This window comes from Myotis yumanensis, unplaced genomic scaffold (genome assembly GCF_028538775.1).
Source record: "Myotis yumanensis isolate MYYU_CA2020_CCGP unplaced genomic scaffold, mMyoYum1.0.hap1 SCAF_4, whole genome shotgun sequence".
Lineage (NCBI taxonomy): Eukaryota > Metazoa > Chordata > Mammalia > Chiroptera > Vespertilionidae > Myotis > Myotis yumanensis.
The window spans coordinates 11415071-11487159 of record NW_027223755.1 but is presented as its reverse complement, the minus strand read 5'-3'; the positions used below and the strand labels follow the sequence as shown (position 1 = coordinate 11487159).

At 39.6% G+C, this 72089-nt stretch overlaps 1 protein-coding gene across 1 annotated transcript; it reads left to right on the top strand.

Annotated features, from left to right (window-relative positions):
• The first annotated feature begins 36933 nt into the window (after window positions 1-36933).
• EMB (embigin) lies at window positions 36934-63428 on the top strand. The gene is made up of 9 exons (XM_070411884.1): window positions 36934-37127; window positions 46644-46733; window positions 51536-51722; window positions 51938-52026; window positions 56087-56214; window positions 58575-58854; window positions 59645-59678; window positions 62650-62704; window positions 63284-63428. The coding sequence occupies exons 1-9, from the start codon at window positions 37019-37021 to the stop codon at window positions 63299-63301; spliced, it is 990 nt and encodes a 329-aa protein (XP_070267985.1). The 5' UTR covers window positions 36934-37018; the 3' UTR covers window positions 63302-63428.
• Window positions 63429-72089: the final 8661 nt, after the last annotated feature.

Genomic DNA, 72089 nt, shown 5'->3' with positions numbered 1-72089 from the left:
TTTAAACTGATATCCTCTAAAAATTCAAAAGCAAAATAATTATCATGAAATAGCATAATTGGGAAATCATACAGAGCAAGAATGGAATAAAATTAGTTAGTATGAATGTTCTAATTTGATGCCTTTTGAATTGTGTTACTTCCATAGGATTCTATATTTTTAAGGTTAAAGTGTTTTGTTCTCTTCTGCTGTGGTGGGTCTGCAGCCACCACTAAATGACTAGGGATGTCCACATGGAATTGTGGACATATGCAAACTCACTAAACACTGAGTTCCATTTTGCAAAGTGTTTAAAGAACAAAATTAAAGAATATTTTTTGTCTACATTGTAAAATATTCTGGGCTACATCACTGATGAAGGGGGATTATATTGAACAGTGTTGTGGGAAGTCAGGTGTCATGTAAATGTAGACCCATGACAGGGACATGCAGTGGTCCCCAGGCCGCTCACACATCAGCCACCATAGGAGCCAGTGGAGATAATAGGTGTAATTTCACTTTTTATATATCTTATAGAATAGCTCCTTACTGATTCCCTGTTAAAATAAAAATTAGGGAGAGTTACATAGCAAACTTTAAAATGGTAGAATGTTTAAAAAGATCTATGTAGTTTCAACTATTACTACTGCCACTGAAGCAGTTGATAACTGGATGAGACAATTTATCAATTATCTGCCATGTGCTTAGTATTATTCTAAATAGTCCAAGGGTAGAAAATTGTAGGCTTAGCCCATTAGCGCAAGGAAGATTCACTGAGTAAAGGGTAAAAAATTGCCTAAAAGCCAGGACAGATTAATTTTGGTTTTCATGCTGGAAGAACATTTTGATAAGTAAAAGTGTAAACTGGTTTTTATATGCTGAGTACAATTTAGATAGATGGAGGAGAAAGTATTTGGAAAGGCAGTGTCTCTGAATAAAGAAATTGAGGTGTAACGACTGCCACCACATCTGATCATAATGTAGAATTTCTAGCAAACTTTCATGCACAGACTGCTTCCTGTGGCATGAACAATGTTAAGTAACGAAAGATTAGGTGAATGTTTCAGATCACACAGCCCAGTAGAAATAGAAACGGAGTGATGCCTTAGGCCTGCCTCCTGCTTAAAAGTCATACTCTTGGGTGGCATGCTTCTCGAGCTTGGAAACTGTTTCAATATTTAAAAATATATATATACATAATTTTTAAACCCCAAGCAAAAAAAATTCCGTATTTGTGTATTTATATTAATTCACGGTACAATATGCTGCAGCAAAGCCATTCACCAACCTGCACACTTGCATATTTTGTCTCAGTATCCACATGGGAGATAGCATTATCCTGTCCTTGCAAGTGTGAGACTGGGTGATCAGTGTGCAGGACTTTACTTCCTTCACCGTGCAGTTGAGTTGGAGAAGAGTCTCTAAAATCACTTTGCTGACTCTTCAAGTCTTTTTATCTCTGCATGTATTCATAAAATAAAAAAGATCAGAAAATCTCTTTTCCAATTTAATGAACCATAGAAAATACTCTCCAAATTCTCTTCAAAAACCATTCCTCCCCCTGCCAACCATCCCACAGGCCAGTCATCAACTCATCATTTCTGATTAGATTCTGGTCAAAAGGCACCCAAAAGTCCCTTCCCTCAAAATAAATAAAAAGAAAAAAATATATATATAAATAGAGAGAGACACACACACACGTATACATGCATATAACATACATACACACACACACACACACACACACATATGATTATCTATATATATAAAAGCCTAAGTGACTGTCCAACCATTCAACCATCTGACCGGTAACTATGATGTGCACTGATCACCAGGGGCAGATGCTCAATGCAAGGGGCTGCCAAGCTGTGGTGCCTTGGCAGCTGCGGTTCTTGGGTGAGGCACCTGGAACCAGAGAGGAGGAAGGCCAATTCCAGAGTGCATCACCTGAGAACCACCTTCTCACAATCCAGGACCCCTTGGGGGATGTTGGAGAGACAGTTTTGGCCCGATCCCCGCGGGCCAGACTGAAGGACCCTACCAGTGCACAAATCGGTGCACTGGGCCTCTAGTTTATAAATGAAAATTGAGTACAACATAGTGATTAGACATTTATATACCTTATTTAGTAATCATCCTGATACTATGTTGTACACCTGAAACTAATATACAATTGTATGTCAACTATAACTCAAAAATAACATTTTAAAAAGCCTCAGAAAAGATTCTTTAAAAATATAAATATCTATGGATCAGAAATGAGTGGGGAATAAACTTGAGCCTATATATAGAATTAGAAGCAGTTACCACACATTTCTACTAGGTGGTTTCTTTTAAGATCCTTTTCATGGATTTCCGTGAGACACAGATTTCTCTCAAATCCATGACTTTATATACCATGTTGATCTGCTGTCCTTGCTTGAGCTATCAAGTATGCATTTTCATAGACAATCACATGAGACACAGCCTCCTTTTGAGTAGACTTCAGTTCGTGGGCTGGTGCTCTAACCACTGGGCCCCAGCCAGGGTCATTCATTTACCTTTAATCTAATTATCAGGGAAGACCTGCTGTATGGTATAGGCATGTTAAATGTGATGGATATCAGAATAAGATAAAATATTTTCTTTCTTAAACAGCAAAGACTAAAAGAGAAAAAAATTGATAGTAAATAGAGAGAAAAAGTAATCTATAGGTTAAAGCTGCCTAGGTCTGTCCTTAAATTTAACTTAATGGACATGACCAATGGAAATGGGATAAAAATTATCCTAGGAGCTTGGGAAAGTTAACTTATGTCTGAAGGTGCAGAGGCCAAAATAAAAGATATTGTTTTAAAAATTCAACTTCAGCCGAAACTGGTTTGGCTCAGTGGATGGAGCGTAGACCTGCGGACTGAAGGGTCCCAGGTTCGATTCCGGTCAAGGGCATGTACCTTGGTTGCAGGCACATCCCCAGTTGGGGATGTGCAGGAGGCAGCTGATCGATGTTTCTCTCTCATCGATGTTTCTAACTCTCTATCTCTCTCCCTTCCTCTCTGTAAAAAATCAATAAAATATATTTAAAAAAAAAATTCAACTTCAACAATATCACTTTTATAAACATTCATACCATATAAAAACTCTTAAATCAATTAAATTATGATGAACTTCCTAGTTTTAAGAATTAATTTTTAAAAACTTCAAAATAGTTTAATGCACAGGCCCACACACAACCTTCCACCTGAGAAGAGTCAACATTTAAGTCAGTGGTTCTCAACCTTCCGAATGCCGCGACCCTTTAATACAGTTCCTCATGTTGTGGTGACCCCCAACCATAAAATTATTTTCGTTGCTACTTCATAACTGTAATTTTGCTACTGTTATGAATCTTAATGTAAATATCTGATATGCAGGATGTATTTTCATTGTTACAAATTGAACCTAATTAAAGCATAGTGATTAATCACAAAAACAATATGTAATTATATATGTGTTTTTTGATGGTCTTAGGTAACCCCTGTGAAAGGGTCATTCGACCCCCAAAGGGGTCGCAACCCACAGGTTGAGAACCACTGATTTAAGGGAAGCGATGACTTTCTAGAACTGTGATGAGCATCCATCCTTGTTTGAAACTGAAATGCACAGGGGAAACTGTCTTCCCTGCTGAGTCACAGGAAAGCACATGGTGTGAAGGCAGCCCCGTCTGATAAGCTCCTCACATCACTTTGCTGAAATCAAAAGACGTGAAGAAATGGTCTTCCTCCTTTCCTTCTACAGGACCCAGAGGGAAGCTGGCTGCCTCCCCCCACACCCCTGAATTAAGCCATCACTTTTTACCACTCTCTTGAAATGGATTGATGTCTCCCTGACGTTCTTACATAAACACTAAATGAATTTTGAGCTTCTGGAGGGCACAGTCTGATCATTTCAGATCCCAAACAGCCCCCACGACAAAGCTCTGCCCGAGGTTGACTCTCCACAGTGGCTTCTGGAATGTGAAAGGATTAGTCCTGGGATCCTCAGTGATGCTTGTAATCCCCATCCCCACCCTCAACAGGGCAGTAACAGCACTGTGAACAGTTCCCCTGTATTTAAGCAATAACGTTTTCCAGAACATGAAAAAAAAAGCTGATATTTTTCCTGTCATGATGCACAATCATGCAGCACAGATCTGCTCTCTGCTTTGTTGATAAAATACACTTGGTGCAGCCTGTCGACTTTTATTGATGACATCTCTTTATTTCAGCACTCCCTGTTCTGACACTGCAAACCCATGTCAAGTGCAGCAGAGCTCCATGAACTTGGGTACAACTCAGGGAGAGATGTATATCCATACATCTCCTTAATCCAACTGCAAGATCAGTCTTGTCCATAGGCAACTAAGGTAAGAACAAGACAGTGCCCAGTACAGGTCATGACAAATGGGTGACTGGCTTCATGCAGCTCAGGGCACTTTATGCCCTTTGCCGGGCTAAACTGGGAGTGTGAGAGTGGGAACCTTATTAGGGAGCTGAGTGACACTGGCAGGAGGGAGACAGCCACATGGGCCCTCACACACAGGCTGCTATAACGTGTGTTAGGACAAATACACACCCAGAAGACCCCTTCCCAGGACACTGGACAGAAGAAGACTGGGGTCCCCACCCTGATTGGTCCAAGAGAGGTCTGTGGCATGAAGTCACTTTGCCACTCCTGCCTCGGTTTCCTCAGAGTGGAATGAGAGGGCTGTACCTAACTTAGCTCCAAAAGCAGTGCAAGCTTTGGTTCTTATTTCAAAACATTAAGGATAAACACAGGTTGTACTGAGAGTCATAGCATTTTAAACCCATCTAAGAGTTTCATAATGCAATAAGAATGGGCCTCTGGTATGGAGTCTTATAAACATGTAATTTCCTATTTCCCCACAGACACAAACCTGTCCCACATTGGTACTAAAGGTATTAGAACCACATTTGACAGATCCACATTTTTAAAAAGTATTTGTCACAGTGAGAGTTCACATACACAGGATGGGGCAAAAGTAGGTTTATAGTTGTGAGTACTCAAAACACAGTTTATTCTTATATTACCATCATTATCATTCATTAATTATTGTATTATTTTCCACATGAACAACTGTAAACCTACTTTTTCCCCACCCTGTATATGAATATGGAAAGGTCTTCAAAATGGTCTACTAAGAATATTTTTGTAATACTGTTAAAATACATTATTTCCCTAAATGCCCTCCTCATCAAATTTTACTGATGTTTACGCAACTTATGATACTAGGAACTGTTCTAGGTCCAGCCTAGGACATACGTGGCGGGCCTGGAGGAAGGAGGAAAGGACAAATCTTCAGTCTGAGCAAATGCCCTGTCAAAGAGCCGAAATGGACAGTGTCGATCCAGCCACACTTCTTCCTACGTGGGCCAATGGATCTGTGTAACCGCCAGCTACATTCCCGCCACCCAACAAACCATGGCAGGACCCCTCCATGTCACTGAGGGGGGCAGGGTTAGGGTGCACCCACTTCCAATCCTGCAGTCACAGTCCTTGTGGAGTACAAGGTGGGCTCTCGGGAGCTTCAGCTCCTTGAAAGCAAAGGAGTCGAGACAAGAGAGGATCCGGTCCCTGGGAATATTGTGGGACAGCAGCTCAATCAGAAAAATATCCAGGTATGCCCTGGCTGGTTTGGCTCAGTGGATAGAGCGTCGGCCTGCGGACACAAGGGTCCCAGGTTCGATTCCAGTCAAGGGCATGTACCTTGGTTGCGGGCACATTCCCAGTGGGGAGTGTGCAGGAGGCAGCTGATCAATGTTTCTCTCTTATCGATGTTTCTAACTTTCTATCCTTCTCCCTTCCTCTCTGTAAAAAATCAATAAAAATATATTTTTTAAAAAAAGAAAAATAACCAGGTGTGTGACCTTAAACAAGGAGCCCAAAGAGGTCTAAGAAACATTTACAAATCGGCTTAGGGAATCTTTTTCACATCTCTCCAAAAAACCATAAGAAATCAATAACTCAATAAATTATAAATATATAGATCCCAAATCATTTCCCTTAGAAATGTTACTTCAACAAAATAGTTCATAATTTTAAACACAAATCAATCATTTTATGTTGACTACTATTTCTGAATATTTAGTAATACATCTGTAGGCATGCTTAATTATTCACATTTATTTTTTGGACTTGACCTATTTCTACTAGTGTTAATCAACCCATTCCTTCATTCACTCTGACATTCTGCATATGCTGCTACATGCATCTTATTCAAATGTTCATTTATGAATAAATGTTGGCAAGCAGATATGTACATAAACATTTAAAAATAATAATCAGACTAAGTTGTTTAAATATAAATTATATGTATGAATTTTTCAATACAGTTCAGTTAAATGCTGTGAGTTTGAAGTCATTTAGACCAAAGAAATAACCAAAATTGTAAAGACATTTAAAGTCTGTTTCTGATATCTCCATAGAGATGTTCTCACATGTTCAAATTATTCAATGACCAATCAGGCTCTGGATTTAAATCCCCTTTCACTTTAGGCACACATGGTTTTATTTTTCTCTTGTGAAATATCAGTTGTGCATTTTATTTTACAATGACTACATTTGTTCAGCATTTGTGTTTTAGCATGTGCACATTGGTGGGAAGTCAGGGACTAGGCATCCCAGGTCAGAGCAGTCTCCCATAGACTTAGATTCTCATGGCACTATCCAAGAGAGATGGTTCCAGAAACATAGTGCTGCCATGAATGCTGGAAGGTCCACTGACCAAGGAATTTGGGTGTATATATGAACCTTCATGTGAGTCTATTGAAAAATAGCTTGGTTTTCTCAGAGTTTCCAAAATAAATGTAATATCTCTTTATAGTAGTAGTTGGTATATGTTGTGTTAGAGAAAGAGAATACATAGGATCCTCAACTTTCATATGCATGAATACTAATCCATAATATGCTGGAGGTCACTCTCCTGAGAATTCCCTTACTCTTCATATTAACTATGTCATTCAATGAAACAGTAATAATTTCAACATGGAAAACAAAATGCTTTCCTTAACATAAGTTCATTAAGCCTGCCTAAATTCTAATTAGCAAAATCTTCTATTTTAAGAAATGATTTAGTTTAAGAGACTTTAGGCATTTTTTTTCCATAGAAATTTTGGATGGTAAAGCATTATGTATCAGAACTTCCCCTGACATATTTTTTTTTCTAAAAGCTCTTCTTGAGTATTAGTAGAATGAGCTGCAGGAAAATACAAGGCTTACTTCTAGGATACACTGTCTCAGTGCTTTGGAGGTGATATAAAAACAGTACAGACCAGCTTCCCCAGATAAAATAGTTCCTCTCTTCAACATCCGTCCTATCACAAAAGAGAAAATCCAATGTAATTTAACAGATACAATGATTTTCTTCCCAAAAGAGACAAAAATCAGCAACTTTTTTCCTGATACATCTGAGAGTTAAACATATTAACTTGATTTTCCACTCCAGTCTGTCAAAATTTGGTAAACATCAATGTTCAATTCTGGTAGGATGAACATAAGATTAAGACATGCCCTAGGTTTTTGCCCTTAATTCCTTCCTCTCCGTTGTTTCCAGACATCTAATCCCTTTTTTATAGTAGTGGAATTAAACTTGGGCCAGGTGAGTAAAATCCTATCTCCACCTGGGTTGGATAATAACTCATTGTTGGTTTCAAATGACTTCCCATTCCCTCATAAAGGATGACTTTCACAAGCTCCAAAAATTCTTACACAGTCCAACAACAGGATTTTCTGTTATCCAAATCCCATTTCACTTTTATTACACCGTTGAAACTTGTTTTCTGAAAAGCTTTCAGAAAATAACCTGACTAAATTGTAAAGTTAACAGTGATGGGTTTTGAGACAAACAAGACTGTTGGCTTTTTCTAAGCACTGAGAGTCATTCCTACACCCTGACCTCCAGGTTTAGCCATCTGGCATTTGCCGAGCGCCAACAACAGAGGAACCATCCTGAACAAAAGCTCCAGCCCTGCCCACGGAGCCTTTCATCCTCTCAACCTACCCACTATTTCTCCTCCTTTTTCTCTTTATAATTACAAATCCTTTTTTTCACCCAGTTGTGTTGTATATATTGCCTTTGAGTCTATGAATGGACTACCATTTCCCAGTGATGTCCCTCGGATGCGGATTCTTCCCAAAGCAGAGGTTGGATCTGGAGGTGTAGAAGGGTACCAGAAGCCCTTCGCCCTTGGGCAATAGCACAGGACAAGCAGGTCCCTCTCCCACTTCCGCCACACCAGCTCCACCCTGAATTATTCTACAAATTGTGTTTCACATATATATTTTTAATTTTAAAATGAAAGGAGTACCACAACTTATAACAAATAGAAATTAAGGCCACTTGTCCATGGGAGTAAGAGTTGTTTTGTTTTTTGACAAAGGAACCCAAGCCCACCAGTGTGGGGCTCCCCCTGATATTTCTACTTTCTCTCCTTCCTTCTCAACTCCCTCCACAGACATGCAAATCAAGGAAAGATGGAAGGAAAATGCTTCACCTTGAAGGTTTTTATGGGGAGTGGTGCCCCTAGAGAACCAGGTCTCCCTTAGTATGTCATGACCTTGGCAGTCAGGAGAGCCTTCCTAAGGACGTGAGAGGCAACCTCACTTTTCATCCCATATGATGGCCATAAGACAGCTCTCACACTGTGACCTACTACACATGCATTTGTTCACTAAAACATGCAATACAAATGACAGGAGGCATGGCAAGGAGAAGAGAGGGAGGAGGGCAAGGACAGGGGCTAGAGTGGGAAGCACTGTGAAGATCTGCAGGGACAGAGTAGCAGATAAACCCTGAAATGGTTTGGGGATCCCTGGGAGCCAATGGACTAGGTGACATCAGGGAGCCTGCGTGTCTGGGAACTCATAGCATCTCTATTTTATCCCCCCCACCCACCACCAATTCCCACTATCGTGAGCTCCTTCCCTACCCAGCTCAGAATTCCTTCCACTCCCTACCAGGATCAACACCATCTTGCCTTATTGCCCTTCCCTCCCATCTGGTCAAAACCTCAGAGGCAGATAACTTAACACCAAGAACTCTTAAATTCTATAAAAGATGAACAGGAGAGAGAGAAAGAGAAGAAAGGAGGAAGGAAGGCTATACACATTTTAGAACTACATTTATATGTAGGAAAAATGCCAACATCTGTTTTGACACATCTCTAGAACTGGCAGACTAATTTGCTAAACAGTTTTCTGCCAGGAGTTGATGATACTTGAAACGTTAGATGAAAACAATGAAGCTGTGTTCCACAGCGCGGCTCAATTGCAAAAGTGGAAAAAGATGAGGTATTACATACTGATGCACGGGCTTTGATTCTGTGACTAGTACTGAGCACACAATATCTTATAATCCCTGAATTGAGATTTTTAAATTATACAAATAGTGAATTTTATAGCACCTCATGATTTAAAACATTTGTGATAAATTCCTAAAATACAACCACTTCATTTAAAAGCAAAAGTAACTAACTACAAACCCTTGGGAATGTCTCATAGGGTCAACCTAGACCTGCATCCTATTTTACCTTGAGTTAAATTTGGAAAAGTTTCCAACTCTGTATATGTTGTGTTGTGCAAAACAGGCTTAAAATCTCTCAACTTATTTTTTTAGCATTTTGGTGAATCGATTTAAGACTTTAAATTCTTTAGAAGAAAAATTATACAGAAAGCCCCAATCTTTCTCTGGGATCACAAATACAAGCTCCAGGGCTCCGCAGCAGCACATTTCCAATGCTGCCTTATTTCTGGGGAAGACTTGGACCATAAATTAGAAAAACAAAATAATGTATTGGGTTCTTGAAAGGGGTGCAGAAGAAGGCACTGCATTTTTTCCCAAAGAAAAACAGAACTGAAAGCCTGCATGCCAAGAATGAGGTAAAAACAACAACATCCTGGTGCGGTTTTTTATTCTGTTTGTTCCCCACCTGCCTCCCTCAGGGCTAGGGACAAAGGAAGCCTGCCTCAGTCAGGACCCTTACATCCACCCTTTCCGATTCTCTCCCCTGTCAGTTCCCTTCTTCTGACATCCTCTGTCTTCTTCAGTCACAACTGTATTTTACAGAAATCTCCTGAAACCCCTCACCCTCCCTGTTCCGCTCACTCAGCTGTTGCCCTTTTACACAACCCCAGGCTTAGCTGGAGGCTGCTTTTTTATGTGCTTTCTATCTGCATCTTGGAGGAATAAAGTTCCTTCCCTCTGCCTGCCAGTGAGCAGTGCCGGTGTTATGCACCATCTTCTCTCTTAGGGACCCCATGCTACCTGGTGAGACCCTCTGTTCTTGAGAATTGCTGACTATCAGCTGTCATTTTCATAAACAGAATCAAATGTGGAGATATACATCACAGTGCAAGAGTGGTTGTCTTTGGGTAGGTAGGATTATGGATATAAATTTGACATTTTTTACCTCTCTACATTTTCTGCATATTCCCTAATGAATATGCAATACATTTGTAATAAAACAAGAAAGAGAATAGAAATCTGTCATTTTTCAAAGATTGTATTTTTCTCTCTATTAAAAAAAATTTACTAGACAGTGTGGCAATCACATTGTAAGGTATATAAATGTCAAATCACTATGCTGTACACCTACAACTAATATAATATTGTATGCCAACTATACTTTAATAAAAAATAAAACCAATTATGATTTCTCAGCCTATATAGCAATATTTTTTTATTTTCTTGAGAAGGGCAAAGAATAAAATACATAGATCATCTTTACTGACTTAAAATTCTTTGACAATCACATCTCCTTCCCAATACTTATTAAAAGATGTTTAGACAGGAATCAGGAGTGTATGTCTTCATTCCAACGAGCAGAAAAGTACTCTGCATCACCTTTTCCTGGTACCTAATTGTGTATAGTTCATGGGACCCCAGCCTCACCAAAGACCCACACCGTCTAAACACAGGTTGTAACATTGAATAGACCATGTGGCTTCACAGTCTATGGGTATCTTGGTTGTAATTAGCATTAGTAGGGGACAAAGCAACCATGGTATCCTCCATTCCACATTTCCCCAATTCTGTGGATTTGTCTTCTTTGGACCATGGAAGCTTTGAACCATTTGGAAGCAAGATGGGGTGAGGGAGGTCCCCAGAATAACCAAGGTTGAAGATTGTTTAACTGATTCAAAGATAATGAGAGTTTGTGGACTCAGTCATGAGAATTGTGGAGTCTTACGGTATTACACCTGTTAGTGTACCTTTTAGTTAATTTCATGAATAAATTAAAGATGCTCAAAAGTTTAAAAAATGATTTTCTGCCGCAATTATAACGCTCAGTACTAGGAAAAATATAAACTGTGACTAGGGGAATTTATTTTTGACCCTGTCATTGCTTTGACTAAAACTTCACCATCAAATAACTTGCTGCTAATCAATATGTTTTTTTAAAAATATATGTAACTACCAGTAAATCATGTTATGTTCCACCTGTTCTTCTTTTCCCAGTGCACCCACTGACCACTTTGCTCCCATCTTTCCCCGTCCTCTTGAGTGTCACCTCCCTACTCACCTCTCCGTTGAATCTTAGCCTACCAATTGTCAGTAACAACCCACCCTCCAGATGTGACAACCGAAAATGTCTCCAGACATCGCAGAATCACCCCTGGTTGAGAACCACAGATAGAGATGAGCCCTTACGGTTTCTGTGTAGTGATTCTGTGATTCTTTCAGTAGTTACAATTTTAAGAGCTGCGAATCCCCCAAATCAGGCTTCTCGTGTCCTGGTTCTCACCAGGGTTAGCAGGGATGAAGTGAGCGCTTTGATGTCTCCACATGGAAATTCATGCAGAACAAATTGAGAGGAAAGCAATTTCAGATTTTATCTCATACCTATTGGGAAAAAAATAATAGTCAAGTATATTCCAGGAAAATACACCTGGTTTACATATTGTTTTAAGGACAATTTCCTTTTGTATTACACATTTACAGGGCTACAGTAGGTACATTGGAACATTTATGCTGTTCTCCAGAAGCTGGGCTCAAGCAGTCACTTTAAATGCAAAATTCTGTTATGTATGTCAAATAGGTCCAGATAGAAATTTTAAATTGTATTTCTAATTTTATTTAGAACAAATGAAGGAGATTCTAAGAAGAGGATTCAGACATAAGAGCATCATGTGATACCATCACATTTTCAGAATATAGATCTCTACAACTGCAAAGATCGTTTCAGGAAAACAAGATCCAAGAAAGCAAATTGTGTCCAGACACACTTCATCTAGCACACCTACTGAACTGAGAAAAATGTACACTATTACTGGAATTCTTCAGAAGTTCAACCTTTCATAATTTGCAGTTTTGGGTGTTTTTTTACATTTATATTAAGATTTCCCAATCAACTAAAAATTTGCACACACACATTTTATTTGCACATATTATAGTTGACCCTTGAACAACACAGGGATTAGGGGCACCATTTTCCAGAGTCAAAAATTTTTTATGAAATTTGATTACCCCAAAATGTAACTACTAATAGCCTACTGCTGACCAAAAAAAACTTGCCAATAACATAAGCAGTGAGTTAACACATATTCTGTATGTTATATGTATTATACACTGTGTTCTTATAATAAACTACAGAAAAGAAAATGCTAAGAAATGATAAGAGCAAGTACATTTACAATGTTTATTTTAAAAATCTGCATATAAGTGAACCCACATCGTCAAACTCATGTTGTTCAAGGGTCAACTATATACACACAATATGTGTAATCAGGTCATGAATCACTTAATCGAAAGGTTTTCTTGGGCCAGGCATCTACTAACTGTGTTCGTGTTAAATGAGTCAGTGGTTCATTTGAGATAAGCTTCAGATATGTTAATTACCTTGATTGTGCTGATAGTTTCACAATGCATGCATATGTCCAAACTCATCAAACTGTTCACATTAAATATGTACAGTTTTTTTGGTATATAAATTATTCCTCAATAAAGCTGTTTTAAAAACAAAAAGAAAAAACCTTTTTATGCAAAGAAGAATGAAATAAGGTGCCCTGGAGAAAGAGTTAGTATAATTTAATAAATCAATCGACAAGACTGGATACCAACTCCTTGTATCTACTTGGCTTTACTTATCACACCTTTTCTTTTGCCTGTGGAGGCATTTGTAGAAGTTGTTTATGACGTCACAGAATCATCATGAACCTGGTTGGTCCTGTGTGGGCCTCTACAATGAGGTTGTAGGATCCGAAGATCACACCAGAGTGTGTTAGGGGTTTACCAGGAGGTCTTCTGCAGTCTTGTTCTGATGAATGTGCTTCTTGAAGGTCAATATGGATCTTCAAGTGGCAACCATGCCCTAGTACACCAGGGACACAGGGGACTTGGAGACAATTCCCCCAAAAAGTGTCATCTACTTATTTCCTAAATGGCAGGATTTACTTGAACTCTCACATACACTTGAATGAGACAAACTACTTACATGAAACATGAGTAAAAAATACCATAATGCAGTTTACAATGCACATAAGTAAGGTTCTCTTCTTTTTGCCCAGAAAAATATTGGCAGATACAGATGGCAGGGGGTTTGCTAAAGGGAGATTGTGGCACTGTTAGCAGTAGTTAGGATCTATTTTTTATGGATTTTGAAAAGATGAGTTGGTTTGGGACATAGAAATTGGCAAGTCACCAAAAGCAGCAAGTGAGCACATATTTACTTCTGTAATAATAGCTCATTTGATCTCATGAACATGTTGTTTTTCTCAGAGTTGAGGCTGGAAACATGGTGTAAGATGGTTTCTGCTGATTGGTTGGGTAGCCCCCATCCACCCTGCCCCTTCTCTGAACTTCCTTAATTGACCCAATGCAACAGGCAATGGGCTCTGTGCCTGGGCTGTGCAACTCGTGCCTTACACTAATTTTTAAAAACATGTATGTGTCACATGTCATTAGACAACCTTCTGGGATATGAACCTGGACAGTCCTCAAGGGAGCATTTAAGACCAGCAAAGTAAATTGTCAATTTTTATTGCTCATGTCTAACAAGAAGATTTCAAATGGCCATAATAATTACAATTATAAGAACTGAGAAACTGAATGGTGTGCCCAATGACCCAGCAATACCCAGCTAAACAGGGAAACCTAAACTTCACTCTCTCGTTCAGATGAAGGGGGAAGACAATGCCATTTCATTCTATAAAAGCTCCATTGTAATTCATATAGGCTGCATTTTTTAAAGGTAATTTTTGAGAAGCATGAGGTCAGTAACTTCCTGCACTTTTACCAAGGTTTGAAGTTGACTTTTGAGAATGTCCAATGACAAAATAAAACAATTCCAAATAGTTTTATTTTGTATCACAAAACAGGCCATAGGATTTGACACCGAATGAGGTATTTAGTGTTCCCTACTGTCTTCAAAAGTGACATCCAATGGTGTACCAGTTATTGTCACACATTTTAGAAGAATCTTCCACTGGACCAAGTTTGTGCATTTTGTCTGCAGATGATGTAGTTTTAGTGGTGAATCTAGCTGTTCAGGAGGACAGTTTAAATGTATTTTCCTGCATAGTGCTGAAGTTCAAGTCTGATGTTGACGTACAGTTACGGTGCAGAGGAGAAGTAATCAACTTTAGCCAAAAAACCCCACCAAAAAACATTAACTTTAGCTAAAGCTAAGAAGGACAACTTTTGAAAATGTGTGAAGCAGTTTGGAATTGATTTCAGAAAAGAAATCACATAATGGTTCTCCTTTGGCCAGTGACTGTGTCTGTGGCAGCTGTCACCCACGTGTGTTTGATTTTCCCACCTCTATGGATTTGCCTAAAGAGGAGCAATAACAAATCTCATTTCTATAGGAATTGCACTGACATTCCTGCTATAGAACAGCACTGCGGGGGTGTGGGGTTTGTTTGTTTCTTTCTTTGTCTGTTTTTTTTTGGAAGATGCAAAAATTCTGAAGGAGCCATCAGACATCTCTGGCATTATGTCTCCAATAGAGCATGATTCTGGGTTATGTCGATCCTTTTTCTATTCCTGAGATCAAAGGGAGTCTTAAGAGCAATTTTCTTTAAAGTATGTCCCATAGAGCCTCTACTTAGAATTGGAACTGATAACATCCCAGTGAAATGACAAATTATCATCTTACACAAAGTATTAGGAAATTTGTATAGAAAATTAAATTACCGATATTTACAGAACAGGAAGGTAGATTTTGCAGATTCTAGCTCTCCCTCCCAGCGTTTGAATCTTTAACATTGAGCCATTTTGGAATATTTTTTGTTTTCGTTTTTGTTTTGTTTTTATGTTATAGAGGATTAAATGGCTAGGTAGATGAAAAAGAAATGAGCACATTTAACTCCTGGCCCCTGATTACTGGTTAAATTAGGAGACATGGAATGCAGCTTCTTGCCTGACCTACACTTTAGTTTAAGAAATGCTGCAGGCTGGTTCCCTGTCACTAGCAATGTAAAATGGATTTTATGCTACTTTTCTGATCTGAAAGTGTTCTTGACTGGCTAGCTTTCTCTTCTCAACACAATAAAATAGGTTTATCTGAATTAGATCTAATATTAACTTTTATCATGGGTAATAAGCTTGATTTTTTTCAATGTCAGAGCTAATATAATCTTTAGAAAAGACTGCATGGGATTATTTTTTTTTCTAGAAACTGTACAATTGGTGTCAGGCTCTGAATTAGGTTTTTATGATGCTCTAAGTCACTTTGCTATGGGAATTATATTTGCAGTAGAGAACAGATCTTTATTCCCGATGCTTCTGATACCGAATTTCTGATGATAACCTATATTAAAATTGAATAAAACCTTGTTCCATCTGTTGAAAGATATGTATAATTCATCTTTAATATAAGTCCATTTTTAAAAGAGTCTGAAATACTGTCATTTTAGAAATCACTGCCAACAGTTCAGCCTCGCAGACAGGCAATCAGACAGGGATAATATCTCATTCATTGTTTCTCAAAATCCAAATCAGAAGAGAAGCAAAACAAAAGCACTATTTTGTCTTCGGTTTTATAGTTTTGAAATAAAAATGGAATATGTTGGTTCAGTACTTACTGAACTACAAAACATCCTTACATTGATTGCAAATCAATAATTATTATTAGAAATCCATAGGGGCGGACAGCAGAAATAAATTCCCATATGATGCCTGGTCTGCAAATATTTTATGCTACCTGCTAACACCCTGTGCAATATTTGGTATTACCTTTTGTCCATTTCTCAGGTCAAGGTGAGTATGTTCTCTCATTTCACAACCACTGATCAGAGACCAAGGGAGTCAGAATGTCACAGATAAATCCACTGGTTGGTAATCAAATGTTGGCTGTGTCACATCAGCAGAAATCACCAGGTACACCAGGAATGAATGGATGCACTGCACGTGACCAATGCAATCGCCTTAAAAAGAATATCCAAGAGTCTGCAGGTGGTGCCACTTGAATACTCTACTTACAGAGGAATTTATTACTGGTGCCTTGAGATTTAAGCATGAGGGGAGAAAGACTGCTCTGAGGCAGGCACAGTTCATTGTTTCTGCTATGTAGCCAGATCCCTCTACTGAGACAGAAATGCTGAATTCGGGTATAAGCAATGGAGATACTTCAAAAATGCATACAAAAGCAAAACAAAACAACAACAACCCCAAGGAGTATAACAGACGCAGAGTTGGTGGCCTTGGGGCAAAAGTGACGAGGAAAACGGTTTGACAGTGTGGGAGAAATGCTGGCGATTAATTCTGAAAGCAAGGAAAATGTCCTAAAGAAGCATCGGGACATTGCAAACTCAAACACTATCAAGGCTGCACCTTCAATGTGCATTAAAGAAGTGTTTACACAAAATGATTAGCAGAGGGCAGAGGACATATGACATATTTTTAAAGTAAAATGTCCTTTGATCATCAATTACCCAAAGTACCTCCCAGAGACAGGGAACTCCCCGGCTGAGACTCAGTCCAGGGCTTTGAAGGGGCCTGACCCACGAACTACCAAGGACTCCCGGGGAAACGCTCACTCACATCAGCGTTGATTCCCAGGACTGACACCATTTTTCAGGTGAACAAGGAAGTCAGGACACCCTCCCTACACTCTGAGCAGTTGATCCTGGCCCAGTCCAAGGTTCTTCCCACACAGATCAGGGGTCCCCACTGGGACTCTCTATAACACTTGGCTTGGGATGCCCGGGTCCCCACCTTTTTAGGTCACCTACTTCTCTGACCATTTTCTACATTTGCCTCCTTTATCTTGGGCATTACTCCTTGAGTCAGTAAGGGCAGACCCCTGGCTGACCCTGGACCATGTGAACTAACCCTTGCTAAGGACAAAGACTCCTCAAAGGCTGGGAAACCCCCATGCCCACTCACTGCTCCTGCCTCTTCAGTTTCTTTAGAATCTCTGCCTGTCCCTCACACACACAAGGAGTCCTCTTTCTTTCCCCAGTATTAATGGCAATTCTAGTCAGAATCTACTTAAGTGGGCTTAGTGAAACATCTCTGAAGGAGAAGGGGAGGACAGGTGCCCCAAGTACATTTCCAGAAGCTGTGGCACAGAAACATGCTAAAGTGAGATGGGCAAATGAGGAAGGAAAGGCCCGAGCCTGGTGACTTCATGTGGCTGAGCCTGAGCCAGCGCCCCCGGCCTCCTCAGATTCACTAGGTCCATCGCATTGGGGGTGACAAAGCCCTCAGTGTCATCAAAGCCACTCACCTGCAGAGCTGTTCTGGGAAGGCCACGTGCTGTGCAGCCTGTGAGAATTGTGCTTTTCTCTTGAACAACACTTGGTGTCACTTCCAAAGAACTTACATGTGAGACCAAAGCCAGTTTCCTAAGGAAAACCGGACAAACTTCAACCATATCCAGAAATAACCCTAGAAATTAAACTGGGAATAATGTCATTTGACATGAGGTTCCTATGGCAGGATTAACTTGCTTGGTGCTGCTTTAAAGTGTTAATTTCTAATTGTGCTTCTTGTACTAAAAGAAAAAAAGAAAAGAAAAAAAAGCCCAGAATTTAAAAATCACACAAAAATGGAAAATGTGACCAGTGTCCCCAGCAGGTTTGAGCAGGAATCCCAGACGCCCCAGCCTGAGGAGGAGCTGCTGGGAGAAGGAGGTCCCACTAGTGGCAGGCGCCCCTGTGAAAGCCCACAGTGAGGGCTCCCGCCAAGAGGAGGGGTGAGGAGGTGCAGCACAGACACATGAGCAAGAGCTCAACAGTGACAGAAAAACAGTTACTCCTCAGCCGGTTAAGTTATTCTAAACCTATCTTCTCGGTTAAACAATCATTTAAAAAGGTAACAGCACTGACATACCCGTTAGAGTAAGTAAACTCTTCAGACAGACAATGCCAATGACTAGCAGGAACATGGAGCTACGGAAACTCTCATTGATGGCTGCGGGAATGACTTCACACAGGCACCGTGGAAGACAAGGGAATGGATTTTTACAAAGCGACACATAGCTTTATCATATTGTATAGCAATCATGCTTATACGTTTTTCTCAGCTGATCTTAAAACTTATCACCCACAAAAACTGGCACACAAATGTTTATAGCAGCTTTTTTTTTCATAATCACTAAAAACTGAAGCAACCAAGATGGCCATCAGCAGGTGAAGGAGTAATCACACTATCAAGCCACACAAAGGTGTAGATGAGTCTTTAGTGCCAATCATATTAGATTTCTGATTACCTCCTTTACCCTGAGAGCGTTGAGGACCAAGCACAGGAGGTATCTGTGACCAGGTGGCCCTCATGCTGGAATCACTTTTAGACGAGCCCCATTTTGATATTCTGGAAATTTATTTGGAATGCTCTCAGGAACGCCACGGTGTATTTTAGGTAGGGGAATGTGGGTGCTCCATATTCCTCCTCCTCACACAGTGGGATCTTGGTTCTCAGGGACCATGAGAGGTGTACTGACTCACAATGATGCTTCACACATGCACACCCCACCCCCACTCTCTATCCGACTCATGAGAGGTGCTGGTGGATTCTGGATCCCGGTATCATCAGGGGACCAGGGGTAAAAGCAACCTGGTTGGAAGGAACTTACATTACAAAGGGAAATGATGTGGGTAGAGGGGGGCGGTCATAAGGAAAGCTCCCTAAGGCATTGTTATCTCCAGTTTACAGATGGGGAAATGGAGGCTCAGAGGGCGTGAGCAACTTTCCCAAGGTGACATAGCTCAATCGGATCCCAAGTTAGTCTCCCAGCCCTTCTTCCAGGGGACTAGGAGAAGACTGGCCATCCAGTCAGTCTGTTTAAAAAACTAGTGGTTTAACTTCCCGCTAGGGAAGAAATACAAATTTCACTACCTCACACCAAAAAATAAATGTGCAAAGAACCTTAACTATAGTTGAAAAAGATCTGCAGGTGTATTTGAAAACAATGCAAATGTTGTCTCGGGGCGCCATCTAGTGGAAAGGTCATGATGGGTTTCCATTTTCCTAAATATATCAGAATCTCTTCAGTGGTTCTCAACCTGTGGGTTGCGACCCCTTTGGGGGTCGAACGACCCTTTCACAGGGGTCGCCTAAGACCATCGGAAAACACATATATAATTACATATTGTTTACAGTAGCAAAATTACAGCTAGGAAGTAGCAACGAAAATAATTGTATGATTGGGGGTCACCACACATGAGGAACTGTATTAAACTGTCGCGGCATTAGGAAGGTTGAGAACCACTGTTAGAGAAAGTGACTCCCTGTTTTGTATAAAATCACATAACCAAAAAAACTTAACCCAATATTGTTAAAATGATTAAGGGTGAGACTTTTATTCTTAACGTCAAATAAACATAGTCAATAAGCTATAGAAACCCTCTTACTGTGTATCATCAATAAGAACAAGGGCATTTGCCTAGAATTTCATAATCTCAAAAACAGTATCATCACCTTTTCTGTCTCTATAGAACATTTCCTGATAGTTCCCCTCCCCCCCTTCTGTCTATAATACCAGATCAAGCTTGCATAATCCACACACGAAGGAGCAGAAACATCATAGTGTGTATCGGAGGAGAGAAATTAAATCTGTAGAAGAGGACCAGGGCCTCAGAGGGATTTAAGGCATTGCCCACATGGTTGCCACAGCCCACTTGGAACCAGCCCTGCTTTTGGGGGGTTTACGTCCTGTGATGTCCCTCCAAATAGAAGCTTAAATGTGCACATTCACAGTCTTTCCACAGTCATGCCACACCAGGGAGCCGAGACACACAACTGCCCCTGTGTCATTTCTGACAATATTTATCCCCATCCATTTCACAATGATACTCAAACCAATTTGTAAGTGATCGCACCGAAAGGCCCCTGCCCCCGATCTGTGTGTCCAGGTTCACTCTGCCCAGTTCAACCCCTTTTGACCATTAAGAAGGCAAAGATACAGGAGAGCGATAACCCGCTGCAATTCCAGCTTATTTTCCTGTTCTTGCCATTAAACAGGGTGCAGATGAGAACACAGCCTGTGTATGTGGCCCTGGTCTTGTGATGGTAGCTGACTTATTTTACTGAGAAACTTCTTTCAAAGAAATTACACAACTGTCTCACTTCCCCTTGAAAATACTGAAGGGGAAAAAATAATCAACCTACAGCTATGTTCTGAAATAAAGGCAGAATTTAGTGGCTCTTGTACACAATGAAGCCGTGCTCTTTTGTCCGAGTCATCCGTCTGGAAAAATAGAAACATGATTTAGGCCTTCTCTGAGCCTCTCCCTCCACCTGTTCACCTCTGGAAAGTGAATTGAAGCTGGGAAAGGTGCTACGTTAACGGAGATTGAATCAAGGGCCCTGGAGACAGATGCGCGTTCTGGAACTGCATAGTGGAAGGGGGACTTGCCAGGGGAACGAGAAACATCGAAATGACCTTGCCACTGTCACAGGCACCTCTGAGAGTCCGACAAGGCCCACACATGCAATGGTGTTTCTGTAGGAACAACTGTGGACGGGATAGTAACAGAAGCGGAAGTAGTATTCGTAATAAATACTAACACATTTAAAAAATATATTTTTATTGGTTTCAGAGAGGAAGGGAGAGGGAGAGAGAGAGAGACATCAATGATGAGAGAGTCATTGATCGGCTGCCTCCTGCACACCCCCTACTGGGGATCGAGCCCACAACCCAGGATGATGCCCTTGACCGGAATTGAACCCGTGACCCTTCAGTCCACAGGCTGATGCTCTATCCACTGAGCCAAGCCAGCTAGGGCAATACTAACACATTTTAGATGCTTATTTTGTATCAGGAATAGATCTAAGCACTTTACATGTGTTAACCCATCTAATGGGCCATCATCAACATTCCTATGTGTTTAGGTGAAAACTCCTACCCGGTTTCTAATATTGATCAAGATGTAATAATTTTCCCCGAAGGTAGATGACGTGATACAGGCTTTCACAGAGTCTGCCTGTCTGAGTTCTTGTCCTGGGAAGGCAAACAGACTGAGAGGCGTGTGTATCCTGAGGCTTCGCCCCTGCTGTTACTTAACTAGACCCTCTAACTCAAAATGCTGTTGGAATGTTTTCAGGGGGGAAAAAGAATTAGAAGTGTCACTCTGTATACATCATTAATTTTGTGATTAATCACTGAAGGAAGGCTGTGCAATAGGCCTCCTCTTGCTCTGTGGGAGTGGAGGAGTGTGTGTGGCCTCTTCAGAAAAGCTAGGCCCAGGGGTGGTGGTGTGAACAGAGTGTGAAGCCATCAAGCCCCAGGAGGTCTCCACGCACTTTAACGCCAGGTTCCTCGCTAGCTGTGTGTGTTTGGTGGGCGGGGCGGCGGGGGAGATAAATGATGAGTATTGCACTTGTCCTTGGCAATATTTCAGCAAAGATCAGTTTTGGTTGTATGTATCTGAACATTGAAATTTAAAAGGGTGAGTGCTCAGAAATTAACATGTAATTCATACACACAGAAGTACCATTAGGCATGTTCTCTGCAATTTAATGTGATTTGAAAGGTACTGGGGAGTCCACTTTGCAACAAACGGAGCGGCGATGACACTGGCTGTATCTTACAGTCCCCGAAACGGGTCCCAGCTCACACTGCCCACGGGAGACTCAGGAAGGCGCACGCGTGCCGTGAGCGATCTCATTCTCCCTCTATTTCTCTGGGGGGCGGACGGCTCCACCAGGGATGCTGGGACCCACGTGGCCAAACTGCAAGTTAAGGGAAACAAAATCTTCGTACCCAACTCCTCTTCCTTAATGTCTGACAGCAGCCTGACGCGATCCCTGCAGCCTCCTCTCCCCCTCGGAGAGGCTGAGGCACTGCACCAAGCTAAACAACGAAGAAAGAGCTTCCCCACCCCCCACCCCTCACCCCCAAATGACAAAAACAGTGAAAATGAAGAAAGGACAGTCATATGCTGGACATTCTGTATTCCAGTTTCTGCATTTTAACATAGGGGAGAAGGTACAATATGTTAAGACAATGGTAAAATCTAAACAAGTTTTTCTTTTCCTTTCATTAAGTAGACATTTTAAGCCTTGAATACAGTTTGAGTGATTATGGGGCTAAGTTAAATTATGTGGAAGAACTAAAAAAAAATGCCAAAAGGAGCAGAAATGAAAAGGTTGGGGGAGGGGGGGCAGAGGGAGGAAAAAGAGACTAGTTTTAATATGATATGTCCTTGCTCACATCTATAAAATGAACGCACATTTCCCTAAATTCTGGAATTGTGATGTTAAAAAGTAACTGTGATAAATAAATCATATGTTGGAGTAGAATTTCAAAATAGATTTTACATTTCTAGAATCACAAAAAAAAAATCCCTTATAAGCATCACCTTAAAATATTTTTTTATCAGAAATACAGTTTTGGTAATTAAAATAAACATTTGATAAAGTAATGGAAACATAATCAGATGCTATACATGTGTAATTTTAATATACATTCCTATGGTACATTTCATATAAGAATGATAAATTATGTTTATATTTTTTTAAAAAATGTCAACATGAGTTCACATTCAAGCTGCCCAAGGAAGTACAAAATATTTGTAGTCGTGCTATTTTTATGATTTTATTAAACTGCAATTTCTCAAAGACTTGAGATTTTATGAGTCCTTCATGGAGATTGTTTTTAAACTTTCTCATTATCTGATTTTTACAATCTCAAAAGCACATATGTTTACGCAGCGACGGTATGCCTACTGCTCAGTGACACAGTGGAATTATGGGATACACACATCATCCATTCCACAATTAGCTTGCTCAGTTTTATTTGTTAGAAAATTGTCCCATTTGTCCATAACTAACTGACACATCAATAAAACATTTTCATCACTTCCCACATATGTACTGAGCACTGAAAATGAAAAGCACATGCAAGCGCATACACACACACACACACACACACACAATCTTCCCTGACTTTACAGAGCTTGCAGTCTACAGGGGCTTTTAAAGACTTTAAGTTGAATATAAAAATCGAACTTCCTGTGGCATTTTAACTGCTTATCCTCTGCAGCAAACCAAACAATGTGTTCCCTTCCACGTGAGAGTTCCTCAAAAACCTCAGGCTCCCCCGCGCCTTCCTGCCAGGATCACGAGTGCATCCTCAGATCACGTTTTATATTCTCCAGGACCCTCTTAAAGTGCAAACCACAGAACTGAATGCAGATATTGTCTACCGGAGACAGTGAAGTGAGGTCTGAGAAAACAGACGGCATGTGATTGTAAAGCAAGGACTCATGTCAACAGTCTGTCCTCATTGTTCAGGCACCGTGTCTGTGCTGAACTGCATTTTCCCTGACAGCCCTTCTTGTCCCTTAGGGGGAGCACTGGGAACATTTGGAGGAGCATCAGCTTTGTCGCTCACTCGCAGACCTTGTTTCTGATCTGCTGACTCACCTCCTGGGGGGAAGGTCTGCCCTGCTCTGGCTTGCCCTGCAGCCAAGTTCAGCTTCTCTCACCCCTGGGTCAGGTGTCTGTGTTAATTCTGTGACAAAGGACCCAGAAACTCTGCAGGGTTTTTTTTTACTGAGAAAGTAAAAACTGACCTGGATTTCGGTCCATTGCCTGGGGTTCTAGCTCCTGCTTATGGGTCCTGACCTTCCCTTGGTCTCCCCACTGTATGTCCATCCTCCCTGCCTCTCTATCTAGTGGACTCCATGCTCCAGCCTCAGAAGCAGAGACAACTGCCTCATGGAGGCTGCTTAACCTGCCGCCACAATCGCCCGATTCCCTGCAACAAATTAGGTATATTTATCCCCTTGTGGTTCTGCTTCTCTAGTCGAATAGCTACAAGGACTATTTTAAACTTTTGTCATTTTTCAAATTTAATTTTGAAGTTATCCACACACACACACACACACACACACACACACGCTCTGCCACTCATGCAGCAGAACATGACTGGTCCATTTGATGCTGAAGCCCTGAGATCCCATTACTCTTATGCATGCCCCACCCCTTAGGCAGCCACTGTTCTGAATTTTATGCTTATCATCCCTTTGCTTTTGAAAAATAATAAATGGGGTTTCAAGAGATGAATTAGGTGGGAAGGGATGTTTTAGGCAGTGGATGCAATAAAGGGTCAGGGCACACTGGGCAAAATTAGTGATAAGCCAGGTTCTGCTAACTTTCCTTGAAGGAATTCACATTCTAGAAACATAGGTAGGCAAATAAACCAACCCTCAGACTGGGCCTTCGGCTGAAGCAGCTCCAGAAGTTTCAACAAAACACCATAGGACAATTACAGTGGGGACCACTGACCCTTGAGAGAAACACTTTTATTTTAAAAGGCATAAAATGGGGGCTGTCTTTACTGGTCTCACATCAGTTTTTGGACAGTTTGGTACAACTTTTACATGAGCTGGATAAACCATCATATTTTTCATTTGAAAAACAAACTCAGAGCTAAGATATTTAAATATCTGCTTTGGTCTCTTAAGCCAGAATTTTTGAGACTGATTTCTTTTTCTTCTTAGTTATTCCTTTGTTTCTCTCTTTCATCTTACACCAATGGTTTTGTCTTTGTAGTATTATAATCACAGAGAGGAAGGAAGGTGAGAATGAGGAAGGGAGATGGAGGCAGGAAGGAAGAGAGAGGGAAAAGGCTTATAGATTTTCTTTCCCAAAATTCTGATTCAGTAGATCTGAATAGGACTGTATTTAAAAACTTCCACAATTGGTGGTGATACACAACTAGATTTGAGAACCACCATCTAAGGAGTATGATAATGAGTTGGTAGACAAATGGACACAGAAACCACAAAACAGTATTTATAACATGAGTCTAATGTAAGCTAGTGATCAACTACAAGAAAATTAGCGACACCTACAGGCAGAATTGCATCAGCAAATGTGTCCTGGTTCCAGTTCACATTTTTCTGCGGTAAATCAACACTAATACATTTTTTAATTTGATCCTGTGCCACAAACTGACCAATTCCTTGAAAAGGTGTTGCTATTTCACTTTCAGTGTTTCTCAATATATAGTTTCATCTGCAATTAGAACAATGTTGAGGCATCACAAGTTTTTTCAATTATACATCTATTGATCTATTTCCCTTCTGTATTAATTTGATTATAGGGTTATAAATTCAATAGTGTACATGGGACAAATATTACAACGGGAGATGCCTGCAAGAAAAAACGAATTGTGGAGACTGGGTGGGGATAGATGGGCGATCTGTCCAAAGGGACTGGAGATGAATCAAAATTAGAAGCCCATCTCCTTCAAGCTCATTTGCACATCGAGAACTACCTGGAATGCTATTCCAAATTATTCCATAACAAAACATCGGAGATAGGAAAAGCCCAAGAAAAACAACTACTACAGAATCTGAAGCCATAAAAAATGTCAGTCAATGGTGTCTTGGATAGAATTTAGGATCATTAAAGGAGAACATTATATATTCAGAATCCTGATTTTTAAACCAAATGAACTACAATTGACTGCAATGTTAAAACTGCACGTGGCTGCAATGGTTATATTTTGAGACACCTTTATCATCAGAGTTTTAACATTACTTTCTAGTAAAATACTTTAAAAATTAACTAGTATTGGTGTTTTGTGTTCAAACTAAAGTGCTTTTTTTTAGTAGTTTGATTTGAGAAAGACAAAGCCTAAAATAAGCTCAGTTTTGATCATAGACTAAGAAAGTTCAAGTTTAGATGAAACAGTCACTTCTATTTTGGCAGGACTGTGTTGCTCTTTTAGTACCACTGATCAGATCACATACAAAAAAGTTCTGACAATTTATCAGTTGTATATATAGATTCATATTATAAAGAGTAATACACATTGAATTTTGCTTTTTCATGAAGAATTTGGACTTTACTAAAATATTTCTGACTTTGGATATATTCCTAGAAGTGGGATCACAGGGTCAAATGGGAGTTCCATTTCCAGTTTTTTGAGGAAACTCCATGCTGTCTTCCATAGTGGCTGCACCAATCTGCATTCCCACCAGCAGTGCACAAGTGTTCCTTTTTCTCCACATCCTCTCCAGCACTTGTCGTTTGTTGATTTGTTGATGATAGCCAGTCTGACAGGTGTGAGATGGTACCTCGTTGTTTTGATTTGCATCTCTCGGATGATTAGTGGCTTTGAGCATGTTTTCATATGTCTCTTGGCTTTCTGAATGTCCTCTTTTGAAAGGTGTCTATTTAGATCCTTTGCCCATTTTTTGATTGGATTGTTTATCTTCTTTTTGTTAAGTTGTATGAGTTCCCTATAAATTTTGGAGATTAGGCCCTTATCAGATATGACGTTGGCAAATATGTTTTCCCACACAGTGGGTTTTCTTGTTGTTTTGTTGATGGTTTCTTTTGCTGTGCAGAAGCTTTTCATTTTGATGTAGACCCATTTGTTCATTTTCTCTTTAGTTTCAACTGCTCTAGGAGCTGTATCAGTGAAGAAATTGCTTTGGCATATGTCTGAGATTTTGTTGCCTTTGGATTCTTCTAGAATTTTTATGGTTTCCTGTCGTACATTTAAGTCCTTCATCCATTTTGAGTTTATTTTTGTGTATGGTGTAAGTTGGTGGTCTAGTTTCATTTTCTTGCATATATCTGTCCAATTTTCCCAACACCATTTATTGAAGAGACTATCTACTAATCACATTTTTGGAGTTATAGATTTATTAAACTGAAAAATTTTGTCACATACATGTAATTGAATATATAACATCTATACAGAGAGATAGATGTATAGGTGTGTGTGTGTGTGTGTGTGTGTGTGTGTGTGTTGAACAGAATCCATACATTTTAAGGTCATTTCATGTACTTCCACTCGGAGGCACTACTGGTTTGTTGTTGGAGAAAGTCTCTAAATATTCTTTTCTGCAGACAAAACAGAAAAGAAGAAAATACTCTAGACAATAAATTGTAGAAGTTTTTTGGTGATAAATCATAATTCAGGTAAATAAAGGGTATTAACTAGATAACTAGAAATAATACTAAAAGCCAACGTCCAATGATGTGGAATTATTATAATATAGCATAATGTTGATGAAATTCCCCATTAGATGGCAGTACAGAGAAAAATACTATTTTATATTTCAAGTCCATTTGTGTACAGAATATAGCAGTATAGCTATCTGGTAAATGAATATATGTAACATTGAAAGTTAAATATCACAATTTTGATAAAATAATTTTGCATTTACTCTCCTTAAAATTGGTAACAGATATATAAGACACAGAGCCTACTTTATGGAGAGTAATCAGTAATTGCATATATTACACATATGTATACACATTTTCAGTAAATATGTATGCATACATTACACACCCACCCACACACATACAACTACACATATTTAGGACCAGACTTTATTTGAAACTTTGGGAGATAAAACCTTTGGAGAAAAAAATGTGTCTATTTTTGTGAAATAAACAGTAACTCCACCTGCTAACCCAGTCCAGTTCTAACTCTAATGGAAACATCTGTAAAGTGAGTGGAACAGCTGAAATTGTGGGAGAAAGCAAATTCAAATGAGGAGCTTCTTCAGAGGGACAGGTCGGCAAGCCTGTCTTCTCTCTGCCTTCCTCGTTCCTGTGTGGAGAAGGTGTACCCATCTCCCCATCTCCAGACTTGAGTGGGCGGAGAAGTGAAACTGGAAGACAAGTGTCTAGAATTTCAGCTCCCGGAGGAGAGATGACACCTGATCTCCAAGGACTCCACCTCTGAGGGCTGTGTTGAACAGCACACGGGTAATGTAAGGCCACCAGTGGGCACATCCGTTATTTGAAAAAAACTCCAGAAATTGCAAAATACTGTCACTTTTAAAATGAGATCAAGGTCATTAAAAAGTAATTTTTGCTCTATATTTTGAAGAGCGATTTTGAATCATATTTTAAAGTAAAAATGCCTACTTAACTTTAAAGCATTTTCTTTATAGTTTCTAAAGTTTGATTATACTATATAGTCTTTACTAAACATAAAAAAATTCTGTAAAGATATGACACTATTTTATAGATAGTCAACAGAAGATAAATTTTAACAAGATAATCAACAGAAGATAAATTTTAGCCCTGCCAATCTATGAGGAATTGAAATTAGTCTTTCACAATGCATTCTGTTGCAGTGTTGGAGAAAGTTGTGTGTGTGTGCACAGTTTCATATGTTCACACATATGTTCAGCATACTTAGCTCTATCCATAAATAACTTATTATGTTTTTCTTTACAACCTTGTGACTCATATTTATTTAGGAAAAGAATTAGATATTGAAACACAATGTTAATTTATTGTAGGTACATTATAATCTTGTAAAGATTAATCTACCGAGTAACCTTCATTAATAAACCCTGGATGAAAAAAAATGCACCCCCTTCAAAATCAATGCAAACTGTGAATGATCATGAGTCACTTACATGGAAAATGACAGAAGGAAAGACAGGCCACTCTCTGTTCCTTCTCCTTTCAGTCCTTCCTCGTCAGCAAGCTGAGGGCAGAGTGCTGGAAGGATGTATGTGTGTCAAGAAGCAAAATATAAACAGCCGAGTTTATACATAGCATATGCATGTATAAGCTATGAAATATAAATGGTGTAGCTTTGGGGGTCATGCATATGAGTTAAATGTTCTCATATTTATTTGCATTTTTCTGGTATTGCACATTATAAAGATGAATGGTAAAATTCTAATTATGAAAATGTTTTCTGTAGTTAGAACAACATTAAATAGCAAATATGTAACTAGTCAAGAGAGGGCCTACAAAGACAAGTCAAACTTCATGGCTCAGTCCTTGCAGTGGAATTTCTTCCTCCTCCTTGAACAAGAGGCCTCATGTTTGAATTCTGCACCAGGTCCTACATGTGTGGGAGCTCTCTCTCTCTCTCTCTCTCTGCCAAGTTTACTGAGGTTCCAGAGAGGACCCTGGCGTAGCAGACAGGCCAGCGACAGTCTTTTCAAGCACTGCATCTGATTCTCTAACTACCCTTCCTGACCCCGCCACGCTGACAACCCTCTCCAGGGTCCCTGTGCCAGCTTGCTGGGGCCAACTCGCTCAGACTCACACCACTGCCCTGGCTGCCCTGTGTACTTGCTTCTCCAACAAAGGGGCCAGCATTTCTAAAGTGTTTTTTCAAAGTGTTGCCAAGAAAATAGAGCTCTTTTTCTTTAGCTGTGGAGCCATGCCAGCCACAAAGATGGGAGAAAGTAATTCATTCCCTCTAAGGTCTGTAAGATTCTGAGATCCTGCAGCGATGCTCCTCCGTGGAACCCACGAGCTGAAAGGACTAGCTGGTTACTTCTCAGGCTGTCTCTGTGCCATCACTTTGCTGATGATTCTATATAAGTCATTTTTATTTCTGGTGCAAGTGGGAGCTTATTATAGAAGCCACAAGCTGAGACCTATGGTGTTTAGAGCTTAGCAAAGAAAACTGAGAAATGACAATAGACTCCATTACCCAGATTTTAAAGACTAAGCCTAATCCATCTATATACTGCCCCAAATGCATTTCATCTCACATTGTTTTCAAGTGGAGTCTTTATCTTTTAGACTGATTTATTGGTGCTCTTTTATTTAAAAAAAAAAAAGTGTTTTTATTGACTTTAGAAAGAGAGGAAGGGAGAGGGGGAGAGAAAAAAACATTGATCAGCTGCCTCCTGCATGCCCCCTACTGGGGATCAAGCCCACAACTTGGGCATGTGTACTGACCAGGAATCGAACTGGTGAAGTCTTGGTGTATAGGATGATGTTCAACCACTGAGCCACACCAGCCAGGGCTATTGGTGCTCTTTTAATATTAAGGTTACTAAACCTTTGTAAATGATACACTGCACATGTTTTATCCCAATCTGTATTGTGTTTTTATTTTGTGGTGTCTTTCATCATGTATAATTTTGTTTTTTAATTTTATGCAGCTTTTGAACAATTTTATAGCTGTATCTTTAGAATGCTAATCAATTTGGAATTTATTGTTTAAGATGACAGGTGAGATGGGGATCTAAATGTATCTATAAAATGGATAAAACATTGGCCTCTAATTTATTGGGTTATCTTTCTCTCCTCCACTATTTTAAATATCATATTTGCTGTAAACCAAATTCTCATGAAGATGTGCATCTTCTTTTGTCTATCTTCTTCACTAGACCACTTCCTTTTCCTGTACTAATATACCACATTGTAACTCTTTGGCCTGCATTTCCTTCCGTTTCAGTTAATGTTTGGATTATCTCATTGTTCATGTCTTCCTTCTGTTACCTGGGTTCTATCTTTCTGTTATTTGGATGTTGGGCCTTCCGGACTAATCACTTAATGTTACCTTCTTTCTCTTCTCACAGCCATCTCTTTGTCCTTCTGCTCTACTTTCTCTGAGACCTTTCTCAGCTTGATTTTCTGAAACTTCTTTCATTTTTTCTATTATGGTTTAACATCTGATCTCCTTTTCTTTCCTAAGTGTTTCTTTTTATAATAGCTTGTCTTTTTTTTTTTTTCATAGATGCAATATCATCTCTTAATCTGAGGATATTTATGACGCATTTCTATTGAAATTTCTTCTCTCTGTAAATGTTTCTTTTACTTATAAATTATATTTCTCTTGTTTTGGTTTCTCTTTCCATATTACATCTTTTCCTTGGGAGTTTGGCCATCTTTACCTGTTTATTCTTGTTTAAAATTGTAGGGATTAAATGTTTATTTTAACACTCTGAGCACATGTATGGAACTTCCTTGACTTTGGGCTTGAGTATTATTTTAAATATGTTTTTAAGGACCGTTGGTCTGGTCATATGCACCTGAAAATGTTTTTTCAATCTCCCATCTGGAGAGTAAAGGTGGGGACCCATTAGTAAAGGTCCTCAGCATTTAGCATTCAGAAAGGGTCTGGCCTTCCTATTTTCAGTAAAGTAGCCATGCTGCCGCTCCACGGGGCAGCACCACCTTGGATAGTCATGCTGAGCCCCGAGGAAGGCCCCACATGTGGTTTAGTTCTCTCCTGCAGTCATCTTGAAATGAGTATTTTTGAACAATAGGTATGCATTTTAATTCTAATTTTGCTCTGGGCCCCACAAATCATGTATCTAGTCCTGGGTGACTACACCCTCATGTCTGCAGATCCAAGGCCAAGCAAACCCCTCAGTTTTGCCCTCTCCTGTTTTCTCTGAGTGGGGGAGGGTCATCTCCATCAACATACAATTCAGGTGGGGAGCTAGGGATCCACCTGTTTCTAAACCAGACTTTGCAAAATTCTCCACACCACCTTTCACTCTCCTTCTCGCTCTCTCCTAAACTAGCTGTGCCTAAATCTATTTTTCCATGAGCACCATGGAAAATCTAACTTCTCATAGCATGCTGCTGGCTGATTTTTCTCTGCCACCCCTGCATGTGGCTGGCCATCCAAACCCAGACTTCCCGTTGATGAGCAATCTTTTACTTCTCAACCAAAGAGGTTGCTCTTTACCAATAGTGTGGTAGGGCCCTTCCCCTGAATGTTAAACTGCACAGTGCATTAGCAACCTTAATGACCTCTCTAAAGACCCATTCAGTGGGGCACCCTGCCCCCCCCTTCCCACCCCTAGAGCATGAGCATACCTCTCTGTGTGGTGTGGGGACGTAATGGGAGACCTGTGTCTTTCTTTCTGGTGATCACACCTTTTACCCGTCTCACCAGTGAAATCTGTCCCTTAACCCAGTGGTCAGCAAACTGCAGCTCGTGAGCCACATGTGGCTCTTTGGCCCCTTGAGTGTGGCTCTTCCTAAGCCTAGGAGTACCCTAATTAATTTAATAGTAATGTACCTACCTATATAGTTTAAGTTTAAAAAATTTGGCTCTCAAAAAAAATTTCAATGGTTGTACTGTTGATATTTGGCTCTGTTGACTAATGAGTTTGCCGACCACTGGCATAGGCCAATTGTGATTTATCTCGGCAGTGGTTCTCAACCTTCTGGCCCTTTAAATACAGTTCCTCATGTTGTGACCCAACCAGAAAATTATTTTCGTTGCTACTTCATAACTGTAATGTTGCTACTGTTATGAATCACAATGTAAATTTCTGATATGCAGGATGGTGTTAGGTGACCCCTGTGAAAGGGTCATTCGACCCCCAAAGGGGTCGAGACCCACAGGTTGAGAACCGCTGTGACCTAGGGTGTGGTAGAGGGCTTCCATCCTTAAGATCAAGGGATCTGCATACGTTGCTGAAATAACTTAATTAAAAATGTCATTGTATATCTTCCAGCGAAGGAGAGCAAATGAGTGTCAGTTGGTCACAGGTCCCAACTGAGAAATACAACAACCTTCCACGTAGCTCTGGAGTTTGTCATCCATTCTTTTTATTATCCAGAGATGACTAAAGTAGTTTATTCTTTTTCCTTCCATGCCCACTCCAGACCTCGTTCAAGTACAGAATTGTTTTCTTACAATGTGATTAGGATCACATCTGATGACCCCCTGTATTAGTTTTCTATTGCTGCACAACAAATCCCCACAAACTTAGCTGTTCAATACAAATTTGTGATCTCACAGATTCCCTGGGTCAGAACTCCTGGGTCTCACTAGGCTGCAATCAAGATGTTGGCTGGGGCTGCATCTGAGGCTGTGGGGCTACTTCCAAGCTCACTGGTTGTTGGCAGAATTCAGTTCCTTGGGGTTACAGGACTGATGTTCTCAGCTCCCAGAAGTTGCTCCTCTCCACAGACAGTTCACAACGTGGCTGTTTGTGTCTTCCAAACAAGCATGAGGGCCTCTTTCTCACCAGGAATGTTTCCCTGCAGGTTGCTAAATGGAGTCTCATCAAATGTAACCTAATGGAGGTAGTGACTATGCCAGCTTATTCACAAGCCTGCCCACATTCACGGAAACCAGGGGGTGTGACCAGAGGGGCGGGAAACTTGGGGTCAGTGCAGAATTTTGCCTACTATATATCCCATAACTTACATTTGTACCTTTGGAGTTTTCTTTGTTTATTTTCTACTAATCATCAGTAGAAAGTTCTCACCTTTATTTTTAGCACTTTATATATTACTGTCTGACATAATGCTTTTCTCCAATAATTTTTAAATGACATATTATTTTCAATAAGAGGTAACCTTCATCTCCACTCTCAATCTCACTTTCACACCTTTCCAGGAACCTGTCACATACTTTTTATTCAATAATAACATGCATCTTAAAAGAAAATAAATTAAAATTCTATGGCATTATTTTATAAACACGAGTTTATTTTTAAAAAATGATTGTCCTTACACTAATTTTCTAATAAGTAAAAACAACCAGAAGGAAAGGAGGGTGGGGGCAAGTAAAAGATCATAAAGGGGGGATAAATGGTGATGGAAGAAGACTTGACTTGGGGTGGTGAACACAATACAACATACAGATGACATATTATAGAATTGTATACTTGAAGCCTATATAATTTTATAACTAATGTAACTCCAATACATTTAATAAAAATATTTTTAAAAACACAGAGCCCACTAAAAGTACTATGTTGAAACACTGCAGGAAATGTAAAGAGTTATAGAATCTTTGCAGGTACTGAAAAGAGTTGTAATGTAGTTCAGAAAGCCAATAGAAACACAGAAGTTGAACACCAATAAAATATTTAAATGGAAATGTAAGTCAAGAATGAAGGCCAAGTTTCAAGCCTAAATTAATTATTAATTGTCAAATTAATCCTAGGGAGTTCAGAGGACGGTGGTTGGGTTATATTTTTAGGGTGACTTAAACTACCCCCAAATTTAGTGACTTAACACAACAGTGGTGCTGTTACCCCTCAAAACTGAGTGGGCCAGGGGTTCAGGAGGGGTTGCAGCCAGGCAATCTCCCACCCTAAGGACCATCACCTGGACCCTGCCAGGTTCCCAGCTGGGCCTGGCCTAGTCTGCAGGCTTCCGGAAGGGCGCCACACGAATCTAGCACCTTGCTGTCCCTCGGTTAGCCTCTTTCCCCGCATCTCATGGTCCTGGCCCTGCATGTGGTTTGGGCTTCTCATGGCAGGGTACTCTCATTTCTTTCCTGACAGCTGCCTGGTAAGAGTGAGGGGAAAGGAAGTGGACACTCTTGTGGTCTGGATCCGGAAACTCACACAGGGTTACCTGGGCAATATCCAATAGGTCACAGAACCCACGCACCTGCAGAGAAGAAACCGGACCCTCCTTCCTCCGCAGTCTGCACGATGAGGAGAGGGTCAAGGCGTCCATGGCTATGTTTAGTTCACCATGGAGGGAAAGGTCAATTTGGACCAGAAACGTCAGAAAAAGCCGCACAGGGAAAGATGGTTTGAAAGGGTATCGAGCGTTTGAAAAAAGAGAGTGAGAAGAAGGTCACACATATCAATCAATATCTAAATTTAAACAGTAACAGGGGGAACAAGACTTTCAACTGCTTAGCAAGACAAGAATTCTATTTCAGCTTGTTTTGCTCTAACAACAAAAGTGACAGTGGGAATTTGCCTCAACTTGGGCAAGTCACTCCTTTCTGTTCATAAACAGGCTAATTCAACTGAAGACATAATTTTCTTTTACATGAAGTCGGCTTATTTGAAGAACGGTGAGTTTGAGCTGACGGCTATTATAGGACTAATTGGGGAAGGTCGGTCGGAGCTCACTGGCTCTCCGAAGGTGATGGGAAGGCTCACAGTGAGTGCTGTGACGGATGCGGGGCAGCGGCACGGGGCCCCGGCTCAGCACCCCATGACCTGGCACTTTGGGTTCAGTAAGTGGACCGAGGTGAGAGGGCCTTCCTGTTAGCCATATACTCCTTCCGGGTCTCTCATAAGGCTTTGTCAGAAAGGCTCAGTCCTTAGAACCATAACTTCTGGCTGAGAAGAGGCTGTCTTAGATTTGTAGATTAAAGGTCAACAGCTGTCTAGATTAATATTCACTGTGTGTGTGTGTGTGTGTGTGTGTGTGAGAGAGAGAGAGAGAGAGAGAAAGAGGGAGAGAGAGAGAGAGAAAGAGAGAGAGAGCGCGAGAGCGAGCGCTCAACTTAGTACACACAGCCTACTTGCCTCCTTTGAACACCACCTGGCATGTGGTAGACATTTAATATTGGTTAATGAACTGTATTACTCATATTCTCTCAACACCAATTTAAACAACGTATATACTTCCTCCCGGGTTTGCCTATATAATATTAAACCAAAAACAGGAGACTCTCTTAGCAACACCTACCAATTAAAAATTAAGCACTCCTGCCTGAAGTGAGCACAGCTCTGGTTTAGCATGGCAAGTTTTAAAATGTATATATAACATTTTCATCTAACCCTCTATTTTTTGGACACAGATATATTTTGAATTTTTAATATGAAACCTGACGTCCAAAAAACAAAGGAGGAGAAAACAAAACACATGAGATATACTAACAACAACAACAACAACAAAACAATAAGACATCTTTTTTTTTTATTGATTTCAGGAGGAAGGGAGAGGGGGAGAGAGATAGAAACTTCAATGATGAGATAAAATCATTGATTGGCTGCCTCCTGCATGCCCCCTATTGGGGATCAAGCCGGCAACGTGGGCATGTGCCCTTGACTGGAATCGAAACGGGGACCCTCTGGAGACAAACACTTTATCCACTGAACCAAACCAGCTAGGGCAAAACCCACATATTTTAATGTTAGAGCAGCCTGGGAAACCATCAGATCTTATTAGTCTTTTATATTATAATGGAGATTCCTCCTCTCTATAAAGCCCTAGGGTTTAGTTGTTTCCTTTCATCTGGTCGAGAGCACTGAAAATTCCAAGCTCCAGCCTTGCTGAGTAAATAGCATCCTAAACGGGTCCGGTCCCAAGCAAGCCCAGGGCTCTGCATGGGTTACAGGAGGGGTTTTCAGAAGTTTTTGTTTCCAGAGCTCTGGGTGGCTCCTCAAATCTGCTAGGCTCGGCAAACAAAAGGAAAAGAAAAACAGACACACGTTAGGGCCTTGGCACGCCCTCTGGAGAGAACCATTGAGCCTCCAGGGACTGGAGGGGAGGCTGTGTGCCACTGGTACTCCGAGCAAAGAAAGAGGAGCCCGGCATGCAGGCAGCTGGGTGCGCCTCTCCCAGTGCAGACCTAAGTCCCCCTAATACCCCAGAGGTGCGGGGAGCAGAACGGTGTTCTCACCCTCTCATCTGTCCCATCGATGTATGTAAATACAGGAACCTACTTCAAAGGAAGTGCAAATAGTCTGCAGACATTATATGGAATATATTACACTATAATATTACATATACTACACATACGTATACAGGCATATATACATGTGTATATGGACATATATCATTTCAACCTCTCCCCCAGGAGATGGCTCGAACATCCCTTGCCCCACATCTTGAGCAAGTTCGCTCCCCCTCCCAGACCTGCCAGATCCCGCCGGGTAGAGGCGGGCAGGGCTGCGCTGGGCAGTGGCCACCGCACATCCGGGTGCGCCTGCTGCAATCGGGCTGCGGGCTGTGAGTCACATCAGGGATGGAGGCCCTGCGCAGTTATGGGTCGGCGGGCGTGGTGAGAGTTCCCCGGGGGAGGGGAGGAGGGCAGGGCACTGGGCAGGGCACCGGGCCGGCCCCTCCCACTCCGCCTTTTCTTGCGCTTCCTGTCCCCCAGACTGGCATTGGGAGCTGGACCACTGGCGAGTGTGCGCAAGTGCTCCGGGCGCCTACAGCAGCCAAGGGAGACCTCGGGGCACCATGTGCGCCCTCCCCGGCCTGCGGGGGCCCAGGGCGCCGCCCCAGCCGCTGCTCCTCCTGTGCCTCCTGGCGGTGGTGCGCCCGAGCTCCGCGGATGACCATCCCCCAGGTGTGAGGGGTGCAGGACCGGGAGGGGCGGAGGCGCAGGAAGCGGGGGAGGTCTGCATGGCCCGTGCGCATAGGGAGCACTGAGTGGGAAGGGGCGCGAGGATGCTGGGGATGCACGTGGACAGTGAGGGCCGCGCCTTCCATTGGACGAGCGGGGTTATCTAAGCTGGATGAGGGGACAGGGGCGGGTAGGGGACCTCCCCTCCAGGGCGTGAATCTGGAACCCACAGCGCCTGGGAGTGGGGGCGGGGGGAGGAGGGCAGTGTCTCCGTTTCGGAGAAGAGGGCGGGTGGGCAGGCACAGGCAGGGACTGGCTTCTGGGAAAGTGCGGTCTGTATTCTGAAAGCAACATTCACCCAGGCCACCTCCCTGCTTTTGAATGCATAGTAAGGCAGAGATAGCACCTACTCTCTTCTGGCAGGCGGGTTGGCTTTGAGGGTTCGAAACAGCAATGCAGCAACAACCAAACAATCAAACAAAGCCGCACAACTGAGAGGGAGAAAGGGAGGGAAGGAGGGGGAGAGGGAAAGAGGGGGGGGGGGGCGGGGGGGAGGGAGAGAGAGAGAGAGAGAGAGAGAGACTGTCTTTCACACTATGGTCTTTGAAAGTGAAGTTTTATGTGTGGTTATTTTGTTAAAGACAAATTGAAAGAAGTATTTGTGGGCAAAATGTTATCAAAACCAACGTCAAATTTGCCATCTTTAGCTTCACCTGTTTAGAATTACTTTTTAGTTGAAAAGCATTCCACCTAACCTGTTTTCTAATGCCTGCTCACTCCTGTGTTATAAGTGTCAGTGTTAGCAGCCACTTAGGATAACAGACCACCTCTCTAGCTGGCAAATACTGCCCATCAGTTAACTGAAATCGGAGTATTATGCTACACAGGGTTTTCAGTTTTCCGTAGGAATTCATTTTTATGGGCTTATAGCAGATTTTTCATCAGATACTAGGAAGATGGAAAGGTAATCAAAGGACATGATTATTCTTTTTTTTTTTTTATGAATGTCCTTTCAAAGGCCCAGTTGTTCACAACTTGGACACAACACTTTGGGCTGCTTCAGTTTCTAAATGTCCTTGCCCCACATCTCTTTTCCATTCACACCGAGCTTAAAGACCATTCCATCCCTGCCTCTCTGCTCACCCTCCCCTCCCCAAGCTTTCCTTGGTTCTCCATGCCTGCATCACCCTTCATTCACCCCAGAACACTGGGTTACTCCTGGAACTTTGCTGCGGGATTTGGCTGTTTGTTGAAATTTCCAGGGAACTTATTGGTAAAAGTGCTCCCTGGATCCTGCCCTCAAAAATTCGGATTCAGCCCTAGCCAGTTTGCCTCAGTGGTGGAGTGTCAGCCTACAGACTGAAGGGTCCCGGGTTCGATTCTGGTCAGGGGCACATACCTCGATCCTGTGGCAACCAATAGCTGTCTGTCTCTCTCACATCAATGCTTCTCTCTTTGTCTCCCCCCCACCTCCTTTCCTGTCACTAAAAATCAATGGAAAAATATCCTCATGTGAGGATTAACCAATAAATAAATAAATAAATATTCTGATTCAGTTGGCCTGGGACTCAGCCTGGACATCTGGAGTTTTTAAATTCCTCCATGTATTTAATCTTGTGATCCCGAGCAGGTGGAAAACCTAGGCTTTAAAGGGATATGTCATCTTCAAGAGTGCACTTCTGGGCAGTTAGTTATTCTGTTGGCACCAAGGAGCCCAGGTTTAACCTGACATGCAGAGGAGACCTCTAAAGAGAAACAAGCAGGCAAAAAACAACCGTGGAATACATTAGCAAATAAAGTGTTCGCATGTATGGCAAACATCTGTATATGTACAGTGTCAATGTTGTCCTTTCAATTTCTCTTACGGCAAAATTATGCCACAGAAAAGTCATGCAGTTAGCATCTAATTTTAAGGAAAAAATAAAAGTTGTCAGGCAACTTCATCTTGTTTTATAGATTCTGCATTGATCTCCATGAGATTCAGTTTCCTGTTTGCTAAAGGACAGTGTGAAGTTTCCTGCCATTTTTTTTTTTTAATCGAGATGCTTAGAACTACTTGTGTATAGGTGTTTTTTAAACCAAAGACTTTTGGCTAAATTTTAATATTAAAAAATGGTTATACTTTTTCCTATTAACTGTGTAACAACTGTGTGCCTTGCATAACTGCGTTATGCAGTTTATAGCACTGTGTGTTGGCTTTTATTGACCCTGACTTTGAGAGAGGAAACTGGAACTTAGTGAAGTTAAATCATTGCCAAAGCACACTTAGTTAATTAAGTAGTAGAGCAGGAAACTTAGCATTGTTCAGCCCAATTCCAAAGCTTGTTTTCCTAAACAGAGACTCAGTCTTGGCTCTGGGGTGACTGGGTGTGTCTAGGAAAGATTGAAACCACCAACGGAGAGCACAGTGTGTGGATGCTCCTTTTGAGCTGAAGGGCTTGCTGACACAGTGCGAGTCCTAGAATAAAGTTAGGCACAATGATTCATCCTAACTAGTAGACTGTTTTAGTTCAATAAGAAATGTATAAAATGCCTTTGTAAGGGAGAATTATTATTTGAATAGGAATATTCAGAAATCATTGTTATTACTATTACATGGAACAAATTAAGAGAATGGGTCCTGTTTACCCTTTGAAAAATGTTTTCAGGGGAGTAATTTGAAATGATCACTTTTAACTTCGAGAGTTACATGGTCTATATGCTTCTTCCATCAACCCCCTGCTTCCTTCTTATATGCTTCCCCTCCAACCCAAGCAACTGCTTAGTAGTAAATATTTGTTAGAATATTATTTGAGTACCTAGATGTGCTGACATTGGGTAAGTCTATATCTGTGTAGAAAACGTTACCAGTTTTTAACCTTTCAAGATTTTTAAAGTGTTTAAAGGAACAGGTGAATTGGAATCATATCTTTAACAGGGTTGTATCTGATGCATCAAAATGTTGACCCTAAATTTATCATCACATTAAACATTATATGAACATTTTTTAAAATCCTCACCCAAGGATATGTTTATTGATTTCTAGAGAGAGGAAGTGAAAGAGAGAGATGAGAGAAAAACTTCAATCTGTTGCCTCCCATACCCACCCCAACCACGGATCAAATCAGCAACCTGGGTATATGCCCTGATGGGGAATGGAATCTGCATCACAACCTTTTTTAAAGAATTAATTTAACTGTCTCTTCCTCTTCCTGGTCTTCTGCCCTGCCTCCTATCCTCTTCTTCCTTCCCTTCCCAAAATGCTGCCCTTCCTGTAGCCGTGAAGAGGGGAAATGCAGAAAGTATCCTCCCTTGTTGGACTGTAGGAGCCAAAGGGGCCCAGATCAGGGAATTAAAAGCCTAGCCGGGACAGGATGGTGTCCAGGTAGGAGAGCGGCCTCAGGTGGTGTGTTAGGGTCTGAGCACAGTAGGGTGGATGCTCCCACAGAGAATGGCCTGGAACTGAGCAGTGACCAGGGCTTTTTGCAAGCCCAGCTGACACGTGTTTCTGGCCCTGTCAGGGGATGAAGGTGAAGAGGCAGGAGAGCAGGGAGGACCTCTTTGGGGCCTGGCATGTCAGTGGAAGATTAGTTACATGTAGGGGGATGGACGGATCAAATGAGTAAAGCTAGTAAGGAGAATAGGACCAGGCTTTTCACTAGAAGAGAAGGAAATATACAGATCATTCATCATAGAAGTGTACATTTGAAATGTACATAATTTTATTCACCAATGTCACCCCAATAAATTGAATAAAACATTTTTAAGAAAGAAAAAGGAAACTAGAATGAACCTTGGGTTGTAATTTGTAGCATTAGTGTGAATTCATGACTTTAAATATCTATTTCACTCATGTCTACATCTGTATAAGTAAATACATAGATATGAATGTGTGTATAACTCTAGGTATGATGCATATGTTGTGTATTTAAATGCAGATATATTTTATATCCACTTTATACCTATAGTATGCGTGTGTATAAATGACCATGCATATATTCTTAGTTCTGTCTGCTGAGATGGAGCGGAGATTTCCCAATAATGATAACCATACTTAGCACTGGAGTCGAAATACCATTCTTTACTAACAGTAGCTAGGACTTCGTGGAGAAATGGCTGATTTCAGGACTGGGGTGGGGAAAGTATAAGATGAGCCTGGAACAACTTGTGCCAGAAGCAATGAAGTGCTCAAGGCATGGCGAGTCATGTCAACAGGATACAGGACCAGAGGGAAGGGGCTCCCACTGGACAAAGCTGGGCCAAACTGGGCATCAAAATAAATAATAATACTAATGGACTAGTACCATTAGTACCCACCGAGTAATGCCCATTGAATAATATGGGTATTCGTGACTACATACCGATATAAATTAAATGAATTAAGTAAAAGTTTGATGAATATTACATAGTTTCAAAGTCACATCACACAAAATTCTTACTGATGAAAAGGAGAAAAAATACATTTATAGTAGAGAAGCCTGCCAGATACGGCTTTAATCAAATGATCAAAGTGAAAATTATCAGTCAGAGAGAAGTAAAAATGGCAAGCCATCCAACAGGATGCAATGAGAAGAACACGGTCACCCCTGAGATATTCCTGCCGAAGAAGCTGCCTCTGAATCTAATCACATTACAAAGCAGCTCTCCTGTTACTCTCACAAGCATCAAGGTCGTAAAAGGTCAGGAGAGACTGAAGTGTCCAAAGTGAAGGAAAACAGAAGGACATGACAGCTGATGGCAACACATCAGCTGAGCTGGAACCTTTTGTTAAAAAGTACATTTTGCCCTGACTGGTTTGGCTGAGTGGATAGAGCGTCGACCTGCAGACTGAAGGGTCCCAGGTTCGATTCCATGTACCTTGGTTGCGGGCACATCCCCAGTAGGGGGTGTGCAGGAGGCAGCCGATCGATGTTTCTCTCTCATCGATGTTTCTAACTCTCTATCCCTCTCCCTTCTTCTCTGTAAAATCAATAAAATATATTTAAAAAAATAAAAAAAATGAAAAGTACATTTCAACAAAAGGACTTCTGTAGAAACTCAGAAGAGATGTGGCATGAGACGGTAGTGCATACATTCTTGTTTCTCTATTTTCACAGCAGAATTGGGAAGATGTGAGGTAGGTCCTCTGTGGAAAATATGCAGTAATGTCTTAGAGGGGAATGGGCCAGCAGGGCACCAACTTATTTTCAAATGTTCAGGGGAAACGTTCATTCTGCACTTGAAACTTCTCTGTTAGTTCCAGATTATTTGAAAAGAAGCCAAAAGAATTTCAGCTCTTTCTGAGAAAGTTTAACATTAAACCATAGGGAATAATTGAGAAATGGTCATAAGTGTATGTAATTAGGTACATTTTCCAAAGGAGTGTTTGTTCTCAAACAGCAGCAGATTATGTGTTAAGGTATTCTGTCCTAAACTGTAATCTATTGAAATTACTTCTATATAGCTGGCCTCACATATTTCATAATATTATGTGAACCATAGAAAGAAACAATTTCACACAATGATATAGAAGAAAAACCTCACAATGCTTTGTTAAAAATAAACTCTCCATTCCTAATAATAGTTACTGTTCACACATAACAAAATGACTCAAATACTGCATTGTTCCTATAGAAAGAATAGATACTATCTTTAAAAATGGTGTTAACTTTTAATTGAAAATTATTTTTCTGGCATTTTAAAGTTAGTGGTCATGTCATTATTAATGTATCCCTACTCTCAAGATCAAATCTTTTTTTTTACAGTCTTATAATTACACTAGAGGCCCAGTGCATGAAATTCGTGCACTGGTAGGGTCTCTAGTGGCTGCTGGTTGCCGGCCAGGGCCTCCCTCCCTTCCCCCCGCCAGCTCAGCCCCCTGATCGAACTCCCAGATGAACTCCCAGTGGAGGGGACAATTTGCATACGACCCTTTTATTATATAAGATAGTCCTGAGATCCTGAAAGAGAATTTAGATGTAATATTGGATTGATCTCGAAGCCTGAAGTGCTTCTGTGATGGAGTCAAGAGCCTGAGCTAGCTACTAGCCAGGGCCGTCTTCCTGTTTTGCATTTCAAAACTCCATCCAGCAATGGGGGCTTCTTCCTAAGTGGTCGCCAAAATAGGCCTCTTCTGGAGGGAGGTGTGGGAAGCTGCCCTGCAGGCTGCTTGGCTCCGCCCCTCAGCTGTGGCCTGGCTGCTGGGGGCAGGGCTCATGTGGAGGTGGGGAGAGGCGGCTGCCGCTGGAGAGGAGGAGGGCATGGCCAGGCCTCACAAAGATTCTGCTAGGGGTGGACTACTTTGAAGACCAAGAAGCACCAGCCCCTTTCTGTTCCAGTTCTAAATGAAAGTTTAGTTTTGAGGAGAGAAGGCAAAGAAGGATTGTAAGAAATGTCACAGCTTACTAGTAAAATCTCTGCATCTGAACGATGCAGAACAGGAACTCAGGGCTACAGGGCCATGGAAGATGACAGAAAACCACACTGTTGAAGAATCAGGGTGGAGGATGTACCTGTTTGCAAGTGAGGGTTCCTCAGCCTTTGCATTTTGGACTGAATAATTCTCTGTTGTGAGGGGCTGTCACTGTAACAGCATCCCTATGCAATGGGCAAGCAGCCTACCACAAAAAGAAATGGTCAAGCCCTGACCCTTGGTACCTGTGAAGGGGACCGTATTTGAGAGTCTGGTCTTTGCAGAGGTAATCGAGGTAAATTGAGGTCACTCTGAATTAGGATGAGCCCTCATCCTATGACTGTGGTCTTTGTAAAGGAGGGAGATGGGAGATTTGGATACAGAGACACAGCCACAGAGGGAAGATGGCCGTGTAAAGACCACAGAGGGAAGATGGCCATGTAAAGACGGAGCCAATCATGGGAATGATACAGCTCCAGCCACCACCCCTGCAGAGGAAGGAAAACAAACCTTTCATTTCTGCCACAACTATCAGATGTTGGCATTTTTGTCACCACCTGGGAAATAATGCCCCGTGGATAATTTCCAGCAATGACTAGGAAATGAGAGAGTATCATAACTGGAGGAATGCTTGCAAGTTCTTGGCACCATCACTCAATATTATATAACTTTGCTCACCCTTCTTTCTCCATGAAGTGAAACCCCAAGTAACAAGTCAGTAGTGGAACTTGGGTTAGGATACAGAATTCCTGCTTCTCCGTTTTGTATTTCTTTTTGTGACAACCTAATCCTTTTAGGGAAGTTTTTAAGCCACGTCTGCCTGCATTTCCTGCCAGTTTCCTTCAAATACCAGCGTCTGCTTATCAGCCTCCTGCCAACTGAAAGCAATAGGTTTACTGTTCTCCCTGTTTTGCTTAAAAAAGACCTCTGCTGAACAAAGAACTCCTTGCTTTTACTAGTCTGACACCTTCTACAGATGGCCCTGCTCTTGCACTCGGGATGTTTGTATATGTTGCCTCTTAAAGGGATTTCCCCAAAACAAAAATCACAACAGTCATGCATATTCTTTTGCACTTGGGGCTTGTTCAAGCCTGATCAACATGAATGCTTTAAAGGGAACAGGACGGCAGGAGGCAGGTGAAAGCTGGTTTATAGACATCGGATTGTACTTTTGTCACATGATCTGGCAATTGGAAGTGGTCAGGATGGCTAGTATATTTTGGAACTACCCAAACTTCCCTATTCTCGAAGCTTGGTTTTTCCTTTTCCTTCTCTTCCTTCAACTTCTCTACGCTTAGATTTTGTTCTAACTCAGGACCTAGGTGAGCCCTTCCGTCCAGGTCCTTGTGAGAATAACCACAGCCTGGGAGCTCATCTCCTCATCTCCTCATCAATGAGGGCCAGTCTTACGCCCTAATGGCAATCAGACACACACTGAGGCCTACACTGATGTTGCTGTGATTCATGCAGCCTCTCGGAACCCAGCTCACTGAGCTTCACGCTCCTCATCAGCGTCAAGCATGTGTCAGGTGCTCTACAGTCATTTACGTCAAACAAGAAGAATGACAACAGTTTTTTTTTTCAGCTTTTGTCACTTCTTATTGTTGCTTACAGGGTTAATAATAATAATAATAATAATAATAATAATAAATGACGTCAGGCCTTCTGGAAAGGACGCTGCTTCAGGGATGAGGAGTGTGTGAATCCCTGTCTACTGTTCTGCCTGGGCTGGGTGGAGAAAGCAAGGAGGCAGAGCTAGAGTCCATGCTGTGCAATCTTCCTGGGGCCGATGTTGGAGTAGATCAGCTCCTTCCTTCCCGCCCCATCTGCCTGGACCTTCCTGAGATACTTTCTCTTTCCCGACATCGCTTGGTGCACTAGGGCCCAAGAAGGAAAAGAAGCATTTTCGTTAAGAAAAGACAGCCTTTGGGCAACAAGGATGTGTGCATGTGTGTCTGGGAGGAAGAGAGAATGATGAATATTAAATGTGGGTGGAGGAAAGGCCTTGTATTTCTGGCAGCCCAGTGAGACCCTCGGGTATGTTTTCCTACATAATCACTGCCAGAAGGGAGTATGATTTAGGGCTTTCATTCGTTAAGGATGATTTGATGGGAAAGTGCATTCCACATTCCAAAGCTGCAGGAGAAGGGACCGCGCCTTCAGAACACGGTGTACCGGAGAATTAGGTTCTGCTGGGTAGATTTTTTTCTGTAGGCAATATTGTAAACGCTGTGTGCAAGCTGAAGCGACAAAAGCAACCGCTCACTTTGATACCATTTCTCATACAGAGAAGAAAGGGAAATAACTAGAAGTTAATTTTGAGTGAAGTACAAAAAAGTGAAGCAAAACCAGCCAGGGTTCATGCAAACTGAGTGAAGTGTAAGGAAGGCAGCCAAACTGACAATAACGAGCCTTTACTTTTCTTCTCTGAGTTGTTTGATGGAGTTGGAGTAGTTTTCAGAGGAGGTCAGGTCTGGGGCCCCGACGTCAGAGAAACAGTAGCCAGTGTAAGAAAGGAAGTTCCAGGCCAGTGAGAGAGGCTGAAATGCAAAACTTGTTCCTGTGCTAAAAGTTTTCAAAAGAAGATGCAAGTAACAGAGAAAAGTTGATTTCGAGGAGGCCCCTGCACTGGAGCCGCAGCTGGAGAGGAAGAGAGCTGGACGCACTGGGCATCGCTGCGTCCTCCGTCCCTGGGCCCAGTGTCCCCATGCTCAGTGCTGTCTGTGTTCCTAATGCCCCTGATTAGGGCCATCCTGTGCTTCTCTCATCTTCTCTGCCTCCGCATGCCTTGCTTTTTCCTGCCACTCTTATCTAATCCCTCAATGTCTTCATTTATGTTTTATAAAGAAACTACAAATTGTAGGATAACAAAATTCAAGTTATTTTTAAAGCCACTTGGTGTAAATCAATAGGGATTTTTCAGTTAAAAAAAAAAAAGACCATAGAAACAATTGAAAATTTGGTCACACTTAATAGCCCGATATATTTCTGAATATCTGTGGGGCATATAAAACTTATCAGATTTTCCTGAAAACATTATTTTTCATGACTACTATATAACACGTTAGCTGTTAGCTGTTGGAAACTGGCTTTCAGATAGTCACTTAATCTTGATAAGAATATATAATCACCTGCTCTTTTTCTCACAGCTTCACCTTTTACAAGTCTACATGCTCGAGAAGAAATGCTGGCCAGATACTCCAGCCTTTCCTTGGAGAGTCACAACCTGTCCCTGACTGGTAAATCTACCATATTTCATATTTCTTTTCTTTAAATATGTATGTTTTTTAAAATTGATTTTAGAGAGAGAGGAAAGGAGAGGGAGAGAGAGATAGAAACATTGATGAGAAACATCAATCACCCACCTCTTGCACGCCCCCTATTGGGGATTGCGTAGAAGCTCAGGCATGTGCCCTGACTAGGAATCAAACCAGTGACCTCTTGGTGCACAGGAGGACACCCAACCTACTGAGCAACACAGGCCAGGCTCATATTTCTAATAATACGATGAGGAAATAAGCTTTTATTTTTCATTAAGCCACTGCATTTTATCTTGTGAAGTTCTAATCCATGCTCGTGGTCTGCTGGGAGAAACACACCAGCCCCTTATACCAGCTGTTGGCAAACTGCGGCCCCTGAGTGTGGCTCTTCCACAAAATACCACGTGCGGGCGTGCACGTACAGTGCGATTGAAACTTTGTGGCCACACTCAAGGGGTCAAAGAGTCACATGTGGCTCATGAGCCACAGTTTGCCGACCACTGCCTTATACAATCACAGTATCTGTACAGTAGATATAGTACTGTATAGCAGAATGGGGACTCTGCCATGAGGATGCTGGGCTCTGGGTGCAAGGAAGAGGCAGCTCGTCTAGACATGGGAGCTGAGAAAGGCTCTCTGGAAAAGGGACACTGGGAGAGAGGAGGGTTAATTCTGACTTGCAGGTACTCTGATATAGTTCTTGCTGGTGTATCCATTCAAATCACTCTGCATTGAGAGGAGAACTCAGGTATTTTGTGAAAGACCTTTTGGCAGCTCATTTGAAGATACACCAGGGAGCCCATGACAGTGCAGGAGAAAAATGAGTAAAGAATTCTGGGCTAAAACTCAGCTCTGCTTCCCCTTTTCATGTTTTTTTTGGGTTTGACCACCAGTGTTTCAAAGCAATCTCAGAGTTCTTTAAATGAGTAAGAGGCACTATCTGTTTGAGTAACAATATTAAAAGTTCAAGTAGCATTTAAAATACTTTAAACCTGTTCATTGAGTCAATAACGAGTTTTATCCAATGATATGTCCTCTCATCTGAAAAACTGTCCCTGTACTTCTGTTTAACAGGAAAGGCGAGCTTTCTCCTCCCCAATCTGATTCCAAAGGGATGTTTGCACTGCACTTTTCATAGAACATTTTTATGACATTGTGCAACTTCTGTTTGTCCCCAGTTATCCCCATTCTAATATTTAGAATGTATTCTTACTTGCTTTTTTACTGTTTGCATGTTCTACTGGCGAGTTTCCCTGTTGGGATGAAATGTGTAAGGGAATTCATGTGAATAATACGTTTGCCAATCCTTTGACCAGCCCGAGGATGTTCAGCTTCCAGTCCAGCAGGCGCCTGGGGAAGGAAGGTGCTTGGGGTGAGAGCAAGCATTGACTTTTTAGTTGATGCTGGGCTGGTTATTTACTTACTTAATCTGTTCCAAGGGCTTAACTCCTAACTACTCTTTCATTCTGCAACTGCTATTAAAACCAGTATCCCAACTGTTACGAAGGCATCACGTGCTTGCAGGTCATTGCTTGCTTACCTTCACATTGGCCTGATGAATTGAGTCAGGCAGTTTTCTCTTCCTCATAGGCCCCTGAACTTGAGCTTGCCCAGGTCTGAGCAATCACTAAGTGCATGACAGCCCAGTCATGCTGTGTGCTCCCCCCCTAGTTTGTCCAATGTCCTCTCAAAAGCTCCTGCTGGTGGGCTTTCCCTCCTTATGAAAGAAAGGCCTATTTGTTTTGATTTTGAGGTGCTTGCAGATCCAACGTCGGGAGCATGCTCATAGTGCAATAGACTTTTTGAATCTAGTTTTCCCTTATTTAAGTCCAGATTTGTTTTTATTTGACAAAAGATTTGACATTCATTTTGAAACACTGGTTGTCAAGACAACGACACTTACATGCAGGTTGTTGTTCTGTTGCCTTCTCATCAGAAAGTTGGGTTGTAGGAACTGTCTTTTGTGAAATACAGAATTCAAATCTGAAGATGAATTTATGGTGACTAGGAACCTTAGGCTTTATTCTCACTGCTATCACTAGGATTTTTAACCCACTTTATAAATGGAATGTTTACACCAATATTGATTACTCAGATTCGTCTGTAAATGGTGCTTACAACAGTTACTTTTAATATTATTTTCTTTTTCTTTCTGGCCATTTTATAAGTTGATGTCTCTTTTAGGATAAAATTTTTCTTGAAGGGAAATTCAGATGTAATACATTAGTTGCAAATTTTGGACCAACATGACAATCATCCTCTTTCACTGAATCTGTAGATTAATTTGGGGATAATTAATGTTTTTATGATATTGTATTGTACTGCCACATGTGATTTAGATTTGCATTTGAGATCTATTATTTTTTTCTTTTAAAATATATTTTTTTAAAATTGTATTTAAAGTGTACATGTTTAACATGATGATTTTATATATATAGTGAGATGATACTATAGTCAAGCTAATTAACATATCTTCTCAGTTATTTTTGTGTGTGATAAATGAACCTGAAATCTACTCTTAACATATTTCCATTGTTCAGTAGAATATTATCAAATATATTAATGAATATAGTCTTCATGCCTGTACATTAGCTCTCAAATCTTAATTCATCCTACATAATTGCAACTTTGTACATTTGACCAACATCTCATTTCCCTTGTTCCCATCGTCCCTGGTAACCAACTTTCTACTCTTTGTTTCTAGAAGTTCAACTTTTTTTTTTTTTAGATTTTACAAGTAAGTGAAATCATACAGTGGTTATCTTTGTCTAGCTTATTTCACTTAGCATAATGTCTTCCAGTTTCATCCATGTTATTGTAAAAGGCAGGATTTCCTTCTTTGTCATAGCTGAATAATATTCCACTTTATATATACCAAACTTCTTTGTTCATTCTATTGCTGAACACATGGGTTGTTTTGCTATGTTGGCTGTTGTGACTATGCAGTAGCATGCATGACAATGCAGATATTTCATTGAGATCTGATTTCATCCCCTTTAGCTATGTGCCCAGAAATGGGATTGCTGGATAATATGGAAGTTCTATTTTTTTTTTTTTGAGGAATCTCCATACTGTTTTCCAAATGGCTGCACCAAATGACATTCCCACCAACAGTGTACAAGTGTTCCCTTTCCTCCACATCCTCACCAATGCTTGTTATCTTGCATCTTTTTTATAATAGCCATCCTATCAGGTGTGATGTCTCCACTGTGGTTTTGACTTGAATGTCCCTGATGGTCAGTGATGTTGAGGACCTCGTCATGTATTTGTTGGCCATTTGTAATTCTTCTTTTGAGGAATGTCTATTCAGGTTATTTGCTCATTTTAAAATTGAGATGTTTTATTGCTATTATTGAGTTTTATTTATTTATTTATTTATTTATTTATTTATTATTATTATTTAATCCTCACTCGAGGATATTTTTCCATTGATTTTTAGAGATAGTGGAAGAGAGACAGAAACACAGAGAGAAATATCAATGAGAAAGGCACATTGATTGGTTGCCTCCTGCACTAGCCCTGACCAGGGCCCAAGCCAGGGAGGAGCCTGCAACTGAGGTTCGTGCCCTTAACTGGAATCAGACCCAGGACCCTTAGGTCCATAGTCTGATGCTCTATTCACAGAGCCAAACTGTCTAGGGCTGCTATTGAGTTTTATATGTTGTAGTGCACTTAACTATTTTTAATAAGACTTCCTGATTTAAACCATGTCCTATGTAATAAATTTTAAGAGGCTTTCTAATTTTTTTACTTTTTTGTAATAGGTCAAAGTAGACTTTTATTTCAAGTGAAATGATACCCAATTGGACCCCTGAAGGTTTAACTTGTCATTTTTTTCAAAGATCACAATTTGCTTAAAGGTCCATACACTTTAAAATTTTTAATGATAAAAATAAGACTATTTAGGCAGATGTAAATTACTATGATTTTAAGAACAGTCTTTTAAAAAATATAGTTCAGAAACTGAGCAAATGGGTAAAGTCCTGGAAATGTACATGCCATGGCTGCTTTTGTAACACTAAAAAAGCAGAACTACATTACTGCAGTTGTGGAGTCCTAGGGAAGCTTATACATTGTGCACCAAGTTCAATGGACATATTAGTGTGTTGGCTAACCACAACGTATTTTAGACTTAGAGGTAAAACTCTTTCTACATGTCTTGATGCTTGTGCTTTGCTGATAGGAAAGCAAGCAAACTGTAGAAGCACCTGAAAGTATATGAAACAGGACACCAGTCGCAGGTTGCTTTCTCCTCTAGCCTTGACAGCTACAGATTTTAAGGAGATTAAGATCACAGCCTATCCCTAGCTGACTTGGCTCAGTGGATAGAGCCTCAGCCTGTGGACTGAAGGGTCCCAAGTTCAACTCCGGCCAAGGGTACATGCCTGGGTTGCGGGCTCGGTCCCCAGTAGGGGATGTTCAGGAGGCAGCCAATCAATGATTCTCTCTCATCATTGATGTTTCCATCTCTCTCTCCTTCTCCCTTCCTCTCTGAAATCAATAAAGAAATATATATATATTTTAAAAAAGATCACAGCCTAAGGCTTTTGCAATTATGTTAATGTTTTAACAGAGCTTTTCCTCAACAGTGCCTGTGAAAGAGAATAACAAAGGGAACCACATCGGTGTTAACAGAGAAATAATTCCTGAAAGGAATGTCAGATGAGGAAATGGTCTTAGTAGAGCACTACTGTTGATTTAAATTTGTTTTTTTATATTGGATTTCCCTCTATGTAGCTTTTACAATATCATTTGGTTTTGTTTTCTTTTGTGGCTAATAGAATATTCCAAAGTTGCAGTAGAAAAAAATATCACTTTGCAAAGACCTTCTAATGTAGAACTCACATGCCAGTTCACAACATCTGGGGATCTGAATTCAGTAAACGTGACTTGGAGAAAAGATGATGAACTTATTGAGGATAATTATCTCATCAATGCAACAGGAAACATTCTGTATACCCAATACATGTGAGTACACCAAGTTTTAAGCTGGTTTGTTACATGAAATTACTAGTTAAAGTCTAAATATTTTTGTAACTGGCAATTTTTCCAATTGTTTTCACCGGAATTTTATTACAAATTTTTTTTTCTTTTTTAAAATTTTGATTAACGGCTACGTCTTTTCATTTTCATTGCAAGTATTTAGAGAACTAAGCTCATATTAATAACTTAATTATCTTTAGGTTCACCATCATTGATAGCAAACAAATGGGAAGTTATTCTTGTTTCTTCCAAGAGGAAAAGGAACAAAGGGGCACATTTAATTTCAAAGGTCAGTAATAATAATTTATAGAGTTATAACTTCAGTGCTCTATTCTGAGAATACTACATCCCCCAATTTTTATATTATTACTACAATACTAAACATAATGCAGCTGAAAGAAAATTATATGCTTTCCATTGAGTCATAAGTGGCAATCTTTAAAACAGTGCTTCCAATGTCTTCCCAGTGTAGGATTTGTATTTCCCAACCCACTTCCACTTGGCTTCCCTGCCCTAGTTTAAAGCACAGGGTTTAGTTAGAAAGACCAGGCTGCCAAGTTATTTGTAAATCACAGCAGCCTCTTGAACCTATCTATCCATCTATCTTAAATCAATCAATCTATCATCCATCCATCCTTCCATCCATCGCTCTAAACTCAGAGCTTTCATAGTAGCCCTCCAGGTAACTGAGTCACTGTACGCTTAGACTGTGAAACTGTGTGTCCATCAGTGGCTCTAGGACTTGGAAATTTAAGGATACATAAAATTTAAAAATACTATGGAGATGCACACAGGGTTGCCTGCTTTTGATCTCATCAAGTAAGGACAACCTCAGAATATAACCCACAGCTTTCCCTGTGGGAACGGACAAATCGAAGTATTTTACCCTTTCTATCATTAAACCAAAACTTTAAAGGTCTCAAACTCATAATAAAGACTAGCCATTCAAGTTGGATAATTATCTTCATGAAAAAAGCCACATTCTGTGATAGATTAGTGAACGCAATGTCCATGCTGCTATTTGGGGAACTCGGTCTGTCGCCACATTAACTATTTTGGGCTTTGCTTCACAATAATCTCCCAGGATACATGAGAAGTCATTCTCAAGTATGGCTAGCTGCCCTGACAAAATGTGGATACTGTTCCCAAGGCCCCATCAGTAGTGGAATGGCCTGCTTCATCATTACCGGGATTTAAGATGGTTCACTCCTGTATTCCTCCTTGTATTCCCTCTATACTCACTGACTCATTTCCTTCATGTGGTTCTATAAATGTTCTTTCTTGGTAAATATAATAAATTCTTATGTTTATGCAAATCGGTCTCTGCAAAGGCAGAAACTATTATCATCCTTTGATTATTTTGATCATATACATTCTCTTTTAACTTTCCTTAATTTGCCTAATTTAACTTTGTGAAGGATAAACTACAGTTCCTTCCATTATTCCTTTCCTTCTTTTCCATTTTCCTTTCCTTTTGTCTCCCCCCCGCCTTTTTCCCCTCCCTCATTCCCCAATGAGTTAAGAGGATATTGAATACCTGTACACACACATGCTCATGCACACACAGTCCTTGTAAACATTGTATTGAGCCTCTTTAAAATAAGTAAAGAAGACCTGTGGGTCTTAAGAAAATACTCATCAAATCTTGAGACTTGATGTGATTCCAGGAAATACAACTTTAAATATTGATTCTCCCCTTTTAAAGGGGTATTTTCTGCATACTAGTTATGCCTATTGAAAGCTTAAATATTAAATATACTGCATTTTTTCTCATTAGCTCTCTTATAAGAAAGTCCCTAAGCTATTATTTGAAGTGATCATTCTTACCTCTGATGTGAAGATTAGCAAGGGCATTTTACCTTTCCATATACCAACAGGTTTAATGTCAGGTGGTCTTGAAGAAGGCTTCTTGATTTCCTATCTATTTTGAGAGAACAAAGCTGATGGAGTATCAACACTAAGCCTAGATCTGAAATCAAGTGCTTGAGGAATGAAATTGGCACTGAATATTTAGAATCTTTGAAAAATAGTTTTCTTGAAGCAGTTTAGCTCAGTTTATTAGAGATTTTTTTGTTTTTATTTTTACAAATATATTTTTATTGATTTCAGAGAGATAAAGGGAGAGGGAGATAGAAATAGAAACATCAGCCCTAACCGGTTTGGCTCAGTGGATAGAGCGTCGGCCTGCGGACTGAAGGGTCCCGGGTTCGATTCCGGTCAAGGGCATGTACCTTGGTTGCGGGCACATCCCCAGTGGGAGGTGTACAGAAGGCAGCTGATCGATGTTTCTCTCTTATCAATGTTTCCAACTCTCGATCCCTCTCCCTTCCGCTCTGTAAAAAATCAATAAAATATATTTTTTTTAAAAAAAGAAATAGAAACATCAATGATGAGAAAGAATCATTGATCAGCTGCCTCCTGCAAGACTCACACTGGGGATGAGCCCACAACCTGACTGGGAATTGAACTGTGACCTTCTGGTTCATAGGTCAGAACTCAACCACTGAGACACACCAGCTGTGTAGTTTATTAGTTTTGAATGCCCACTTAACATTAATGTGACTTTTTAGCATGTACTATATCATGAAAATATTTATAAAATAAGTTGAGCCCTTCTAGATCTTTTTTTGGTGAAATAATAATTATTTGTAATTCCTCTAAATTAATGTTGTTTGGTTGGAGAAATAATTTTATTTGATTACACTTTAAAGATGTGTGGCTTCTGCAGAACAACTAATATTATAGTTATTTAATTAGATCTATAAGGCTTATAGAATGGTATATATTTCTATCGATGCCCTATTATGCTTTCTGCAGATGGATTGCTTATGATTTTTTTAGAATAAGGATTATCTTTCCTTAGCAGAACTATAGTTGAGTGTGGATGAAAAGTCTGCTTTATTCTCTATTTTAAGTTGAGACCAAAAAAATCCTTCTGTTGACTACATGAGTCAGCTATAGTGCATGAGTCTGAGTTCTCAGAATAATTCATCAGCACAGTTCCTGCTTCTGCCTTTATGAGAGCTGGTTGATTAATTACTACAAGATTATAAAAGGGCCCACATCACTGATTAGTACAATGCAAAAACTCTGCTGACTTCGTGGTCTGGCTAGTGATGCCAGTTACAGGGGCAACAGCAAATGTCGCGATTACTTTTCACCCTGGAAAGATGAGTGATGGTATAAAAAAGACCAGAGATCGGTCTGAAGCAGCAACTTCACCATCTTTAAACAAGGCTTCTTACAATCCCAAGACTCTCATGTGCCCTAGTTTATCCAAAGTTCCAAAAGGTCAATCAGACACATTGGAATGCCGTATCCTTGTCCTTGTAGTCATAAATATTTCCAAATGTAAGCAGCATCCCAGAACCATGTGTGATCTCCAGAGCAGTTCTAACAAGTTATGTTCCCTGAGAGTAGTACATTTTATAATTTAGTCCTCACGGCTGGTATCAGCCATGTACAGCATGGCAGAACCATGGTGACTGTCATCTTGACCATTAATCCAGAGGACAGTAAAAACCAAAACCAACAGAAGCGATGAAAAGAAAGCAGAATTTTGGTTTTGTTCCCCTCTGGTGTCACTGTCACTCACCTACAGTCTATATACCCTGACCTTAACACTTACTTGAGATGGTCTAATAGCCCAGCAGTGTGTCCCACCCCAAACTTCATAAAATACCCACAATTTTCTTGAAAAACCCTCTCAGCTAGCAGCTGTGCTTCCCAGGCCTCTTAGACACTTACTGGAAAAGGGTATCTTCTACCGTGTTTTCCCCAAACATTGCTTTTCTTCCACTTTGATTCCTAGCCTGAGTAAACGTCAATGTTTTGATCATATTTCACCACATAGTTTCCTGCTGAATCATGACCTAACCTGTTTCCAGAAAGAGTGTGCTGAGATTGTGACTTAGAGGAGATATCTGGGAGATCAGCTGTCTGGGGAGGCAGAAAGGCCCTGGACTGGTGCCCAGCACAACCAGCTTCAAAGTAGCTTTCAGAACAGCGTGTTTAAGGCGAGCCCAGCCTGGCTCTAGAAGTACCTGCATCACAGCCTCGTTGTTAGAATGCAGTGCCAACCACGTGCACGCCGTGCCTCACCGGGTGATACCCAGTGTAGCTCCCTGCCCTCTGTGGGTTGGAAGGAAACTGTGGCTTCAGAAAAGAATCCCTGTTTTAGCCACACTCAGATCGGTACTTCATCTGCAAGGCTTTCATGGAGGCTGCTCCTAAAGCGGGTTGATCTTTCTCATGTTAATGAGAAAAACAAAAGAAACTGACTTCAACTTAAATACATCCTCCCTACTCAAACTCTTTCAGTAATCTACGTTTCTCTACATTTTTCTTAGTCCCGGAACTTCATGGAAAAAACAAACCAGTGATCACTTATGTGGGGGATTCAACTGTATTTATATGTAAATGCCAAGACTGTGTTCCTTTAAATTGGACCTGGTACAGTATGAATGGGAGTGTACAGGTAAGGTCATATTTCTTTAATTTGAAGAAAACAAATACAAATTTTATTTTATAATAAGATTATAACAGACTTAGAATTACAAGGACTATATATATGTCTGCTATCTTTTTCTTTAGTATGTGTTCATAAAGAAAGAACAGTGATAAAGAGAGTTGTCATTTGACGTTTTTAGCTTGTTACATTACACATCGGAAGATACTCTTAAATGTTCCATTATCTGTTTTTTGTTTTCTACATTTAGCAATCTATTTGAATTCTTTGAAATAAAGTTATAATTCATTTTTACTTGACGACTTTATAAATAACCCCAACAACAACAAAAATATTCTTTTTTTCTTCTTTTCATGAAAATAACTGGAAAAAAAGGCCATCTTCCTTTCTTGCTGCTGTCTCCCTCCAGACACACTTGTGATAGGAGGCAGTACAACTGCACCATCTCAGAAAAGAATGACAACTTGGTCCTTTGATATTGGGTTCTTCCAGTAACTGGCCTTGGCTTCTTTTGGCCTCCCAGAAACTTAAGGGAAGCCAAATGCTTCAAATTCCTATTAAGGAATTAATGTATACTCAAAGATCTGATTTGGAAAAAAACAAACAAACCATAAAACACACTTGAGTATTCAAGAAATCTTTCTGGCTCTTTCTTCCTGCCAAATAGCCTCTAATAGCATGGAAATGTAGGAAATGATCCCATTGCCTGCTGCTAATGGTCACAGAAATTCAATTCTGTAAAGGCAAGCTGTAATTCTAGAAGGAACAGTATGAGACAGTGTACACCTTAACTGAAACATTAAGTTCCTTCTTTGACAAAGTTGATGCCATCATAGACTGCTGAAGGAGAACAGGGAGAGTGACTGATTCTGTGATAACCTTAGTTTGATTTTTCAAAGAAACAGCTCCCAACGACCTAGGAGTAGACAAACCATTAACATTTCTGCTTCTCTTCTTATTGCTGATTAGGAAAGGCAATCATTTTGTATATGTAAATAATTTTTTAAAACATGTAAATATGTAAAAATTATTAATTGTGATATTGGAAATGTCCAGTCTAACTTATTTTTGCATATGTGACACTGATGAAAATGCCCTAAATCTAATTATATCAAACTTCTAGAAGGTAGTCTGTGCAGCTCTCCATTTGCTATACTCATTTTCTCTTATAATTTGGCCCTAAGCGTGGGTCAGATTAAGAAGTAAGAAAAGTGCAGGGAAGAAGGTGCAGGTCAAAACTTTAAGTCAAGTGTTTTTTTCAAAGTGTGGGCCAACCATCTGCATCAGAATCCCCTGGGATGCCTGTTATTCACACAGCCCTCAGATTCATCAGCTCCGAGTTAGAGAAGACACATGGGTAACAGCATCACGGGCAGTGCTGCGCTCAGGGAGCAGGCTACTATAATTTTGGGGGCACATAATAAACTCACAGAGAGTGCTTCATCAGATAACCTCTGGGAATATTTGTATGCAGGTGAGCATCTATTGAGCTGTGCAAGTGAATGACAGAACAGTGAAGGAATTAAATACTAATAGAATTGAATTTAAAAGGTGAAAGATTTATGCGATCTGAAGAGAAACCAGAGTATGTAGAATTGAATTTAAATGGATTAAATAAATAAGCCCCCAAATAGCCTAGCGTGACTCTTGAGTGGCTGGGAAAATCCAGTGAATATCGAGAGAGAGAGAGAGAGAGAGAGAGAGAGAGAGAGAGAGAGAGAGGAAGAAAGAAAGAAAGAAAGAAAGAAAGAAAGAAAGAAAGAAAGAAAGAAAGAAAGAAAGAAAGAAAGAAATTCAGATATGAAAGGACAGAGAGTGCCCACACCACCACGTACACCAGCCTCACCGGGGATGCCCACCCATCCTTCCACATCACCTTTCAGGACGGAAGATTTCATCTTCAGTCCCTGTCAGAGGAACTCCCAATCTCCAGAGCCACTGATCTTCCTTTATAGGAACGATCAGATTTAGTGGCTTCGTTCATTTAATAGTTGGTTGAATGTATTCCTGTGCTTGTGAAGGGAAAGTTCTTTGAACAGCTAGTCGGGAACTAGAATGTGAAATCCAGCTGGCTGTTAATTCTCATATCATATTTACCCATGATGACCCGTGTGCTGTGGTTTCAGACATTCAGTGGTAAGTATTGACAGCAAAGTATACTTCTCCTGTGCTTGTTACCTGTTGGAGATCAAACTGGTAAGATGAGCTGTTACTGGTATGTATAACTTCTCACAAGTTTTAACATGACTTTCTCTGGTAAGTGGTTCTCTTGGCCCTATCTTATAGCTTTTGCTCAAAACTAGATCATTTAGGACATGTCTCTTGTATGCAATATGATAGGAATGGATTTTAATGTCTCCTTATATTAGGTTCCTCTTGATGTTAACATGAGCGATAAGTATGTGATCAGTGGAACAAATGCTAATGAAACAAGGCTCAAGATAATGCACCTTTCAGAGGAAGATCAGGGAGCTTACTGGTGCCATGCAATATTCCAATTAGGCGAGAGTGAAGACTACATTGAACTTGTCGTGCTGACTTATTTGGTGCCCCTCAAACCATTTCTTGCAATAGTTGCTGAGGTTGTCCTTTTAGTGGCTATTATTCTGCTGTGTGAAATGTACACCCAAAAGAAAAAGAACCGCCCAGGTAGGAGTTATTTTTTTAGATAACACTCTCAAATTATGACTTAATATATTACAGGGGCTTCAGAGTTTGGGGAAAACATCTAGTTTTTGTTACCTGGAATGATATTTATGTTAAAATCAATGGTGACAGTGAGCTATGAGCTTGTATTGATGATCTTCCTGTTTCAATTTACTAAACTATTGAAGTACTAAAATATATCTTTTCCACCATTTTCTTTGGTGTTACTGGTACCTACATATCAATTAGGTAACATGTGCTTTGGTCCTGGAATAGTGGGAAATTCTGTGATAGCACAATAGAAAAGATTTCAAAGACAAATAATTGCTTTTTCACTTAGATAACACTTAAAATATTTGATCAAACATTTTAGAGTTCTCATATAGAGACTAGGTCCTTTCAGTTTCCCAGTTTTGTAGCCTATACCTGATGGATTATGGGTTGAGAAACCAATGTTCTTCCCGTAAGATAATTTATCTTAAATTTTGTATTCTTTCCTGATTTTGTACTAAAACTTTAATAACTTAAATAAATTTGTAATTAATCTATCAATCAGTCCTGTTTTGAGAATTTGAAGCTCTAGTCTAGACTATGCTTGATAGAAATTTTATGTATAAAAGGAGTACAGGATGGAGGTGCAGCTGCCTAAGGTCGCTCATCTCTCTTTCATTCCAAAGAGGGGACATAGCACAGTGCATTCTTAACTGGGGGTGGGGGGGTTTGAATTAAATATACATGCTCCGTAAGAATAATAAACCAATCTTAATATGCATATTCTTCTTTTGTTACACAGATAATGGGAAAGAATTTGAACAAATTGAACAGCTGTAAGTAGTATTTTTTATAAATTTTCACTTGAGTGAAATACAGATAAATATGAAATAGAATAAATGCTTACAGTTAGGCGAAAATCACGAGTATATTATGTATGCCACTTGCTGTACATGTCCGTGTTGTAGTGACCATCTGGAGTTTGCCTGCCGACATTAGAACCCCATTTTCTCCTGGAAAAGTGGGTTTAGTGGTAGTACCTACAACATAGGGCTGTTGGGTTAAATGATATGCTATGTGTAAAAGGGCCTAGTGTGGGCTATGAACACCTAGCGTGGGTGTTCAGTGACCATAAGGAAGTATTATTTGTGTGAAGCACTGATTCTCAAACCCGGCTATATTTTTGATCACTTAGGATGGATGCTCCTTAAAAATGCAGTTACTCAGACCTTACTGGATCTCTGGATCAGAACCTCTGGGATTGGTGCCTGGGCTTCCGTCTTTCTTTAACATGTCAATCACTGATGCTGATTCCCTGTCGGGTGGGAAATGACTGGCCTGGGATTCTATCAGTCACTATTTTGAAAGCACACAAATTGTGCGCTAGTTCTCATACAGCTCACTTTGTGGAGAGTTGAGCATGCGGAGGGTTGGGGAGGAGGTTACCAGGGGTACAGTTTGCTGTGCTAAAGCTGGGAGCTTCTAGTTCCTCCAAACCAGATAACTGAGTGTAGAGTCCAGTGACGGAGGAGGTCAAGATTGGGATTAAAATCTTTAGCAACTTCGTTTTATAACTGGAAGCTAGTACCTCTTACTCCCCTCATTGTTTTCATCCATCCCCCCTCCCCACTGGCAACCATCAGTTTGTTCTGTCTCTATGACTCTGTTTCTTCATTGTTTTTTTTTTGTTTGTTTTTTTAGATTCCACATATAAGTGAAATCATATGGTATTTGTCTTTCTTTGTCTGATTTATTTCACTTAACATAATACCCTCTAGGTCCATACATAAGCCACAGGATGTAATGTACAGCATAGGGAAAGTAGTCAACAATATTGTAATAATTTTGTATGATGATAGATGACTACTAGACTTATTGTGGTGGTCACATTGCAAGGTATGTAAATGTTGAATCACTATGTTGAGACTAATATAATATTGTATGCCAATGATACTTCAAAAAAATCTCAGTAACAGAGCCAAGGACTGGGGACCAGAAAATAAGACCAGATGAAAGCAGCTATGAGAAACCTAAGAAATTGGAGGCCTGAGCAAATCTTACCAACAAAAAATTGTCTTTAAAGGTTATCTTTATCAGTCAACAGGAGCTCTGAGGTGTGAGTGCAGTAGCCACTCTTAAAGAATAGGGCAAGGCTATCATTCAGATATTTGTAGATGCTATGCAAAATAGTTATTTTAATCAATTCACATGTGGAAGATAAAATAAACCAATACCATACGAGCTTATAAATTAAGGCATAAAATCATTATATCAGGAGTCCCATAACCACAGATAGGAATACAACGGTGTTGCCTTAGAATCACAGACTCTCGTGGCTGGGAGAGAATTAATTGTTCCTCGTTCTGGAGAACTTGAACATCTTACTTATACTAATTTACACTTTGCATCTTTCTGGCTCCCATGTATGGAATCTCTTTCTTATACTTAAAGTCATATACAATTCATGACAGATATTTGAAATGTTACAACCTTGCCCCGTTCTTTGGTTCCCCCAGCTCAGTCTCCCCAGTGTTTCCACCCATTCCCTTGCAGTGATAGTAGGAGGCTTCTGGGGTCTCAGCATATTCTGGTTGGCATAGGACACTCTGAAAGGATGGTGTCAGAACCCCATGGAACCGACGACCAATTCTTCATAATTTAATTTTCGCTTATGTAGCCTACCCTATTGAAAAAAATACTTTAAAAGTATTTTTTCTAGAATATCTTGGCAATGTCAAATTGATTCAGTCTCTAGTGCAATGCATTAACTTCCTGCTCTTTGGAAACTGGGATATTATACATCATTTTCTCCGTCCCATACTGCTCCACGGAGATCACTGACAGCATTTTATTTTCCTCATCTTTAGGTTATAGCTGTAGCGTTAGATTTCATTCCAGTGTCAGGGGCACTTGAAGTCATTTAGACCTACCTTTTCCCAATGCTCTTTTAGAATGTTTTAGCTAGGAGATACATTTTTCTTGACAGAGAACAAATATTATGTATCAATATATTTTACATATAATGTGTATATATATGTGTGTGTGTTCAGTTAGATGCCAGTTATTCACAGTGTGTTGGTGAAAATGATTTTTTAAAATAGTATAAACATGCAACATCAAAACAGGCATGTTTTAGTGCTCATTCACATAGTCCAATGAGGAGCTCACTCAGCATCTAATCCACTCAGATATTTAAACCACACAATCTCACCTAACTGTCCTTGCCCCCAGATTTCAACATAATTGATTTGATGGTTGAATTTATTCTCTGGTATTAATGGCTTAATGAGTTCAAAGCTTCCTGAAAGACCTAGAAGGGGATTCATTACACACCCTTGTTATATAGTTTAGCCACTCTTGTCTTCAGAATCTGAAGCCTAGACGTGTATTCTTGCTCCAATGCACATTGGGTAGATAAAGAACCATGTTCATCCTCTAATTCAGTGTAATAAACTCGTCAAAGTACAGCCCCTGTAACTCATATATTGGCTGAGCTCCTGATCAGCTATTACCTTGCCTTTGTCAAAACAACACATACATTACTGCCATCTACCCAAGCCCCCACACGTGCTTAGGGAGAAGCAATTCTCCCTCTGAACAAAATAGACAGGCCTTTGCCACTGTCATCTGCAGCAACATAATCAATGATATAAAAAAAATTAACATTATGAGTAAAACATTTTTAAGAGTAAATTCTGTTTGTATTTATTTTTCACATTAACCTGATAGTCATGATGTAGATGGTTACTGACTTGATTTTATGCAGTGTAAACATCTAGTGACTTTCTTTCTTTATTTTCAATACAGGAAATCAGATGATAGCAATGGTATAGAAAATAATGTCCCCAGGTACAGAAAAAATGTAAGTTACTTCTAAATGCTATTCCAAATAAAAGGTAAAATCCAATAGACATAGGCTGTCTATTAACCCAGCTACTTTTTAAAAAAAGTTTCATTAAAGACCTAGTCAATCACTATGTGCGTGGGTCTGCTTGTTTACAATATTATGGGAGAAAACAGAGTTATACAAAAATAAATGACATCTTTTTTCCCACCAGGGAACCAATATAAAAGTAAAGCTATTGTACTGCCTATATATATGAGTGTTGTTGTTTTTTTTCTTTTGGGCTAGTTTCTTTTACAACTCTTCATGTAGTCTTATTTTTTTTTTCCTGTCTCAATTTTTCTGGATTGTCTATTTTATTCTGACATATTCCAACTTTTTGGTTAATATTAGCTTATTTTCTTTACTGATTAGAATAAAAATTTTCATAGTTTGTCAGCATTTTTCTCCTGAGTAGTGAAAATAGGAACTGCTGGTTTTGGCAATAGTTTGGATCACCCCTTCCCAGCAAGTTTTGCTTTGCTGAAGTGATGATAAGCCATTATAGAGTAACCAGGACACGCTAATTAAGTTTCATTATGTTTTTATTTAACTCAGGAATCTGTGGGCCAATGAATGAGAAGCCTCATGCCAAGACTCATGGGAAGATGTACAAAGAGTCTGTATTTCTGCCTTGTTTATGCTTCCTGTTAAGAAAATCAGAGTTTTTATTTTTAAAAGAATAAAAAGTTTAAGCAACATGTTCAGTAGTAGCTTTGTAAATAACAGATACTATCTCAGATCTAAAGATATTTTCAATCTGCAATTTGTTTACATAAAAGCAAAGTAAATTGTATTAAATGTTCTTTGAGCTATAACCCAGATAATTAATCTTATCCTGGTCCTCCAGGGACACACAGAGCAGACACCAGCTAATGTCACTCAAGACCTGTTAATAACCAAAGAATTCATTTAAAAGGAAGCCTTTGCCATTTGTCTTGAAAAGCATTTTCCCCCAATCGTGCTTACTATGTATAAAACTATTTGTAATGATATTCGTCTGAAGTTCATCCTTCTTTCATATTGAAAAAAAAAAAGTATGTCTTTACTAGAAAATGAATACTTTCTGCCTTTGCTATTGATGGTTACTTGCTACAATCACCACAGGAAAAACATAATTTTCCTCCAGAATTATCAGCTGAAGGTCAGGAAATAAAACTGTACTTACCCCAAAGCTCTGTCCCCACAAAAACACATTTCCCAATCTTTATTCCACCCATCCCTGCCGCTTTCCTACACCAGGCTCAACTGGCTCTTAGTCCCTATGTAGAGCACTTCTTCACTTCTGTAAAGCCACAGATGTTGGGTTTCATAAGTCCCATCGAGTACTGATGCTGTAGCGTGCAGGGCCATAGAGCCATAGTGTAGTACTGCTACCAGGATGCTTTTATGGTGCACAGTTCCCTGGGAGCTTTGGCTTGATACCTGGTTTTCTGGTGTCCATGGCTGGCTAAACATCTAAAAATACAAGCCTCATCTTTTGTCTGAGACTGGGAAGTGCTACAGCACTTCTGTGATGCTGCAAATGCCTCAGGCCTTTTCTTCAAAAATAGACTTAGTGTCCATTGCTTATGTAACTGAGATAGTATTACGAAATCACTCTAACTAAATCAAGTGAAATCTCCACAGACATGACAATTTGTCAATGGCTTTGAATAGAATGTTAAAACTCTACTATAGAAGACTGGGTTGGGTTGAAGACAGTAACATGAAACTTCCTTGCTGGTGGTGGGTCCAATGTCCCACTGCTCAGTGATTAGAACAGTCAGAGGCAAAGAGGGAAGTTTGGGATGGTGGCAAGAGAACCCACAATTCTTGGTGGCAAGGGGATTCGAATTTGGAGAGGAGGAGTTCAATGAGTTAAAACAAAACAAAACAACTTTATGGAAACTTATACTATGTTCTGGCTGAGAGAATGATAATAAAATTCTGAGAGTGAAATCTATATTTTATATGGCATCCTAACCAATGTTTAAAATATTACTAGTATGAGTAATATACATAAAGTAGTAACTTGGACTTTCTCATTATTCTGTTGTAGTAGTATTTTGTGTAGAGCATGTTAATGCTGCATACAAGTTTTGTTGAACAAGAGAATATATCCCTTAAATCAGTGGTTCTCAACCTTCCTAATGCCACGACCCTTTAATACAGTTCCTCATGTTGTGGTGACCCCCAATGTCATTGTTACAAATTGAACATGATTAAAGCGTAGTGATTAATCACAAAAACAATATTTAATTATATGTGTTTTCTGATGGTCTTAGGCGACCCCTGTGAAAGGGTCGTTTTACCCCCACAGGGGTTGTGACCCACAGGTTGAGAACCGCTGCCTTAAATAATGACAGCTATTATTTTATTCTTGATCCATAAGCCATGCTTTTCTTTCATTTATCATTAATTTGATAACAATCTTGGGTGATATCTATATGACAACAGAGAGCCAATCAGTTCACTTAATTAATCTAAACAATTTGAATTCAGTGGGAAATTAGACCTGTTATTTGACTGAGTCCAATTCAAAACAGTATTTATGTGCCTGGGTATGTAGAAACCAAAAACAATTTGTAGCTCATCCTAACATTTTGCTACTACTATTAGGCTAAAATACATTTCAAGCAAGACAAATTGCTGCCCCAAGGTGAAATGATCTGAAATAGTTATATAGTGAATTGAATTTTTAAGTGGCAGTGCTTGCTATTTTTCTAAGCAATGATACTTTATTTCAATAACTTTAAGCAGAAAAAGTACTCAGAAAATTAAAGTTGAAGTCTGGCTTTTCGGAATCTCTCTGAAGGACTTCCTAAAAATTCCTTTGCCAATGTTAGATTAAAAATGAAATGCTTCCATTAACTAACCTTGTGGAGATAATAAATGGATGAACTCATAATGACCAATTGTAAACTGAAAATACTCAGTGAGCAGAAAAGCTGAACTAGGAAAACCTCTGCACATTTATATATTAGATGGAAAATTCTTTTAATCGCTCCAATTACCAAGGGTTTGCAGTATACTAAGTAGCTTTAATGTCTTAAAATGCTCAGATACTTTCATATGAGCTTGTGCTCTAATGTAAATCTTCTCCCTTCTTAGTCTTCCTCTTTTTCTCAGTATCCCGTTACTTAGGGCAAAACCTAGAACTAATTGTGTATTTTCTCCCCCGCCCCTGTTAACTAAAATATGTGAGTCATGAATCTTTCTTCCCTTTTCTTTCTAACAGCACATTAAGCCCAGATTGCCTCCCTACCTCACTCTATCCAGCTGCAACAGCTAAAGTCTTGATTTTCCTACCTCAGTCTCAGCTTCTATTCATCCATTTTTTGCATAGCTGCCAAAATCATCTTTCTAAAACACAGCTCTCACTATGTGGCAGCTTTTATATCAAACCGCTGCAGGCTCACCTTTGCCATTTATTAATATTGCTGTTTTCCAACTTCCTAATCTCTCTCCAATGTCTTGACTTAGCTTTTACATAAAAAGATTTGGTTCAGAGTTCTTGAAAGTGGCCGTGTAGGCAAATGTGGTACTTGAATCCTCCCACAACCATATCAAAATTACAACTAAACTACTGAACACCCATTATTCAGAACCGCCTGAAATCTAGCTGAAAGGATGTCATACAACTAAGGCCATAAAGAAGCAGCCAATTGAGACTGACAGGAGGGGCGGAGACATGGAACCAACTGGTCCCACACCCGTGCAGGAGGCAACTGATCAATGATTCTCTCTCATCATTGATTTTTTCTATCTCTCTCTCCCTCTCCCTTCCTCTCTGAAATCAATAAAAACATATTTTAAAAAAAAGTCACAGTGACCTACCTAAGCATGCTCTGAACTACTATTCATTGAATAAATGAAAAATAAAGAAATGACTCAATTATTTTGAAATCTTAAATTATACATAGTTATGCAATATCTATTTTGATTTTGATTAATTAACTGTGAATTTATTCTACTCTAGTATAGATTAGAACACTGAATTCTCTGTGCATTTTCCACATATGATATTTAGGAATGAAGGTCAGTTCCATGCCCTGTTTTTTTAACTGAGTCCTTTATTGAGGATATATAAAATTATTAAATAATAATAACTGACATGTCTTGGGTGATTAGCATGTGACCAGCACTTTGCTAAATGTTTTGAAATGTGTTATCTCATTTACCCTCCACATCATCTTATGCATAGGAACTATTATCACCTACTTTTACATAGATGAGGAAATTGAAGCTTCAAGAGATTAAGCCCTAGCCGGTTTTGCTCAGTGGATAGTGTCGACCTGCAGACTCAAGGATCCCAGGTTCCATTCCAGTCAAGGGCACATGCCCAGGATGTGGGATCAATCCCCAGTGGGGAGCATGCAGGAGGCAGCCAATCAATGATTTTCTCTCATCACTGATGTTTCTATCTTTCTCTCCCTCTTCCTTCCTCCCTGAAATTAATAAAAATATATTTTAAAAAAGTGTTTGGAGCTGGGACTGAAATCCAAGGAGGCCTCCTCAAGAGTCTAGATTTAACAACCACACTGAAGAGCTTTGGCTTGCTACTTACGTTTCTTAGAAAATGAGGCCCTTGTCTATCAACTATTTTTTTAAGTATGTTTTTTATATAGATTTTTTAAGAAAGAGAGAGGGAGAGAGAAACATGAATGAGAGAGAACCATTGATCAGCTGCCTCCTGAACACCCCCTACTGGGGTTGAAGCCCACAACCCGGGCATGTGCCCTGACCAGGAATCAAACTAGCAACCTCTTAGTGCACAGGACGATGCTCATCTAACTGAGCCACACTCGCCAGGGCTCAACTATCTTTTTTATAAAATGTACTTTAAAAAAAGCCAGTTAAAAAAAATTTCCATAATCTTATCCTTAAGGCTCCTAGGACCTATGCTGTGACATATTCATGCCCCTGCAGAGGTGCTGGGGATCAAAACACTGTTGTTTATTTTGCGAGTCTTTCCCATCACCCCAATTTTACTTCTCAATAGCTAATGTTACCATAAAATATATCTCCCAAATCCTGAGAATGAAAGAAGGTGCTATCTGTAATTTTACCAGGACCAGAGACAGGAAACAGACTGGGTGGTCTCATCTTCAGCCTGCAGGGAAGAGCTAAATGTTTTACTGATGTTCTAGCCCAGGCACAGTAGTCACATCAGCAGCATTAAGTGTGAATGATAAACATACGTTCACTTATTTCAGGGAAAGAACTATCATTATCGAATGGCATGTCATTCTCACCACTGAGAAGTGTCTATAATGAGGTAATTTTGATTTAGGTAATTAAAGTTTTATTACTTTCCAAAAATAATTTAAAATTTATTAGCATTCAAAAGTATGATTTAAAAGTGGTAAGAGAAACTAGGAAAGGAAGCCATATTTTTTTATTGCCTATGAAGTGAACTGGACAATTCTTTGGACTTGTTTATTTTCATGGTTAATGTGCCTTGATAATAGTATGTGTGATTCTCAATGAATCAGAAATGCCTGATTATGCCTTTGCAATAAAATTTACTTATGAAATCAGTGACCGCTCATGAATAATGTTGTCAAAATTACTTTTAATCACATGATTAACCTGTAACATCTATATTTCTTACTCTCTCATTTCCCAAATGGGAAAATGTTAGGGAAATTTGTTTAAGATATTGGCTAAAATCTCCATATTACTTTGATGTGTTATTTATTATCTTTAAGAATTTTTGTTCATAAAAAGTGATTTTGCTATTTAATTTGTGATTTATTTCAGAAAATAACTTAGCTTAAATTCTTATTTTTCTAAAATTCATTTGATAAACAAGTGAATATAAAATTTATTACATAATGGACTATGAGATTAAATGTAAAAAATATCACAAAATATGTTTATATTAATTACTTATCTCTTAAGATGTAAATTTAATCATAAACTTTACTGTTTTTTAAAATAATCATGGATTTATTATGACATAGTTCCTAATTATAATGTTTTCTTTTTTTTGCATGTGTCTAAGTTATCATTAGTGCCTTTCTGTATTATGTAAATAACAGAGAAAACGTCTGTATTGGAACGTTTTAAAAAACTTTTTGTTGCATATAACTCAAAGAATATATCTAATATGAAATTAAATTCAATAAATTGCACAGCCGGGATGGGTCAGTGGTTGAATATCAACCTATGAAATAGGAGGTCATGGTTGGATTCCCGGTCAGGGTACATGCCGGGGTTGCGGGCTCGATCCCCAGTGTCGGGTGTGCAGAAGGCAGCCGATCAATGATTTTCTCTCATCAGTAATGTTTCTATCACTCTCCCTCTCCCTTTCTCTCTGAAATCAATAAAAATATATTTTAAAAAATCAATAAATTTACTCTGAATTAAAAATTTAAGTATTAGAAAATATATTTTCAATTAAAAAATATTTAAATAATGGTTAAAGTGAATTTAAAGGCATAGATAATATAAAATACTAATTTTCTTCTTTGATTATACTCAAAGGAAATTCAAACTTTTTAAAACAATTCACCCTTCTCAAGCCAACAAAACAGTGTGTCTAGAACTGGGACTGTACTTTGACACATCAAACAGGAAGTTAGAAAGGAATTTTCAAAACATACCAAACAACATATTATAGGACATTCTAGGAAACTTAATTTAAGAAAAGGAAATAAAAGACTCAGATTGGAAAGAAAGATAGAAATCTGTACCTATTTGCATATGACATGATGGTCAATAAAACATCCTAAGAAATATACCAAAAATTCCTAGAACTGATAAATGAATTCATTAATGTCTTAAGATCCAAGTACATCATATACAAATTAATTGCATTTTTATATAAAGCAATGACCACATGAAAACTGAACTTAAGAATAAGATACCATGCATAATCTCTCAAAAAAATAAAATTCTTAGGTATAAATCTAACAAGATATGCTCAAGCTACTACTATGCTGAAAACAACAAAACTAATGAAAGAAGTCAGAGCTCTAAATAAATACACATCCCATGTTCATGATTGGAAGATGACAAAGTATAGAGATGTCAATACTCCCCAAAGTGATGTACAGATTTAATGCAATTATTATAAAAATCCCAGCAAGATTTTTTCTAAAGATAAAAGTTAGATGATTCTAAAATTTATTTGGAAAGATAAAGAAATATAGTAACTAAAACCATTTGAAAAATCAAAATGAAGAGGAATCATTCATAAATATAGACAACAGTATGGTGATTATCAGAGGGAAAGGGGGAATCAATGGTGATGGAAGGAGGCTTGACTTGGGGTGGTGAACACACAATACAGTGTACAGATAATGTGTTATTAAATTGTATACCTGAAACCTACATAATTTTATTAACCAATACCACCCCAATAAATTCAATAAAAACAAAAAAAAGGATGTACCACATTAAAAGAGATTGAGAATGTCTACTTCCTTTAATTTTTGTTTATAAAAGATGTCCAAAATATATAAAAGTAGAAGAAAATTTAAAGAAAAAAGATTTATTATACAGCTACCTTAAGCCAGGCTGTGTGGTACTAGCAGATGGACAGATACCCAGAACAATAAAACAGTAAAGAACTCGGAAATACCTCCACGCAATTACTGCTAAAGAGTCTTTTCAACAACTGTTGCTGGATGAACTGAATATCCCAAAAGATGAACCTGATCTTAAATCTCACATGTTTTACAAAAATTATATCAAAATGGATCACAGATTTACTTATAAAGCTTAAAAGTATAAATCCTTCACACCCATGTTCATAGCAGCACTATTTACAATAGCCAAGAGAAAACAACCCAAAGGCCCATATAACAGATGAGTGGATAAACAAAATGTAGTACATATATTCACACAATGGCATATTACTCAGCTTTAAAAAGGGACATTCTGTCCCATGCCTACAACATGGATGCACCTAGGGGGACACTATACTATGTGAAATAGGCCAGTCACCAAACAAAAGCACCCTAGGATTCCTTCTGTGAGGTATCTAAAGCAGTCAAGGCTGGGAGGAGGTGGAGGAAGGAAGCTGTTGTTTGGTAAGCATAAAGTTTGCAAGATGAAATGTTCTGGGGATTTGTTTTACAATAATGTGAATATATTTAACACCACTGAACCCTGTACTTAAAAATGGTTAAGATAGTCAATTTTTTTTTACCATGATAAAAAGTGATAGGATAGCCCTGGTTGGTTGCTCAATGGTTAAAGCATCAGCCTGAGGACATAAGGGTCGTGGGTTTGATTCCCAGTCAAGGGCATGTACCTTGATGAGGGGCACAGACCTGGATTATCTTTGGGACCTAGGGCTTGGTGTCTAGGCATGACATCAAAAGAATAATTCTTAATAGAAAAAGAAAAGATAAGTTATACTTTATTAAAACTAAAAACTTTTAATCTGCAAAAGACCTTAAGAGGATAAAAAGATTAACTACACACTGGAAACAAATATTTGCAAACCACATACCTGACAAAGGACTCATTTAATATATAAAGAACCTCAAAATTCAACAGTAATAACAAAATAAATAATCCAACTAGAAAATGAGCAAAAGACCCAAAGAGACACTTCATCAGAGAGGATATATATAGATGGCAAAGCGGCAAATACCAAGATGCTCAACATCACTAGCCATTTAGGAAATTCAAATTAAGATCACTATGAGCTATCACTACATATTTATGAGAATAACTAAAATAAACAATCTTGACATTACCAAATGCACAGAAACAAGATTTCCCATATGTTTCTTATGGAAATGTACAGACACTCTGAAAGGGAATAGAGCAGTTTTTTTTAAAAAAAAAAATAATAAACATACTTTTCACATGACCCAGCAATCACATGCCTAGGCATTTATATCAGATAAATGAAATTTTATGTCTACACAAAAATCATGATTATATATAGCTTCACTTATCATAGTTAACAATCGGAAGCAACCAAAGTGTCTTACATTAGTGACTGTTTAAACAAATCATGCTGCATCCATACCATGGCATATTATTCAGCAATAAAAAGAAACAAGCTATTGATACGTGCAACAATTTCGATGGATTTCAAGGACATTGTGCTGAGTGAAAAAAGCTCATTTCAAAAGGCATGATTCCAATTATAGGTCAGTCTCAAAATGACAAGACTATAGAGATGAACAACAAATCAGTGTCTGCAAGGGGTTAGGGATACTGGGAGGAGGAGGGGATAATGTGACTATACTAAGAGAGCATTAGGGAGAACTTTGTGATAATGGGTTAGTTTTATATCTTAGTGGTTACATCAATCTATATACAGGTTTATAGCTATAACAAAATAAATAATTAATAAATAATCTCGTTATTAAATAATAATAATATAATAAACTGTTTTGCTTAGTCACAACTGTAA

Bases quoted from the DNA above. Each gene is read 5' to 3' on its own strand.
- EMB (XM_070411884.1), top strand. From the start codon at position 37,019: ATGTGCGCCCTCCCCGGCCTGCGGGGGCCCAGGGCGCCGCCCCAGCCG. The intron at 56,215-58,574 runs GTAAGGTCATAT...TCCTTATATTAG, and splicing joins GTATGAATGGGAGTGTACAG to GTTCCTCTTGATGTTAACAT. The intron at 59,679-62,649 runs GTAAGTAGTATT...TTTTCAATACAG, and splicing joins TTTGAACAAATTGAACAGCT to GAAATCAGATGATAGCAATG.